Here is a 56,229-nt window from a genome sequence, read left to right on the forward strand (position 1 = left end):
ATATATATATAACATATATATAAACAACATTCGGACATCCATACATTTTTGTAATCCATATTGTTACAACAATTCTATACGAGGCAGCCTATTCTAATAGTTCAGAAATATACATGTATATACATACATCTACACACAATAGACACAGAGATACATCCACATACAAACATACACACAGATATATAGATACAGAGATATATATATATATATAAACATACAAACATATATGCATACATAAAATACACTTATACATACAAACTCACACAAATATAGACATATACATATATACATGCATACATGTACCGTGCCACCAAATGATACATCTAAAGTAGAAACAGACATGAATACATTTACTATATAAATTCACTTTTTCTATCAAATTCCACACGTCTAGTTATGTTTCATGGCCCCATCCGCTTGTTACACTTTCCTAAGTTGTAGGTTTTTACCGTAAAAATTGGCACTACGTAAAAATTTTTATTGAATTCAGCATGAATTTCATAGGGTTATCCTCATATTTAACAAACATTCTTTCGATGGTAAGGCAGATATACATAAGATGTATCACGATACAATAATAATATATAATAACATATGACAGAAATCAGAGTATTTAGGTTATACAAACCGAGTATATAAGCTTATATATTGTAGTACTTACCTTTATCTTTGTTTATTCACTCTAATACCCTTATTCCCTTTTCTTCCATTCACCCTTCATTCCTTACTTTCTTTCATCTATTTATTTCTTCATTTTTTTTTTTTTTTTTTTTTTTATATTAATAAATTATTTTTCCTACCCGGGTATATAAAGATCATATATCCATACATGCACACACCCAAAAATATCCATATGCATACATTATTACGAGCTTCACTCAAAACGATCTATTACTCATTTGGTTCAAATATACCTTCATACAGGTACTTATTTCGGCTAGTAATACCATAACTGCTCGATGAAGTAGAATATTAAGTGACTTACGTAACCCATACGGGTATGATTATAGTTGTGACCTCACTTATCCTCTTTGTGGGGGGGGGTTATTTGATGGGGGGTTAGTTGTACTTATAGCAGTTCCAGTCTCCTAATTTAGAGTTCCTTAAGTGCGTGTATTCTGAAATGTTTGCAGGATATAGCAGTTTCTTGTTTAATATTCAATAATTTTTCTCTGTCTTTAAACCTAGTTATCTCAAGTTTTTCTGATAAGCATAATAGACATGGTGAGTTCAATGAGTGGCAAGTATTGGCCCTCCTAATAATCTTCCATTCTATACTAGGTGTTTTATTTTCTCTAACTAATTTCCAGTAATATAACGATAAGGACGTGTCCTTTTCATATGTTTGATTATTCATCGAGCGTGTATGACCATAGAATCTATTTTTGAAAGTCATTTGGGTACTCCCTATGTAGAATCTTTCGTCCCTTGGGTTCTCCACCGGGAATATCCTTGCTTGGTATACCACCGATGAGGTCAGACATTCATTTTTTATTGGGCATTCCTCAGGCTTTTTACAGTTACATTTATTCACCTCAGTGTTTGCACTAGTATTCTCCCCTTCTTTATTAGTCGTCTTTAAAATTCTTCCATTATGCTTTTTTATAATCCTTTCCAAATTATCACTACAGCTATAACTTAATTTTAATGTATTTTTATTAAATATTTTATGTAATATATTATTTGGTGGGAAATGCTTATTAATAAGTTGTAAAAATTTTGCACCAAGTTTTGTTTTCAACATAATGTTAAAGGGGGGTGTGAACCAAATAATTTTCCTACCACGATTTCTAGATCCATTTGTGCTAGTGTTATTTACTTTATATTTTATCTCTATGTCCTTATACCCACTATTTTTAAGTGCTGTATTATAAATAGCTTTGCAATCATTGAAAGTTACTTCATTAGATGAATTGTTACTTATTCTACTTTCAATAGATAACGGTATATGTTTAATAATGGATGGTGGATGGTTAGACTGCGGGTGTATATAAATAGGATTAGCATTATCCTTCATATATGGTTTATAAGCATTCAAATCCAGATCTAAGGTAACGTCAAGGAAATCAACCTGTTTTAAGTTAGCATTAACTTCTACTTTTAGGCCAAAATTTTTCATGTCCCTATGGATTGCTCTCCTAATCTGATCACATTTAACACTTGTAGCATTCTTCACTATTATGAGCCCATCATCACGATATAGGCCCATGTCCCTTCTATCAATAATATTATCTTTCGTTAAATTATGAATGATATAAAGTCCAACGAGATCTGTTGCCTCTGCAGAGTCCAGCGATCCCATTGATACCCCGAAAAAGTTGTTTTGCCCATTTTTTGCCCATTGTTCCCCATTATAGACAAGGACAGTTGTGCGGCATTTCATAATAATATCCAAATCCTCATCGGAGACATTGGTATAGGTCTTGGCAAATTCAATTGCCTTTCCAAAGAGATCCTTTGTGATTGACGGGTAGTAATCCATAATGTCAAATTGCACAAAGGCACATTTTTTCTTGTTGGCAATGTTAAGAAACCATTTTACCGGATCCGCCTCTGCAGAGTCCAGCGATCCCATTGATACCCCGATATCGATATATATATATACATACATATATATATATATATATATATGTATGTATATATATATATATATATATATATATATATATGTATATGTATATATATATGTATGTATATGTATATATATATATGTATGTATATGTATATATATATATGTATGTATATGTATATATATATGTATGTATATGTATATATATATGTATGTATATGTATATATATATGTATGTATATGTATATATATATGTATGTATATGTATATATATGTATGTATATGTATATATATATGTATGTATATGTATATATATGTATATGTATATATATATGTATATATGTATGTATATGTATATATATATGTATGTATATATATGTATATATATATATATGTATGTATATATATATATGTATGTATATATATGTATATATATATATGTGGATTTTTTTAACAATCAATTTTAATACCTTTTAAATGGTATTGTATTGATTATTGTACCAATATTAACCTCTGTTTGGCTCGATGAGAATTCAGAGCAATATAATTTATACAATCAGAAAAAACAACACCTTTTTTTTAGTAGTACACAATTTTTGTTTTTATTATTTTTTTATGACATGTTATTATATATTTTTTCTTAGTCTGACAGCTGTTTCGAAGGGTAAAAGGACAAACGGTTGTTTTAATTATAACATACCGAATTTTCATTATTTACCGTTCTCTTCGGAGACAATTAAAATCAATTAATTACAGTCAAAAAATTGTTTTTAAAACTCACATGGGGATGGAATTTTTTTATCGAGGTTGCCATCTTTAAAAATTTTCCATGGGTTTTTTATAGATCTATATTTTCTTTTTGTTAGCCCTATTTTCGTATTTTTTGGTTTTTTAATTTCTTTCCAATTTACGTATCTAATATCAATTATGTTAATTCTGCATTCTTATTTTGTTTCTTCTTTTATTACGTTTGATTTATTATTTACGAAATTATTTAATTAATTTTTTAACTTCTTCTTAAGCTAGTAATTTTTTCCTTTTTTTTTTCTTATCTCTTGGGTGTTTACGTTACATTTTATTTTTTAGCCGTCTATACGTATTTTTTTCTGTTATTGTTTTTTTTTTTTTAATTGTCTCCGAAGAGAACGGTAAATAATGAAAATTCGGTATGTTATAATTAAAACAACCGTTTGACCTTTTACCCTTCGAAACAGCTGTCAGACTAAGAAAAAATATATAATAACATGTCATAAAAAAATAATAAAAACAAAAATTGTGTACTACTAAAAAAAAGGTGTTGTTTTTTCTGATTGTATATATATATATATATATATATATATATATATATATATATATATATATATATATATACATATATAGCCAGTAGAGTTTAGCTTCCTAGAAGTACATCCAATGAAACAACATGTGTCTACCAAAGAGTGCTCAATGAGTAAACAGAGCAGGTATATGAAATTTATTTATACAAACATTGATGGCTACATATCTGCATATATGTTTCTGTAATCACCCGCGTCAGGGGATTACGTCTTCAGGCCAAGAATTATCGTTGATAACTGATATTTCAAACAAAAACATTTTCTTATTTCGTTTACAAAGTTAGAATGTAACATGGATAGGGGTTATAAGCGGGGGGAGGACAAGTGAGGTCTTTGAAGATAATAAACATCTTTTTTATTTCTCTTTTTTTTATATTCCCTTTTTTTAAAAAGTTTATCTATCCCATCTTTTGGTTTTTATGGCATAAGGTGTTTGAGAATGTAGTATTTTTGATTTGCGGTCTGTAAATTAAAAACATTCACATGGGCATTGAGTATTGATCGGTGCCGTTCAATCCACACACACACACACAGACACACACTAGAAGCAAACATACGCTTATATCTATACTCAGGAGCGTTGTATTTTACTCACACACACTTACACTCACACACACACAAACGAAATAAGAAATGCTTTTGTTTGAAATATCAGTTATCGACGATAATTCTTGGCCTGAAGACGTAATCCCCCAATGCGGGTTATTACAGAAACATGTATGCACATATGTAGCCATCAATGTTTGTATAAATAAATTTCATATATATATATATATATATATATATATATATATATATATATATATATATATATATATATATATGTGTGTGTGTGTGAGAGAGAGTCATATTTTAAAGAAATTTATAAGTTAGAATAATAAAGAGGGGAAAAAATAACTACAGTCTGTCTTGTTACAATTCCAATAATGGAGATCCTCGTGAAATTGCAACATAAAAATTAAGTAGACAACATTGGTTTTTAATGGAAATTCAATTTTGCAGCTTTCTATTTTCGGTCTTATAGCGAAGAAGCATAAAAAAAAACTTGATCAATTTACGCGATTTTTAGAATATGACATCTTCGTTCAGTGACAGGTATGTACATAATTAAAAAAAAAAAAAGAAGAATTTTCTGTCTGTTTTTAAAAAATGTTTAATTTTAAATACCCAGCTATTTTTGTTAATGGTAACTACCTTAAAGTTGAAAAGTTCAAGATAAACGATTACTTATGACGTTATTACTTTAAAAGAAGAGAAGAACGGAAAGAGACTCGTTAATCTTGGAAACGAAAAGACTTTTTACCAATTATTGGTTTTGATTTTTTTTATATATTGAAAAAAAAGGGGGGAGGTATTTCAAATAAAATAAATATTTAGAAGGTAACGAAATAATAATCTACACAATAATAAAAAAAGAAAGTTAGTAATTTGTTTTAAAACCAACGGAAGAGGATCGAAGCGAAAATAAAAATGGATATCTGCTATTTACAAATCTAATGAGTTGGAATAAAAAATGAAAGCTAAAAAAAAAAAAAAAGACAACATGTCGGACCTTTTTGTATTCTTAATTGGGCTGCCGACGCTTTCTTCTGGGTTCCGCCTTGATCTGCCGGATCAGCGCCATCTTTTTTCTGTTTTAAGGAGAATAACCTAATCATGTTGGGATATTGTCACTTAAAAGTATCTACCTCTATGTGCCATGTTTAAAAAGGATGTGTCCTCTATAGTATCAGACCCGACGGAAAGTGTTAACTGTAGGTATAGACAGTTTCATACCCTCAAAAAAGTTCCAGCAAAAACCTAACAGTCAGGATTGGCGAATCCCTCAATGGAGGCTTCCTGTCTAGGGCAGTTGCTCTTGACATATCAAAGACCTTTGATAATGTATGGCATAAAGGTCTACTTCACAAGATCTGCAGTCATGGTATAGCTGGAAATGTCTTCTCAATTATTAAATCATTTCTCTCTGATAGGTTCTTAAGAGTAGTGGTTGATGGGTAAAAATCAGAAGCTCTCAGTTAGCACTTTGAAGACCATAAACGACCAAGTTCTCTCTGTCTGTCTCTCCTCTGATCTTGAGCTGGAAAAATTGTGGGATCCTTCTACCGCTCCAGTAGATATCTCACTCCGGATGCAATTCTCTAATTATATAAAAGCCAGGTTCGGCCAACGATGGAGCACTGTTGCCACATCTGGGCAGGAGCTGCTAGAAACAGCTTATCCTGTCTTGACAGAGTTCAAAATAGACTTTGTAGCTTAGTGGGGGATGCCCTTTTCTCTTCCCTGCAACGTCTTTACAACAGAAGAGACATAGTGAGCCTGTCCCTGCTTCATCGTTATTTCCATGGCAGACGCTCATCTGAACTTCAATCTATGGTCCCCTCTCGCCAGACTTTCACGAAAAACACTCGTCTAGCCAGAATCACTATCAACAATTTCCCACACTCTTTATCTGTGCCTACACCTAAACGTAGATTCCATGAACAGGGCTTCTTTCTTAGAACTGCTCGCCTGTTGAACTCTATTCCATTTGCCTGCTTTCCAGCTGACTACAATCTGATTGTTTTCGAGTCAAATGTGAACAAGTTTTTATTGAACCGTCCCCCTAAGTAATCCAAGTTACAAAATTCCCACTAATGTTTACTGCGCTAAAATCACAATGACTAATGTATACCCATTAATCCTTATCCTCGAGCTGCCTCTGAGCCTTGATAAGTAGTGACCCCATGCAAAAAAAAAAAAAGAAAAAGAAAGTGACTCACAGACAAACATAAGTAACACGAAGCTTATCTAAAAACCGGAAGTTTAGATTAGTATTATTTTTCTTTTTTCCTTTTCTTTTTCTTTTTTTTTTTAATTTAAATTTATTTTTTTAAAAAAATTCACTTTATAAAATCAACAGCCAGATTTAAAAGCAATTTTTTAAATATGTCAAACAAATATATTTTGTAAATTTTTACCCTAGGCTGTCAACAGAAAAAGAAAATAAAAATAAGATTCTCCGATTGCAAGTCATCCTAGAAATATACAGGTAAAAATTAAAAATAGAATGTTAAAATTAAAATAAATAATTTAGACTTTAAAGTGGGGATTCACTTCTTTTTTTTTTTATGAGGTGGTCACCACTTATCAAGGCCCGGAAGCCACTCAGGGATAAAGGTTATTGCATGCACAGTACGTTAGTGTGGAGATTTAATAAAATGTCTACTTAAGGGGGCGGTTCATCAGGAATTTGTTTACGTTGGACTTGAAGACATCCAGGTTGTAGTCAGGTGGGAAGCAGGCAGACGGAACAGAGTTCCACAGGCGTGCAGTTCTAAGAAAGAAGCTTTGTTCATGGAATCTACGTTTTGATTTAGGCACAGATAAAGAGTGGGGAAAACTTTTGATAGTAGTTTCAGCTAGACGGGTGTTTTTCGTAAAAGATTGGTGAGGGGGACCAAAGATAACGTAAAATATCTACCCGGTTCTTAGCCACCATAGAACGAGTAAACATTTTTTAATATTTCCAAAATGGCTGTCTTTTTTTTTTTTTTTTCAAAACACTATATATTTTTAATTATTTTTCGTTTAATCCTTGTAATATCCCGTCATTCTTTATTTTTAATTGTTAAAAAAAATACAGAAAAATAGCAAGAAAAAAAGTAAACAAGACAATAAAAATATGTCCATCATTTACCCCAACACTAACCCTATACAAAAAACACTAAAATATACTAGTAGTTTAAACAAAAATAAAAATTCTTACAAACATAAAAAAATAATGGTTACTCGTTCTGTGATATGTTTGTTATGATTTTTTATAATAACTTTCTTATTAAAGTGACTTTCTCTTGATTTGCATATTTCCTCTCACGATATCTTGCTGATTGCTTTTTTCTTTATTTTCTTATTTGAATGCTTTTTTTTTAATTATTATTATTTTATTAACATTCGTTCCTGGCCACTTGCCACATTGGTCATAAAATTCCGTTGAATAAAGCCTTGGAAAAAGGTCTTTCTGTTAGCATCTTTATTACATTACAATTTATTCAACTTAATTTTATCCATGAAATGGACAGATTCGGCATATCTTCTGCTGACTCTCAGGCTAGCAAACTTTGGAAACTATGGTACCAAACTTTACTTACTATTTGTCTACCATTGAGCATTTAAATCCAGACAGACTTGAAGTCCTTTATCTAAACATTTCTGCTATGGTTGCTGACGTTATCGAGTGTTGTTCTGAGTTTGAACATGCCATCAAACTACTAAAATCTGCTTATGACAAGCCTTTTTAAAAATGTACTGGAGTATTACTATTTCTTTTGGCGGGTCACAGGATAGTCTACAAATCTGCACTGTTACTATAATCAATTGTGCTCCCATTAAATTATTAAAAATTTGACACCCAATTGCAAACCCATTGCTACTAAGTCCCATTATTACCGTGCTGAGGATGCTTGGTTCATTGAAAAAGAAACTCTTAAATTACTTGAGAATGACATGATTGAACCATTTTTTCTTTCTTTTTTTTTTACGTAGGGGTCACCATTTATCAAAGCCCGGAAGCCACTCGAGGATAAGGGTTACTCAATTTACTGGACAAGTGTTATTCAATAGGAAAATATTGCAGTAATTGTTAGTAGTGGAAATTTGGTAAATTGGATTACTTAAGGGGATGGTCCATCAAGAATTTGTTTACGTTGGACTTGAAGACAACCAAATTGTAGTCAGATGGAAAACAGGCAAACAGAAGAGAGTTCCAAAGGCGTACAGTTCTAAGTTGACCCCCCCTCAAACGACCCCCCCTTCAAAAGCCTTTGCCAGACATACAAAAAATGTGCACACACTAACACACATTTTCGCTTTTATATAATAGATGATGACAAGAGAAAGTCTCATATTAACATTTAATAAACAACTTTATTTGTCATCATCGTTAGTAGCATGTACAAGAGTGAGAGAAACGGGTTAGTAAGCAGAAGTGTTCTTCTTTAAAGATAGATTTAATATATTGCCGGCTTGTTGAGGAGAGTACAGTTCCGTTTACACGTGTTTATAGCTAGTAGCCATCGGGACAAAGGAGGCCGGTTAAAGGAGAAAGAAAGGGAAACGCTTCAGTGTCATAGTAGGTGTGTGTGTGTCGATGAGAGTAGTTCTTTAGAAAGAAAGGGAAACGCTTCAGTGTGTGTGTGTATCGATAAGAATGTTTGTTTGGGTACCACACGTGGAAATAAACATGAGTTTGAAGAGAGCCATTATAAGGTAACAGCCAATGTGAGCGCTATAATTCATGTTCAGCCTTGGGCCAAAGCCCCAAGCAAAGTCTGCTGCCAGCTGGAGCCAGTGAGAAAAAGGAAAACGGTTTGTGATTTCGCCTTTTATGTACTCAGTCATGTGATTGAGAGCTGGCTTGTGATTGGACAAACCAGGGAGAAAATGGATTTCAAATTTTGAGCTGCGAGATTTAGCTCCTGCCTGTGATTATAGCGAGTTTCGGCTGCTATATCCTTCTCAAACCACAATAAAGTGCCTGATGACTATTTTCTCTCTCTTCAGCTGCCCTTATTTATCCATTCCGTTTGGGGAACTTTGTTTCTGTCGGGAGAATTCAATCAATTTCTACTACGACTTGGGATTGGATCCAGAAACACTACTGCTTATAACCCAAAAGGTAACAGCCAATGTGAGTGCTATAATGGAATTATATGGAACAGTATCTTATTAGCTTTGGAATGCCAACAGTTACCCATTAACGCTTGGCAGGACGATGTTTTACATGCTATTCACTCTCTACTATGCCCAACCACTAATGGCACTCTTCAGGAACGCATGTTCAATTTTGAGAGGTGCTCTTCCACTGGCACAGTATTGTTTGGCTTTGTGAACCTGGACAAGTGTTATTAAAACAATTTGGTGGCAGGAGCTAATATGACAATAATACTGAGGTAGTGAAATAAATTGAAAAAGTTTGACGAGTTGCATGACGATGTTCACTCTACACGGGTCTGAACACTTCTGCCCACTCCCTCCAGCAACCTGCATTTATGGTGCCCAAGCACACCTTAAAATCATGTGGAAGACATGATTTTTTGAGAACTGTGCAAAACTGTGGGCATTAAAAGACTATGGTCGCCATTTTGGATCTTTTCGTTTTTGCGGTAGGCCTTCTCTATTTTCCCCACACTCCCCCTGATCTTATGATCACAGCGATCGCCCAGAAGTGGTGGTCGCCTCTGCCGGGAAGTTCTTCAAAGGGGGGTGGGTTGGGACGCACGCCTCATCTTTGCTTGCGATCTCGTTCGCGATCTGTGGATAAAAAAAAAAAACTGCGTCCCCTGAGAGGCAACTCTCTGTACCACTTTTGGATAGAGCGGGTGTGAACCAGAATGATTCCTCACTGGTCTCCGACTCCGATTTGCTTGTGTTGTCCAGGGGTGCTCGCAATTGCATTGCCAGCCACAGGTCCCTAATGTGACAAGGCATGCCATCAACTCGCACTGCCTATGTGCTGATCACCTCAGCGACGTGCCCGATTCCATACCTCGTTGTATACTTACCACGTGGGCTTTTAATCCAGACGACATCCCCTTTCTTCAGCCTATCTCTGGTTGTTTCCAGTTTGGACAACAGGTTGGTCTCTATGCCTTTTACCCTGATGTGGTACCTGTACAATACATTGGCCAGCGCCGTGGAGGATGAGATATCATCCTTCGGGTCACGTTGCACAGGTAGACCGCTTCAGACACTGTGCAGCTTGTCTTGGCTGCGATGGTTTTAACAATCCTGTGGTTCTGCTCAATGACCCCATTTCTGCTTGGTATGTGGCCATCAGCAAACTCTCCTGATGTCTATCTTCTGGATTTCTGAATCAACCAACTTAACAAAATATAAGGTCTGTTTGATCTCAGGGTACCCGCTTTGCTGGTGGACTTCTTTGATTCAATTAAATTGAATGGGGATCACGGAAGCGGCACAGGTAAGTTGTACAGGTTCAATGGCTCTATTAGTGGCATCAAGCTATCTTTGGGGTACAATTTGCTTTGTTCAGTTGTTCAGACTGGATTTGACTATAAACACCTCCATTGACAGTGCATATTCTTGTACCAGCCTCACAATTGTATCAAGCTGCCATCGGATGAGCATCTCACTCATGGCTTTGGTTCGCACCCTGGTCCTTCTGGTAAGGGTATCTGAAATCCATTTGTAGACGCAGAATCGGTGAAAAGTAGTCAATTTCCACAGAATTGTCAAGTTTATCCCCTTGCTGACGGCATCGAGCTCTGCCAGGTTTCATATGCTAGGAGTCCTTTTCTGGTTGTAGCCAGCAAGCATCAACCCATACATTGAGGTCTCGGCTGTCAACGCATCATCTGCTCTGTGCTGAGTCTTCCTCATGCACCCTGGTAAGGACCTCCATGAGCATTCTACTTGTTTTGCTGGATAACCACCATTATCAGGATCAGGCACATTGGGGAAACCAATTCCTTCTTGGGATAAGGAACTAGCTACCCATTACTGATCCAAGTCTGTAGTTTCTTGTCATATTCCACACGGACTCTGGGGGAAATCTTATATTCTGGCACTCTATTATACAATTTCTCTGGCGGCTGCTCGTTCGACCATTTCCAGGATAGCATCCAGAATTTTGTGTGCTGGTCAAATTCCACACAAAAGTCAGGTTACTCCTTCAGTGAACCGTGCCATACCCTCATCGTCAATATGGATACCACCCAATTCTTTAATAACATCTATTCCTAGAAGCAGATTATAACCAAGCATCTCACTGTCTATAAGCAGGGTTCTACTGAGGGCCTATCACCGATACTCTCACGAATGATGCTTACTCCACAAGAGTGTAGCGAGCCATCACCAGCAGCCATCAGCATCGGGACCCTCATCTCGTCCCACCTATCACAGCATGTCTCGCACACGAGAGTCTGCATGTACCAGGTGTCTACAAGGGTGAAGCACTCACGCCTATTGATGCTCACTGCCGGTAGCGCCTTGTTTAGTAGCAATCTGGGGAGAAGACTGGTGATATAGCTTACTCCCCTTGCCCGTTTCCTGGACAACTTCTCGTGATGTGTTCCAACTTGTTGCACCGGTAGCAACACCTACATTTTCATATCCCTTGGTCAGGTGTGTCCTTCACACCACTTCGGCAGTCTCTGGAAAAATAGTTTAGTGGCGATCTGGGAAGAAGACTGGTGATATAGCTTACTCCCCTTGCCCGTTTCCTGGTTTGGCCCGCTATATTTATAACACTTCACGCCTTCTGTTGGCGGTGCGGGTGCTTTCGCGGCTGCTGAAACCAGCTCCACATTGTTTTTTAGAATCTTTTGAGTTCTAGCCAACAACTCATCTAGCCCCAGCTCACTGGGCCTTGATGATGCTCGCAGCAGTCGGCTGGCATTGTCCAGAAGTCCGGCCAGATAGGCGCATCCTGATATTTGGTCACTTACTCCACTGAACGGCGTGGCCAGCTTCCTTAAATCAGTCAAGTACACATCCACCATCTCATTTGGCCCAGGCAATGAAGGGGACTGTAGCAAAGGCTGTGTATAGTGCGTATCTAACCTCCTCCAGGCCAGGTTCATCTCCGAGCTGCTGATAGACGGTGTTCACCCCTTTGGTGAGCCTCAGCGGGATGACTAGTGCTGGATCCTTCATTTGGCATAGACTGCAGACACGCTCAACCTTTTCCCACCACTTCACTACAGAAGGGCAGGCGGGGGAGCCGTCAAACTCTGAAATCAGTTTTAGGTCGAATCTGTCCATAACGTAACAAAAAACACCGAAACAGCTTGAATCTAAAAAGTTCACTCTACACAGGTCTGAATAATTCTGCTCAGCAACCTGCTTTTATGGTGCCCAGGCGAACCTCATCGCCTTATCCGCCATACTCTTCAGACTTTCCACCTTGGTTGTCGTTCAATTTGTGAGGCACTGATTTATCTATTTTTGTCTTTCCAATCTCTTTCAAGTGGTTGAAAATTGTTGTATACATTACGTCTAATTCAGAAGAAAGTTCTTGAACAGTTGTACACGGACTTGTTCTGACTAAGGCGCTTAATTGATCGTTGCCAACATCCGATGGCCAACCACTACGCTCATCATCTTCATGACTCTCATTGCTGCCATGAAATTTCTTAAACCACCATTGCATTGTGTGTTCAGTTCCTGGTCAAATACTTTGTTGATATTGCAAACTGTTTTAGTTTTTCAACCTAACTTGAATTGAAATAAGAAAATTGTGTGAATTTGCTTTTTTTCCATCTTGTATTCAATGTTGCGTAAAGATACACAATTGTTTTAAAACAATTGTAATTTAAACTAGCTATGGTATAGCTGGAAATGTCTTCTCAATTATTAAATCATTTCTTTCTGATAGGTTCATAAGAGTAGTAGTTGAGGGGCAAAAATCAGAAGCTCACAGTATTAATGCCGGTGTCCCTCAGGGGTCCATCCTGGGCCCAACTCTTTTCCTGATCTACATTAATGATCTTCCAAATCACATCCTTATATCATTATGCTGACGACACTACCATTTATGGTACCACATCTAAGACAGTAAACGACCAAGTTCTCTCCAATTCTCTCTCCTCTGATCTTGAGCACGTAGTACAATGGGGAAAGGAGTGGCTGGTTACTTTTAATGCATCTAAAACCAAGCTTCTCTCTTTACATCATCAACATTCTGATCCACATCTGGCATCAATTGAAATGAATGGCTCTCGTCTTCAGGAGGCCTCAAGTTTTGACAAGCTTCTGGGCTTGACCATTACTCCTGATCTTAAATGGAACACGTATATCAAATCTGTTGCCAAGGCCGCTGGAAAAATGGTGGGATCTTTCTATCGATCCGGTAAATATCTCACTGCTGATGCTATTCTCAATCTATATAAGACCCAGGTACGTCCAAGGATGGAATACTGTTGCCACATCTGGGCAGGAGCTGCTAGAAAGGACTTGTCCTGCCTTGATAGAGTTCAAAATAGACTTCGTAGCCTCGTAGGAGATGTCCTTTTCTCCTCCTTGCAACCTCTATCTCACAGAAGAGATGTTGCGAGTTTGTCTCTGATGTATCGTTATTTTCATGGAAAGTGTTCGACTGAGCTTCAATCTATGGTCCCCCCTCGCCAAACTTTCACAAGAAACACTCGTCTAGCTGTAAACACTATCAATAATTCCCCCCACTCTTTATCTGTGCCTAAACCTAAACGTAGATTCCATGAATAAAGTTTCTTTCTTAGAACTGCACGCCTGTGGAATTGTCTTCCGTTTTCCTGCTTTCCGGCTGACTACAATATGGTTGTGTTCAAGTCTAACGTAAATAAGTTCTTGATGAGCCGTTCCATATAAGTTATCAAATTTACCAAATTTTCATTACTAATGATTACTGTACACTCTTTAACCCTTATCCTTGAGTGGCCTCTTGGCCTTGATAATGTGGTGATTCCTATGTAAAAGAAAAAACAACAAAAAAAAAAAACGATTAGAGCAAAAAACCCTCTTTAAAATGATATATAAAGTAAAGGTATTATAACGGAAGCTTATTTGAAAATACATCATTTGAAATCAAAATTATAACTTCCGTAACAACCTTTTTCTTTACCTTATATATATATATATATATATATATATATATATATATATATATATATATATATATATATTAGTGGTGGGACGATTATTTAGAATCAGTAATTGGAAAAATCAGAATTTTGGGGGATATTGGAATCGGGAAAATTTTGTGCTTATTTTCCAATACCAAAACGATTTTTTTGCTTGTCTTTTTATTTCATTTTGTTTGAAACAAAATCTTCCACTATTGGTACTAATACTAAAATAATAAATACTTATTGATTTTAAACAACCAGTAAAACTAAAATCTATCGACTATCTCCTCACAAGAGTATTTTTACGTTTCAGAAAATATCTACACATTTAACATACATTTTTACAGTATTCAGTAAAAAAATAACTATATAGTTAAATATTTAGAGATTTATAAAGAATCAGAATCAATAATTGCATCAGAATCGGAAATTAAGTACGGAATCCGTAATTGTATTGGAATCAGGAAAAATATTGGAATCGTCTAATCACTAATAAATATATACATATATACACATACACACGGACAAAAAGAAACAAAATTTTTGTTTGCATATTTTTTTATTCAAATGAATATTACATTAATATTGAATAAAAAAAATAGTAATTTGTAAGTCATGCACGGGCTAGAAACGTGAATAAGACAGAAACACGCAAACTGATTGGATAATACTATTAATATAAAGAAGGAATGCTTATGTAAGGCAGATAACTAACTTGAAGGTATAACATGAGTTATTTCCCTTGCATTAGTTGAGACATATTCTTAGAAATAGAAACACTCTTTATAAATGAGTTAATGTCACGTGATATTTCCCCTGTAAAAATATTTGATTTGAAAAAAATTAAATTACATTTTCCTTCTTAACAACATGGACCAACAATAAAGAAAAGAAAATGGCTACTTAAAACTTAATAAAAAAAACATTAGTAATCTTTATCATTTGAAGTGGGACTTCCATCATTTTACTGTTGATAGTCTGCTACTATAGCTTGAATCTCCACTCGATCAGCATCATTCAATGTCTCCACCCAGAAACCTTCGAAGCTCTCTTCGGCTTGATCCAACGTTTTGTCTTCATAGATGAGCTGAGCCAAGAACTTCATCCATGGAAACATTAATCCTTCAAAACCACATTCTTTAAGTGCCAGGAGGATCCTGCTTATATATAAAAAAGCTTCGTTACCCCTGGAAAGGAAAAGTAAAGAAATATAATAAACATTTTTTTTTTTCAGAATATAATTTTAAGATTGAACTTCAACACTGGTGTCCAACTAAAACATAAGCTAAATAAACTCCGCATCCTCTTCTGATGATTTAATAAACTTCTATGCAACTTTTATTTCTCACCTTTTTAATTTAATATATATATATATATATATATATATATATATATATATATATATATATATATATATATATACTAGCAGGGGTGCCCGGCGTTGCTTGGATGTTTGGAGGTGTATGCTGTGCAAAAAAAGCAAAAAAACAAAAAAAATGGTTAATTTTTTAAAACTTTGACCCCTATTATGACCCCTTAAAATTTATACTTTCGGGCTCAAATCACTTTATTAAGTTAGATCCAGGTTCAAGGAACCTATATCTAAAATTTCAAGTGTCTAGACCCAAAATTGTCGGAGGAGTTTGGTAGAGTTCTTAAAGGTCAAATCGTTTAAATTTGACCCCTTAACAGCCAAATTTCTGGCTGACACCCGTCACATCGATTTTCCCAAATCTCAGTACCCGGTATTTCAAATTTCGAGTCTATAGACTAAAAATTATTGCATAGGGAAATGTACACAGACAGACAGACAGACAGACACGTTCACTTTTATAGATATATATAGATAGATAATGTGTGTGTGTGTGTGTGTGTGTGTGTACTAGCAGGATGACTTGACGTTGCTCAGGATTGAATGATGATCAATGAATGTTTCGCACTCCCATATTTTTATTGTCAATGAAATCTATCAAATAACTCATTTTTCAATCAAATTGATTGCCTACTCTAATTGGGGACCCATCGCGGTGCACCGGAACCAAGCTTCACATGTGGATTATTTCTATTATCGATACTTATTAAAAACATTTCAACACAAAACCTATCTAAGAACACTGCCTCTCACAATGACTTAGTTCACCGTACATTGTAGTCTACGTTGCACTGTAGAGAACCTATTGTTGACTTTATAAAATTATTTTCCATATATAATGGCTTTAATTAAAGTTTAAAATGCAAAAGTCAAGTATCATGCTTCAATTGTGCTCTAAACAGAAACATTCATTTCGAACGCGCCTCTGTCATATCAAAAAATCTACTGTTCACTTTCATATGTCGAGCCTTTTGCCATGTATGGTAATAAAAGTTCTAAAATATACTTGTGATGTCAAAATTGCCTGCTCCTGCTTTCATCGGATTATTGGGAGGAAGCTTCACATGCCTCTCGTAGTGACTAAGTTCACAATATACTGTAGTGTACATCGCACTGTAAAGGATCTACTATTAATTTAATAAAGTTATTTTTATATATAATGGCTTACATTAAAGTTAAAATGCAAAAGTCAAGTATCATGTTTCCATAGTGCATTCATTTCAAACGCACCCCTGTCATATCAAAGAACCTACTGTTGATTTTACACGCCTGACATTACTGGCTGTGCGGTGACAATGGCTTGAATTTAAGTTTAAAATAAAAAAGTCAAGTATCATTGTGAAATTGTGCTTTAAAGATAAAAAAATCGTTTTGAAGCCCCCCCCCACCCATCATATCAAAGAACCTACTGTTGATTTTATATGTAAGGCCTTTCAGCTTGTGTAGTAATAAAACTCCTGAAATGCCCATGTGATGTTAGGTTGTGTAAGGTGTTAACTTTAGTCAAAATCGGTTGTTCCTTCTTTCATTGGATTATTTTTTCTATTATCGATACTTGTCAAAGACATTTCAACACAAAACCTATCTAAGAACACTGCCAGGCACATGAAGTGTCTTTGTGTGAAATTTCATAAAAATTGACCAGGCCGTTTTTTAATCCATCGGGAACGAACTCACAGACACAGTTTCGTTTATATAATAGTAGAGATAGAGATATAAGAATAACAGTATAGCAACATTCCGAAATACAAATATTTATTTTTCATGCAAAACAGCTCCTTCAGCATGTTAAAATTTCCATACATTTTTTACAGATTCGTTTTTTATGCAGAAACAGTTATTATGTCAATACTGACTCTTCTTGTGCATATACTCCTCAGAAGAATAGAAATTCTTTGCTTAGAAAGATAAAAATGCATGACAACATAATGTCAGAAAAAAGAAAAAAGTAACAATAAAGAAGTTAGAAAACTTACCAGTCCGTGTTTGTTCTAACAGCCATCTTGGTTCATATATATATCTTTAATAAAGACTTTTCATATCTATCTGCATAAGTATACTTATGGAGAGAGAAAGAGAGAGAGAGAGATTAATTAAATAATTATCTCCTTCTTAATTAACTAACTTACTCTTGAGAAATGGTTGACGCAATGGACCATAGAAGTCATTATAACAAACTATTTTCTCTTATGGATCAGCAACATTTAGCTTAGATTATTAGTTTCTACATTGTCTGAATGTGTTCTGTTTGTATCACTCCCCAAGACATATTTATTTTAAAAACCTTTGTTTCTCTTGCTCGAAAATGTAATATGTTATATCCTGTATCGTTCGACCATATGTTTTGTTGTATGCGTTTGACCTATTGCCCTCCGCTTCAAATCACATCGTTTTTGGGATACAATTATGTTCGCAGCTAGGTTATCCTGACATATACTCATGTGACCCTCATCAAAATTAAAACTAGCTAAATTAATCGTTACTTACTAACGTTGGGTCCCTACAGTGTAACATTAAAACAGCAAGATTCAATGGTTGCATGTGAAATCGAGCAAGGTTTGGCCTAGAATGCACAAAGGAACAGTGTAGATCCAATGTTGTCACTCTTGTTCCAGTGATTTGAGGTTCCTTGCAAGAGATATCTTTGCTTGCTGCACACATAGACGATGCAGAAGGCAACAGATCCTTACGCTGACTTCTGGATTTTCACCAGAGCCCCTGTAGCAGTCACCATAACAAACTATTTTCTCTTGTGGATTAATGCCTCCTTGCTGACTGATATGGCCACGCACTAACCAGCCAGCTACTAGGGCGCATTAATCCCATATGTTCCTTAAGGAACTACTTACCTCTGTAAGGAACTAGCCAGCAGAAAGCAGAAAAGCTCAAACCACGAATGACGACAGACCTTTTTCCTCTCACTCTCTGTCCACTGAATCTTCCCAGGCTGCAACTACTTCACTGAAAACCTCCACTGGACAACCTGCAGACACGTCAAGTTTCTGCATCTTGATACGAGAACATTCTAGAACTTTTTGTTCCTTTTCTTGTCTTTCATCTCAGACATAGTTCGTCTTTCAAAATAAGCCTTTTCATTGTTTTGTTATAAAAAGAGGTGTTGGTTAATTATTCTGTGCATTTGTGTTGCAAATTAATCTGTAGCAGCCGAAACTCGCTACAATCACAGGTAGAAGCTAATTCTTGCAACTCGAGATTTGATATCCATTTTCTCCCGGGATTGTCCAATCAGAGGCCAGCTCTCAATCATGTGACAGAATATATAAAAGACGAAATCTGAAACTGTTAACCCTCTTTCATCCTGACCCTGCCGGGCAGCAGACAGTACCCTGGGGCTTGGGCCACAGGCTCAATGTGAGTACTACAAGCTAACAATGGCTCTTCTCAAACTCCCATTTGTTTTGATGTGCGGTACCCAAACGAACATTTTTTATCATGTTGAAGAACATACACCGACACACACACACACCCACAACAACACGTGAACACACTGAAGTCTTTGCCTTTTTTTTCTCCTTTAATTGGTTTCCCTTGTCCCAACGACTACTAGCTATAAACACGTGCAAACAGAACTGTTCTCTCAAAAAGCTGGCAATATCGTGGCTACCGCAATATGATGGCCTAGCGACGACTATAATTTAGTCTGGTGACGTCATGAACATCGGTCTGTTGAAATTTGGTCATGTGTCTCATGACTAAACCGGAAGTGGGTTTAAAGTTTTGGAGGGTTAAATAAATTTAAACATGCCGTCGAGATGTATAGTTCCAAAATGCCGAGGTAACTACGAAAATGGACCAAAAGTTACCGTGGTTTCATTTCCCCAAAAAAAGGAAATAATTTACCAGTGGATTAATGCAATTAAAAGAAAGGATTTTATTCCATCTAAATATAGCAGAGTAAGTGTTAAAATGTTTGAGATATTTTAAAAAAAAAAAAAAAATGCGCCTTTTTTATTTTTATTTATTTATTTTTTAGAACGTATTTTAAAATAAAAATGAAAGTATGTATATAAAAATGAATTTTACATGTAATTTAAGTTATGTGCTGAAATAATAAATTATTATTTAGAAACTTATTTAAAATGGGGTGTATGGTGAAAATATTATGTACTTTCACCTAACAATTTAATAAAAGCGATATCGTAAAAACGGAATTCCTTGTTTAAATAATTCTAAATAAGAAAAATCATTTATCTTTTTAGTTCAACTATTTTGCTGTGCAATATTTATATCAGCGTGAAATAGATTAAACTTTTTTAAAAAGTTTATGACCGTTTTTGTTATCCCAAAAGCTTAATAATTATTTGTGGTAAATGTTGTGGCCCTGTAGGTGTCAGAATTTTGGAGAATATACTTCCAAAATAAACTATTAAAATTGTTTAAAAAATAATAGAAATATTATTTTTTATTCTAAAAAAAAGTTTTTACAAAATGCCGGCAATAAAAAAATAATATTTCTATTATTTTTTAAACAATTTTAATAGTTTATTTTGGAAGCATGTTCTATAAAGAAAATAAACAGCCCACTTTAAACAGAGAAATTACGAGTTTTGTATATGTTATTCGCAGTTTTGTGTTAGGGTTGTCAAAAATTCCCCCAAAATTCTGATACTGCTAGTGGCGCTATAAAGGAAAATAACGTTTAAAATTACGGCAAACGAGTAGTTTCCAAGATATGAAGAAATATTGATTTTAAAATATGGGAGATCACTTTTCTATAAAAATTTAACGTAAAATGAGCACCCACTTTATGGCCATAATTTTTTTATAGGGCGCTTTCTTTATAACAAATAAAAGCGAAGAAAAATGAGTACAGACACCTTTATGTTGGGGGTTGGGAGTCAACGTACAATGAACACAGTTTAACGTAAAATGAGCACCTCCTTTCAAAAAGTGTAAATAGAATTTTTGTCGAGGAGAGGGGGTCAACTGTAGGTGCTCATTTTACATTTAGTTGTGTTCATTCCTACATCAAAGAGGCACTTCGTCGTTTTTGAGGCGAAAATATAATTTTTTTAAAAATTGCTCGTTGCCCATGTAAAAAAAAAAAAAAAAAAAATTCGCCATAAAATGGGTGGTCGTTTTAGGTTAAATTATCCCCCCCACACCTTTCTTTTAACTAATATCTCTTTATATCTTGGAAACTACTAGTTTGCCATAATTTTAAACGTTATTGTCGTTTTCAGCACCCCAGAAAACCTATAAAAGTGGTAATTTAAAAGGATTTTTCGAGGGTGGACTAATTCTGCACATTTACCTTATTTTTTTATCCTATCGTTTTTGGTCATGTAACTTTTGTTTTTTTGTTTTTTTGTATTAAGTCAAACATGGTACGATTTTCTTTTAAATTATTTCTTTAGGTATGTGAACTTCATTTTCGACCTGAAAACATACAGCGAGAGGCATCAGCATTTGATGAAAGGACTGGAAAGACAATTAGTCTTAAATTAAAAAAATCCCTATCTTGAGGATGGTGCTATTCCTCGAATATTACCAAACTGTCCCTCCTACTTATCGTCATCAACCACTTTTAGAGAGTCTCCTAACGCAAAGAAAATGCGTTTAGAAAATTCTGCTCTTAAGCGTGCATTATGTGAAAGTGTTGCTGACGAGTTAGAGTTACGGAAACGTAAAACATTCCATAATATTGATGATTTAGAAAAAAAATTAACGTTTATAGATAAAAATTATTGGACTTCTATTAGGCAAGACAATACCATCATCATATGCCATATAAAGAGATGCCTATGCCCCAAAATAAAAATGTCTATGGTGATTGAACCGGACTTGGCCGTTAGAGTATTCTGTAGTGATGTGGAAATGAGTGCTATAGGGGTATATAGAATTCCTAAACATGTAACAGAGGAAAATACTCTGCAGATTTTTATGTAAAACATGAAAAAAATGGACATCGAAGAACAGGAAATTAAAACTTCTAATATAAGTTCTTTATTAAAATTAATCTTATCATTTTTGCTATTAGTGCAAGATGAATCATTTAAATATTTTAATGCCATTAAGTTCATATATGAACAAATTAACATAATGACAATGAATAAGGTTAATTATTTGAGTGAAATGATGGTATTTTCTTCCTTATTATATAACTGCTCCCCTAGAGGGTACAGACTTTTAAGAGACACTAAAAATGTAATTTTACCATGCTATTCAACCATTCGAAGATTAACCTTATCAACTTCTATGAATCCTGTCATTGAACAACACAGATAACAATTTTCTCATGTATATTAAACGTAAGTTCAAGTTACTAATGCAAAATGACATCACAGTATCTTTACTTGTTGATGAAATACATCTCAAACCTTATCTTGATTATAAAGGTGGTAATATTGTTGGCTTAGCTAACAACAGCAATGAACCTGCCACAAGTGCATTTGCTTTTATGCTTAGCAGTGTATTCTCACAATATAAGGATGTTGTGCATGTTATGCCAACTAAATATCTTCTAGCTGAGAACTTATTTGACATAATTAAACGTGTAATAATTGGCTTAGAAGATATAGGGTTTAAGGTATTATGTGTTATAACAGATAATAATGCAATAAATAAAAAAGCTGTCTTTCTTTTGTAGCCCATCAAAGCTTTCAATTGTATATCCCCATCCAGTTAGAACGTCTAGCCCTCTTTTCTTCTTATTCGACTCAGTGCATATATTAAAATGCATTAGAAACAATTGGCTTGGCCAAAAAGATGAACGTAAATGCATGATGTTTCCAAAGTTTGTTATAATGGAAATCATGAATTAGATAACATCCAAAGTGCTCCATTTTCTAGTTTACATAAACTTTATGCCCTAGAATCTCAATCACTTGTGAAATATTGCTATAAGTTGACTTCAAAAGCTCTTTCTCCAACTACTTTTGAAAGGCAAAATGTTAATTTGTTTTTGCAAATTTTCAACAAATATACTATTCAAGGTTGGCTAACCTTAGGAAAACAGGAATGCTTGCCAAATTATGCAGAAATCGCAGAATACATTCAAATATTTTATAATTGGTGGACAATACTGAATGTGAAAACACTATATAAAGGTTGTCGACTTCGTAATAAATATGATAATCCACTTACATTAAATAGTGATAATTATAGTTTCTTAAATGTGTTCTGTGACTGGTTAGAAACTTGGAATAGCATTCCTGGAAGAACTGGTAAGTTAACAAAGGAAACATGGTCAGTATCGACAACTTAGTGACGATCAGTATAATATATCGATACGTCAGGTGTATGAATGTGAGAAAAAACTCAGAATGTTGTCAGTTATAAAATTGAGCTCACCAATTAATAATGAAACTATTGAATTGAAAAATTTAAAAGAAACTAACTGGGATGAAATAACAAGGGAGCAAGAGTTACATGTTTATAAATTTAACATAGATGTAATAGAAGATGATGTTAATCAATGCAAGGAAGTACTTCCTGTTATATTATACTTAGCAGGTTATTGCTGTTATGCAGTTTTCAAAAAACTGAAATGCAATAGCTGCAAAAATTTAATATCCGGGAGAGATGCTGTTGAAGAAATAGCTGAATTAAACAGCTACTTTCAGGGTATTAACAGAGGTTCTCTGCTATACCCAAATGATATAACTAATAATTTTGTCTTATATAATTATATAGTTATAAACAAACTTACAAAATGCGATTCTTTTTTACATTCGATTCATCAGAGAAAATTAGCCATGTACATAACTTTAAATATTTTGGCTGATCAAAATCGATTATTTCATGTTGACTCTTGTGATGAGGGTCACACTATTCAGCAAATTGAAAAAATGCTGATATGGAGTTCATCAAATTCCCTTATAAACAATTTTTGTCGCAAAGAGAATGACAATATTAATAAAAAAAAATATCAGAAAAAGAAAAATTCAAACTTTTAATTAAATTCTACAACAGATTTTTGAAAAGTTTGGATATTCAATGTTTGAAATATTTCTGCCTTAGTAACTTTGTTTATACTAACATTTGCTTGAATTTAATTTTTAACTTATTGTTTGTTATTCAGTTAAACTAATTGTTTGTTATTCAGTTAAACTAATTGTTCGTTATTCAGTTAAACTAATTTATTGTTCGTTATTCAGTTAAACTAATTGTTCGTTTTTCAGTTAAACTAATTTATTGTTCGTTTTTCAGTTAAACAAATTTATTGTTCGTATTTCAGCTAAACTAATTTATCATTTGTTTTTCAGTTTTGATTTTTAAAATATTGTTTTTTTGATTTTAAAATATTTATTGTTCATTTTTATTTATTTCTATTGAATAAACTCCAGTTTCATACAAATCAAATCGCATTCCTTTTCTTTTTAAACTTTTTAACAACTTTTCTCCCTTTCAATTCGTTTTTTATTATTAATATTTTTATTATTACTATTGGATGAGTTTCAGTACAAAGTATTATGTTTATCTTTTTTAATCCAATTTTGAAGTTTTCTAACGTTTTCTGTAAAAAATATCTGCTCATTATCGACAGTCTGTGTTCCACTTATCTTGCTTGTAAGACCTATGGCGATGACGTCATTTTTCAGCCGACAGGCCATCTATGACGATGGTTACAGAAATATACACATTGAAGACTTTGCTCCTTCTTTTTCCTTTAACTGGCTTCCTTCATCCCGGTGACTACTAGCTATAAAGATGTGTGGACTGAGCTGTGCTCTCTTCAACAAGCCGGCAATATAATAGATCTAGCGTTACACAAAAACACTTCCACCTACTAACCCGTTCTCTTCTACTAACGCTACTAACGAAGATAACAAATAAAGTTGTTTATTAAATGTTAAAATGAGATTCCTTTCATTGTCTTCATTTTTAACTAAAAATCTTTTATTAGGGGTTTTGTGCACTCACGCATAAAACCTATCTAAAGTCCTATTAGCTTGGTAGCTCTAACACTATCATGTAATCATCAGGGCAATGACAACAGCATATTCTTTTAATTGTCATAACTCTCGAGTATATATCTGACACAGTTAGACACAGTTAATCAACCAAGAACCCCATCAATCTATAAACAAGCATATAAGATACCAACGAATACACACATGTTAAATGTGCAGATATTTTCCCGAATGTACATATACACTTGTGGCGATGATTTTAGTTTTACTGATGGTTTAAAATAAATAAATATTATTTTATTGGAAGATTTTGCTTTAAACAAAATCAAATAATGGGAAATAAGCACACATTTTTCCGATTCCAATACCCCTAAAAGTTCCAATTTTTTTTTATTGCTGATTCCGATTTATCGCCCCAACACTAGAAAATTTAGACAGCAACATACAACTTACCAGGTATTGATTCTCTTCAGTCTTTCATCAGAATTGCTTGCAAGTGTGAAACACTTCCTGGTTTCATCGAGTTCCATGCCAAAATAGTCGAGCATCATCTTGAAAGCTCTCTTGAATCTGTCTTTCAATTCAGGAGTTTGTCGAATTATCTGTGGTGAAAATAAAACATTCATTATCAGAAGTGAGAGGAAAAAAAATAATTGATTTTGTGAAGCTTCTTAATGACTCTTAATGACTCTTGATGACTCTTGATGACTCTTGATGACTCTTAATGACTCTTGATGATTTAGCCTTAACTAAAATTGTTAAATAGAAAACGGGGATCACCAGCTGCCTACAATGTAGCTGTTTTGGAGATTTAAAAACAAGACAGCTGTAAAATACATGGCTCTCCCATGTAAACTACCACTTCCCCAATAACAAAATGTAGACACAATACAGTTACTATTTATACTGATATAAAAAAAAAATGAAATATTAATAATATATATAAGTAAACTTAATAATAAGATTATAAGATCTATTCTGCAATATGTTAATTAGCATATAAATTTTATAAGAATGAAAATGTATAAAAGCTTAAGTATCTTCGGTACCAGACAGGAAAGAAACCTAGCCATACATATCTAAAACCCCAATATATAGTCTTAAAAAGTCTGATATATATACATAATGCATAGATAACAATACATAGGTATATAGTCTAATATATGTACATATCTATTTTTGCATAGATACATGATACATAGATATATAGTCTAATATATGTACATATATATTTTTATACATATATATTATACATATATAATATATATATTTTTAATTATACATATAGGTATTTCTGTTATGTTGTCGGGGGACACACACACACACACACACACACACACACACACACATATATATATTTTTTTTTCTGGTGGGAAGATATCCAAAAATTTAAAATAACTGAATTTCAACAAAGGTCGTTGATAGTGCTCAATTATAAGAGAGCAAGTTATGTTTTTAAAATATTTTTTTTATGCAAATACAGTCATATCTTGCTACGATGTGCAGACTGCTTTAGTCATATTAGACATCATCAGGCAAGAAAAATTAAGGTACAAAAACTGATGATGTCTAATATGATTGAAACGGTCTGCACATCGTAGCAAGATATGACTGTATTTACATAAAAAAAAATTATATATATATATATATATATATATATATATGTATGTATATATTTACCTCTGCTTCCATTTCATTAAGTGGATAAGAAGCTGGATTCTTTCCTTGCGATTTATTTGGAAACAGCCTTAAAAAAAGAAAAGAAAAAAGAAATAATAAACAAATTAGGAACAAAAAAATAATTTATAGGAGGCTATTCCAATGGATTGAAAGCAAAATAAAACATTCAAAACAGAGTGAAATTATTTTTTTATTGTTTCCTCTCTTTTATTAATATGATTTTCTTATTTATTTTTTTATATAATTACTTGATACTACTTGCATATATATATCATTCAAACATGGAAGTGTTTGAATACATGGTTAAGTGTTAGTTTTACTCATTTAGAACTGCTTTAAAGCTTCACCGCTCACTCATTTTGAGACCAAATCTCAAACAAATTTTACAGTTCATATGTCACCTTCTCAGCTATATTGTGAAGTAAAATTTTTCAATTTTCGTTTGATAGACTAAAAGTGATAATAAAATTACTGTGTTCAAAAATTTCTCAGAATGTGTAAGGAACATAGCGACGTTTTTTTTTTATTGGCTGTTGGTTACCATAGCAACCAAATTTGTTACACTACCTCAAATTGGCTGGGAACGGCGGAGATGACAACGTAACAAGATATAATAAAAACTGTGACTAATAATTCACCACTGTCCCGATCTGTCACTCAACTGTATTGTCGCTAATAATTCGCAGGTAACAAGTGAAACAGAGAGAAAATATTGTTTCAAAGCAAAGCCTGGAAAAAATGCAACCATAAAAAGTAATATGGTTAAGATTAAACATGGAAAAGTTAACTGAAACAGAAAAAGACAAGATATTCTAGTAAAAAATTAAGAATTTATATATAATGTTAAATTGAATTTAAAAAAAATCCTTAATGCTACAATATTTTAAGTTATAAATTTATATTTTTTATGTTTTTTTTTTTTCAGTTTTAACAACTAGCCCTTTTACTTTTCCGTGTTTAATCTTAACCATATTACCCTTTCATGCTCACATTTTCCTATGTAATATATGTTGTTTGGGCGATTGGGTTTCGATCCTAGCTTGAGGTAGTTGCTTGTCTAGCCACACTGATGAGCTGTGAAACAGCAAAACAGTACTATATGTGGATGACTATAATGCTCCCTATCTTGGGTTGAGCATATTGGAAATTACTCTTAGTGTATGAAGCAATGCTCTTTGTGTAAAGAAATTGAGCTTAGGTATTTGGACAATGTTAAAACATTGTTAATTCACTGCCCGCATAGCAGCAGCTGTATAGCGCAACGGTTAGAAGCTCCGACTATCGTTTGGCGATCAGGTTTCGATTCTAGCTTGAGGTAGTTGCTTGTCAAGCCGCACTGACAAGCTGTGAAACAGCGAAACATTACTTTTAACCCTAACCCTAACCGCATGGAAGCCTGAAGGCCGGGGAGTTATGTTGAGTCCCAAGAGAGAAATTGGAGGAGACAGGTCCGTTCCATGTGGAGTTGTTGTCAGTCCACAATTTGGGAAGAAAGAGAGAGAGAGTGTGTTGTCGGTTTAACCTGTTGCTCAGCTGTATCGTTGCTAATAATTCACAGGTAACAAGTGAAACAGGGGGAAAATATTATTTCAAAGCAAAGCCTGGAAAAATCATGGTTTACATAAAAAGTAATATGGTTAAGATTAAACATGGAAAAGTAAACTGGAAAAGAAAAAGACAAGATATTCTAGTAAAAAATCTAATAAATTTATAACTATTATATAAATATTGCAGTATTAATTAAGACTTTATATATAATATTAAATTGAATTTTTTAAGAAATTCTTAATGTGTCAATATTTTCAGTTATAAATTTATTATATTTTTTACTAAAATATCTTTTTTTTTTCCAGTTTTAACAATTAGTCCTTTTACTTTTCCATGTTTAATCTTAACCATATTACTTTTCATGCTCATATTTTCCTATGTAATATATGTATATATATATTAGTGTTGGGTCGATGAATCGGAATTGGGAATCGAAAAAATCGGATATTTCTGGGGTATCGGAATCAGAAAAATTTGTCCCTATTTTCTGATGCCAAAAACGATTATTTTAATTCGCTTTTTGTTTGATTTTCTTTAATACTTATATAGTAAATATCTGTTGATTTTAACCTATCAGTAAAACTAAAATCGATAGATCATCCCTCACAAGTGTATCTTTACATTTAAGAAAATATCTGCACATTTAACATGTGTTTTCACGGTAATCGTGAAAGTTGACAACTTTATAGTTAAATATGTAGAGATTTGGAAAGAATCGGAATCGGGAATTTAATATGAAATCGGTAATTGTATTGGAATCAGTAAAAATACTAGAATCGTCCCATCCCTAATATATATATATGGTTTTAAAAAAAAAAAAGTGGAAGTATTGAAGTTTGGAACCATAATGGATTATTTGTCTCGTAAAAGTGTGCATCACAAAAGATTAGAGACAGTAGTGTAGGATGAGAAAGAGAGTTCATGCGTGTACCGCACTGAAGCCTGAAGGCCGGGTGAGTTCTTTTAACCCTAACTCTAACTGCATGGAAGCCCGAAGGCCGGGTGAGTTCTGTTGAGTCCCAAGAAAGAAGTTGGGGGAGACAGGTCTGTTCCACGTGGAGTTGCTGTCAGTTCACAATCTGGGAAGAGAGAGAGAGAGAGAGAGAGAGAAAGTGTATGTGTTGCCGGTTTAAACTTTTATAAACTCGGTCATGTGACTGAGAGTTGGCTTCTGATTGGACAAGCTAGGAAGGAAGTGTATTCAAAATTTCCAGCTGCAGGAATTCGCTCCTTGTTTTTGCAATTTCGTCTGCTGCAGTTTTCTCACAGCATTATGGTTGATGATCCATTTCTTATCGTTTGTAAGACCTCGCATTAAAACGGGTGCATTTTCATTCCGTTTATAAAGCAAATAGCAGATGGAAATGCAACCCACCCCCATTTATTTTTTTTTAATCAAATCTTGTGTCATCCAAACGTCATCTCAATCTGTATACCAAAGTTTTACTGACTATTCATGAATGGTGCATTTTGATGTGTTAAGCTAATTCGCATGTTGCATAAGTTATTCCTAATTAATGCCTTAATTTAGTCATCATTTGAAGGTTCTCCATCATTAAGGCTTAAATCTCCAGATCTAAACTTTTTGAACCATTTTCGTACAGTTCTGTCAGTTAAAACACTTTATAAATATTTATATTCTTACACACACACACACACACACACACACACACACACACACACACACACACACACACACACACGTATATATATATATATTTATATTTTTTACATTGGAGTTACCACTTATCAAGGCCCAGAGGCCACTCGAGGATAAGGGTTAATGAGTGTACAGTAGTCAATGGGACAATATCGTAGTAATCGTTAGTAGTGGAAATTTGGTAAATTGGATTATTTAAGGGGAATGGCTCATCAAGAACTTGTTTACATTGAACTTGAAGACAACCATATTGTAGTCAGTTGGAAAGCAGGTAAATGGAAGAGAGTTTCACAGGTGTGCAGTTCTAAGAAAGAAGCTTTTTTAATGGAATCTACGTTTAGGTTTAGGCACAGATAAAGAGTAGGGGAAATTATTGATAGTGTTTTCAGCTGGACGAGTGTTTTTCTTGAAAGTTTGGTGAGGGGGGAACCATAGATTGGAGCTCAGATGAACACTTACCATGAAAATAATGATAAAGCAGAAACAGGCTCGCAGCATCTCTTCTGTGAGAAAGAGGTTGCAGGGAAGACAAAAGGGCATCCCCTACTAAGCTACGAGGCAGGATAAGATCTTTCTAGCAGCTCCTACCCAGATGTGACAGCAGTACTCCATCCTTGGATGTACCTGGCTCTTATATAGGTAGAGAATTGCATCAGCAGTGAGATATCTACTGGATCGATAGAAGGATCTCAACATCTTTCCAGTGACCCTGGCAACAGATTTGATGTACGTATTCCATTTCAGATCAAGAGTAAAGGTCAAGTCCAAAAGCTTGTCAAAACATGGAGCCTCCCCAAGACAACAACCATTCATTTCAATTGATACCAGATGGGGATCAGAGCATTGATGATGACAAGATACAAGCTTGGTTTTAGATGCATCAAAAGTAACCAGCCACCTGTTTCCCCATTCTACCATGTGCTCAAGATCAGAAGAGAGAGAATCAGAGAGAACTTGGTTGTTTACGGCCTTTGATATGCTACCATAGATGGTAGTGTCATCAGCATCAATGTCTACGAATGATCTAAGAATGTGATTTGGGAAATTATTGATGTAGATCAGGAAGAGAGTTGAGCCCAAGATGGACCCCTGAGAGACTCCAGCATTAATACTGTGAGCTTCTGATTTCTGCCCATCAACCACTACTCTTATGAATCTATCAGAGAGAAATGATTTAATAATTGAGAAGACATTTCCAGCTATACCGTAGCTAGAGCTCTTATGAAGTAGACCTTTATGCCATACCCTATCAAAGGCCTTTGATATGTCAATTACCCTAGAAAGAAAGCCTCCATCGAGAGGTTTGCTAATTCTATGGGATATAATCATAAGCACATCAGGGTCAGTTACTTTACTGGAATCAAGGTTTTTGATTAGCTTGGCAACATCATGCACAGATATTTGTATGTCGCATAGCATGTTTTCTGATACAGGAGGAAATACTGAGGGTTGGTGGCCTTGATCACATAGGGTAGAATTAACTGCAAAGTTCTTGGCAAAGAGTTTGGCTTTGTCTGATGCTGACGAGATTACCTCAGGTCCATTGATGATAGTTGGGATAGAGCACATGCTTGTGTTCAGAATTCTGGTGAGAACCTAGCTGCTGCTCATCTACTTTAGACTTGACGCACATTCTTTATTACACTTTTACAGTTGTTGCTTTTTTCAAGGGTATGAAACGGTCTATACCTACAATTAACCATTCCGTCAGGTCTGATACTATAGAGGACACATCCTTTTTAAACATGGAATGCAGAGGTAGATCTGATATAAATATACTGAAGCTATCCCAGTCAGCCATATAGTATTGATATACTGTACAATGGAGAGGTACGTCTGAGGACTTATTATATTTCATTTTTATCTTAACTGATACAATGGAGTTGTTAGAAGATCCGAAAGGAGACAGAATGAAAGATGAACATAGCTCAAGGCAAGTTGTGAGAAAAAGATCTAGGAGACTTGCATACTGGCCATCAGTGTTGGGCATTCGGGTGGTCCGTAAATAATATGAGTGAGGTCATAAGCAATGGAGAAATCGTAACGGAACCTCCCCACATCATCGGTCTTGTTTGAGTGGATTAACCATTCCCTACTATGAACATTGGAGTCTCCACAGACGTGAATGTTAGCCGAAGGATGAGTAACAGGATGTGGTCAATTTTCTCAGATATGCTTTTAAAGATAGTAACTCTGCTATTGTGGGCACAATAGAGAGCAAATATAAATGCAGTAGTGTGAACAAGTGCAATCCAGAAGCACATATAGGGTAAGTTAGGAAATGTCCCTACCACATGGAAACCCATCTTTAATGTAGGCACATATTCCATGGCCATGGCGATCTTGGGGGTCAAATTTGGAAGTTAAGTTAGAGTATCCTTTAATTACAAACTCATCTAGGGAAATAGTCGGTCCAATGCCAGTTTCACTTAGGAATAATAGATCTGGTTTAGTCTCCTGAAATTGGGTTTCAACCTCTGTAAGGTTGGAACGTAGACCCCTGATGTTGGAGAAGGAGATATGATAGTTGGGGTCTACATTGGAAAATATAGATCTGGGTTTAATCGTGTATTTTTTCTGGAAACTTCATGATGGAGTGTTGGGATTTGTGGAATAGGTCGACAGACTTGCTTAGAGCAGGACAGGGAGGGAAAGTAAGAGAGAAAAAGAAACAGATTTATTTTTTGTAGCACATGATAAGCTAAAGCCATAACAATTACCCTCTAATATAGCATCGAGAAGCCTCATCAGAAGCTACTGCATGGTCCAGAATCCATTCACTAAATCGCAATACAGTAGCCCTAGTACTTTGCACCTTCTAATAGGACAGACTCCTTAGTGGTTAATCCAAGGTTCGGGTCCCTGACTAACAGATGGATAACATCAGCCCAGATAAAACGTTTACCTCCAGTACCCTTACTAGTGACATGGCCACAAGGATAGACATAGAAACAGAAAATTTCTTACATCTCTGGCGACTGTCCATGCAAAATATTGCCAACCTAGAATACAGCTTTTTCTTTTCCCTTTTTCAGAAAAATCACTCATTAAAAATGAGTACTGAGGGACAAATAAGGAGAAGTGAGAGTAACAGGAGCTGCCGATAACGCATCCACAATCCATTGTCTACTCTCCATTAAGAAAAAAAAAATAATATTATTAAGTATTGTACTTAATATACGTGTTTAAGAGAAAGTATGGTGATAGATTCCCCTCTCACAAATTTGGCAATTCTAGGCACTGTATGTGGTCTCCTCTTATATCAACATTGTTTCCAGTTTCCCTGAACCTCCACTTGCCATTGGTCTTTAACAATGCTGACTTAGGAGAGGTGAGGTTGGATATTGTGTAACTCTTGCTACAAAAAAAATTCCATGCACAGGCACCCTTACAGTTAGTATCCATAGTCTGTTGAGGCTGAAGGAAGCTATCATTTGTGTTTCAATTTTTGATGAGAGTTCAGTTTTTTTTCTCTCTCATTGGGAAAGGAGGGGGCAATATTTTATTATTTTATTATATTTTTAACATATTATTTTTAACATATTATTTTTAACATATTATTTTTATAATAGATTTTCAATAAATATCTTCTACTAAGTTTTTAAGTGAATTTTTTTCTAACGGCAAGTTTTTGGAGATGACGAGACAATACGAAGGTGGTTTCAGAAATTCTGCAAGTATCCTTATGTTTAACTACAGAGTGAAACAATAAAGTTGTCGCCCTAAAGAAAACAACACTACAGCTTTATTTTAAAACTTTTAATGAAAAAAATCAATTCAGGTAACTTGATTATGTAGTAGAGCTGACACCTATTCAATGTAGCCGCCTTCAGCTTCAGTAGTCGCCTACAGGTTTGGAACTGGGAACATGCCTATTCCACAAGCGTCAGTGGGAGCTCGGTAGATGGCGACCATCAGGCTGACTTTGATGTTGTAGGAGGTCATGTTGGTGATGTCTTGACGTATGACCAAACGAAGTAGTCCAGAGGGTTCAGGCTAAAGGGGGCAGGAGATGCCAGTCAGAAAAGGATACAAAGTCGTAGCACTTCTTCTGAAGCCAAGCCTGGGTATTTTTGGATTTTTAGGCCAACGCTGAGTCCTACTGCCACACCCAGGATCTGCCAGCAGCTACTTGATTGCACCAGGGGGTCACCACACTCTTCAACACATCCAGGTACACTTTGGTGCTGACTTTCAAGCCGACTTTGAAGATGTGAGGTGGCATAATATGGCAGTCACTTGAAACTATACCAAAACCATAATGGTGGCCAAAAACTTTGTTTTCATCACCCTGAGCATGTTTCTGTTATTCGTGGCAATCCAGCGATGCATTGTGAGGGTGCTGGCAATGGTCCTGTTGTCATAATTTGAATCAGTAGAGAGCATGAGTTGTACAGCGATCTCGCTCGCTGAACATTGTGTCATTTTCAGGCATGATAGAAGGCATCTATCGCTCTTGGTAGTTGTACACAACTGGCCAACTAGTAGATGGTCTATAACAAAAAAAGAAAACCAGTTTTCATCAAAGGGAAATGGAATCATGTTGTCTTTTCTAAGGCAACAATTTTATCGTTTCATCCTGTATTTTCTACAGTGAATTTCACCCGACTACAACTTCTTTTGGACTATATCATATGTATATATTCATATGAACATCAAACTTTTTCTTTGCCTTGCATTATACCACCATGTTTTTCATTGCCCTACTTTTCTTCATTGAGCATGGATTTCATTTTGAAATATTCTTTTACTTTTGGCCGAATATAAATTTTCATACAAACTTTAGTTTTCAATTCATTAGCTAACCAGCAAAATTTATAGATTACCTTAGAATATTATTTTGTTAACTATGTTTCCTCTGAGGATACAAGCCATCCATTAAAACTCCATGGAATAAGGAAAGAACTTTAAATCTTTATATTCATTGTCGAAAAATAATATCAATGCACTCACTCCACCAAAAACAGGATTTGAAGAATAGGAATAGAAATGATGTAAGATGACATTAAAAAATGAACAAACTTTTTGAGCAACCCAATATTATAAATGGTTATAACGCAACGGGTCATGGGTAGATCAATTATTTTCTGAGAAAGGTTCGGATTGTTTCTTACCATTGAATGTAAGCACAATTGCTTTCCAATTTCTTGTAGTCTCCTTTCCAATTATTCAAGATATTTTCAATTAAATCACCTAGAATGGCAAATGATAGATAAAAGTTTTACTTTTTTGGTACTACAGCAAAATTCAGTAAATGTAACTCGATCAAAAAAAAAAACAACAAAAAACAATAGTATCTGCTGGCTTTTTGTATCAATTTCAACTAAAAGCACTTATATCTACTAATTGGTACGTCAGAAGTACTTAAATATTACTGTATTATTAAAAAAAAAAAAATGAATTTTTGATCTTTATTGTAAAAAATCCTTACCTGACATAATGACATAAGAAGTAACTAAGTTATTCTAAAACAAGGCAAGTAGCTCATAATTTATCAAAAAAATAGTGTTTTTTTTTAGTCAAACATTTTATTCTTGCTAATTTTTATCAATATAATTTTTTCTTTAATATTATTTTTCTACCTCATGGTTTCTCATTGATTATAAGGAGATGAGTCAATAAGAGCTCATTTACATTGGACTTGAAGGCTACCATATTGTAGTCAACCGGGTAGTTCTAGAAAAGAAGCTCTCTTCATGGAATCTGCATTTAGATTTAAGCACAAATAGAGAGTGGGGGAAAATTTTATATAGTGGTTGTATATAGTGGTTGTAGCTAGTCGAGTGTTTTGTGAAAAATTAGCAAGTAGAGGTGGATAGATTGGAGCTCTATCGAGCACATTCCATGAAAATTATGATAGAGCAGAGACAGATTCGCAACGTCTCTTCTGTGGGAAAGAGGTACCAGGGAAGAGAAAAGGGCGTCACTTACTAAGTTTCTAAGCCAGTTTTAAACTCTATCAAGATAGGATAGGGCGCACTGAGCAGCTCTTGCCCAGATGTAGCAACATTACTCCATTTTAGGATGTACTTGGCTTTTATACAGATGGAGGATTGCATCGGCAGTGAGGCACCTACTAGAGCAGTAAAATGATCCAACCATTGGTCATAGTGGAAGTTCATTTGAACTGAAAAGAAAAAAGTGGACCATGGGTTTATTTTTAGCATTCTCATAACTCTTACTTCTCTTATTTTGTCCTTTAGTCCTCATGTTCCACAAATGATATTTCTGATAAAGGAAGAAAAATTGCTGTTTTCTGGGTCAGAATCTATCCATATAACGCTTATATCATTATCTAGTTTTTAAACTTGGAGTTATATTTGTTACTAGTGTATTATACAAACCGGAAGTCAGTAATTGCACACATTACAAATCAGATTTATTATGAATGTCTGTTCAGGCTCGACCGGCACCTGATGTCACTACCGGAATATAGCTGAACACTGTAAAAAACTCTTGGAAATTCATTCAAATTATATATTTTTTAAATAGTATTTTCAGATTAACTTCAATTGTTACAATATTTTTGTTTATTAAATTGTTAGGTGAAAGTACAGAATAGTTACAAAACATCCATCCCCCCCATGTTAAGAATGGCTTTCTAAATATTAATGTTATTTCAGCACAATAACATAGATGCACAAGTACCCGACATTGTTTGTCCAGTCATACTAGATATTTACGAGAAATCCAGTTCATAATATGCAACAGTAATGACATTGCGTTCTTAAAATGCACAAGTACCAATATATTTTAGCAACTTACATCAACTTACTTGTCTGGAGTGATCTTCATTTAAAAATAACACTCAAGATGAGAACAGTAGACCAAATAATCCAAATTCTCCACCTCTTTATTTTGTCAAGTTTTGTGAGGTAGGGAAAATTGTGAACAAACACTCGAATATCTATGTCACATAAAGGAATTAAATGTTAGCCTCAGGAAGAGGCTCTGTGATCTCTGAGAAGTTATTGAAGTAAAATGAAAAACGTGACAAGAACAAAAACAAAAGGTACACAGATACAGATATAAAATAGTTATAGTTTTCCTTACCATCTGGTTCTGATGGGCTTTTATTCATGTAAAAGTCCAGATTGGGTTGAACTGAATCGAAAAGAAAACAAGAGTTAAAAATAAAATAAAAAATTCTTTAAAAATAACAAAATTCGTGATGGATTATCTCCCTTTATTTAAACATTTTTTACAAATTACCTCCCTTTAATTTTCAATTGCTCATAGTAGAATGTCAATATTTGTTCTTACTCATAAAATCATTTCTTCGTGAAAATCAGACTTTTAGAGTAGCAAATATCTCAAATCTATAAAGTTCTTGCATAATATTTTCAAAGTCAGACCCAAATAGCAATTCAGCTGACAAAACAAACTTTGCTTCTTGATAGCCAATTTTCATTTGTTACTATCGTACCATGTTGTTGTCAATATTTTGTTACAATTTATTTAAAAAAATATTTAGTTCAGTCAAAACAACAGATAATAAAGAAACATTTTGAAATAATTACCTAAAAGATATAAATCAGCAAGGGGGATAAGCCATGGTGCTTTTTTCTTGAAGATAATACGAGTTGTCTATCTGTCTAAAATTTTATTTATTTTCTAACATAAAAATTACAAACTAAAATGCGTTCATTGCATCCTAAGTCTACACAAACACTGTAACAGAGCACGGACACACATGTGAAAATGCATGCGCAATGACGTCATGGGTTCAGAAAAAGACTTTAAAATAGAAGAAAGAGGACGATCACATGAGCGACATGGATAACGTTCAAGATCACATTAGAGAGACGAGAAGAATGTTCAAGATCAAGATCATATGAGGGATGCCACAGCGGTAATGAGAGAATGGAGAAATAAATGTTGTTGTACAACAAGACAAGTGAGTTGAGGTTCTTTTCTATTCTTTGTCCTTTTTGTGACTGAGCATACGATGTTTTGGTTCCCGGACAACGTTACAGAAATGAGTAGACATTTCACGTTTTATTCCCCTAGCTCAGGGTTTGGGAGTTCAGTTCATTGACACCATGAGTTAAGTGTGATTAAAGGAATGTTGACATTTTTACTTGCAAGTAAAATGAAAGCTATAAAAACAAAATAAATAAATAAAACTTTTTGGCTTTCGATTTCTTCATTTTTGTTGCAACAGTTTTCAATTTGGAGACCAATTAAACAACAGGAGACCATGTTACTTTTGCTCTCAGACCTGAACCCCATATTAACATTTTTATTTTTTAAACTTTTACAATTTTCAATTTTTATTAGTTGAAGGAATAAGATACACCTGAAGAAGGTTCAAGGTTAAATCAAGCTTACATCAAGATTGCATCAATGTTACATTAGATCGAAGGTTACATCAATGTTACATTAGATCAAAGGTTACATCGATGTTACATTAAATCGAAGGTTACATCAACTGACACATTGGGAGAATAAAGATCAAGAACAATAATCTGAATCATTGAAATGGAGCGCTGAGTTTATTTTTAGGATCTTCGTAATTTTAGCTTCCATTATTTTATCCTTTAGCCCTCACATTCTATGGACGATGTGTCTGATAAAGGGGAAGACTTGTTGCTTTCTGGGTTGAAATCTATCAACCTAACACTATTGTTGGTTAGTTTTTAACTTTAAAGTAATATTATTTTAGTAACTTATATCAAGTGGCTTCTTGTCATGTCTGGAGCGATTTTCATGAAAAAACAAAAGCACTGAAGATGAGAACAGTAGTCCAGATAATAAAAATAATACAAATTCTTTGTGACTTTACTCACTCAAGTTTTGCGATTAGGGATTAGCCGCAAATAAGCACTCACGTATCTATCTTAGAAAAAAATCGAAGGGACCCTTTGATCTCTGAGAACTTACTGAAGTAAAATAGGAAGAAAGAGAAAAAATAATTTTTATTAGTTGAAAGGATAAGATACACCTGAAGAAGATCGGAGGTTACATCTGCCAAAACATTGTGAGAATAACACTCAAGAGAAGAACAGTCGTCCAAATCATCAAAATGAGCCATGAGGTTTGTTTCTAGGATCCTCATAATTCTCACTTCCCTTATTTTGTCCTTTAGTTAACATATTCTATGAACAATGTTTCTGACAAAGGGGGAAGATTGTTGTTTCCTGGATGAAAATCTGTCTATCTAACACTTACCACTGGCAACTTACATCAAATAGCGTCATGCCTTGTCTGGAGAGATTTCCATAAAAAAAAATAACTCAAGATGAGAAGAGTAGTTTGGATAATAAAAATAATACAAGTTCTTCACAGTTTCACTCACTCAAATTTTGTGAGATAGGGAATACGCAAAAATAAAAATTCGCATATCCATCTATCTCATAAAGAAATCAAGTATTAGCCCCAGGAAGGGGTCCCTTGATATCTGAGAAGTTGCTGAAGTAAAATAGGAGAAAAAAGTAAAAAAAAATAAATAAGTATAACGATTAATGATACATATATAAAATATTTTAATTGCCGTCTGATTCTATTCGACTTAAAAACTATTTACAGAGTTATTTCTCTTGATTTCCTGAATGAAAGAAGATTTTAGTTCTCCTGACTCTTAAACTCACTAATTTGATGACACCAAACAAACTAATATTACAGTAAATTATTTTGCCATAAAATGCTCGAACTCATACTAAAACAGAATCAGCAAGGTTTGTACGTGCAACTTTAGTAGTTTTTTTTTTTTTTGTTTTAGCTTGACAGACATAAAGGATTTATATAAAAGATTTGCATAAGTAGAAATAAATAAATGATACATGATTTACTATAGTTACGGACAAATCGTCATATTCATTACGGAAGATAAGTTTTGTGGATGTAAGAGAACAAAAAACAAAAAAAAAAATGTATACTTTCTTAGAACTTTACCATTTGATTGAAGCAGTGGTTTTCCATGGTGTAGACATGTGTTAATTAACATCTTCAAGGCTGTTATTTTTTTTCAGAAAGTTTTTATCATTCCCTCACATGCAGCACCTAGTATTCTTAAATGGTCGCCCTTTTATCATTAACAATCTCAATGTTGCTTAACTTTGGTGACCTATGGAGAACCAGTGTGTCACCATGATGATGCCATGGATGCACGAGTTTGGAAACCATCAATTTTTGCATTCACATTTTAGAAATCACTTTTTGTTACTTGCTTAAGTAAAATTGGTCGATTAATATACACGGTTGTTGTTTGTTTTCTTCGAAAGCTGTCACTTGAATTCAACTTTCAACAATCATTTCAGAGTAAAATTTCTTTTTTTTTTTTTGTTGTGTGTGTGTAAGACCTGAACTTTCTTTTGGGAATAGAAAATCCCCACAAGCCTTAATAAAAATGAAATATGAACAAGACCTCTAAAACGTTTATATTAGGTTGTCCAGAAAGTACTAAGCATGTTTTTAGACACACAAAGAGGATAGAAAGGAAAAGATTTCTCCTTTCCTAGGGATATTAATTTAATGAAAATGGTCATGTATTTTCTTAAACTTCCAACTGTAGCTTTCATGAACTGTATTTTCTTAAACTTCCAACTCTTGCGCAAGTGCTTTAGTTGTGATATTTGGATTTTTCTCAGTTTTTGTCTTCAAAACATCAATATCAAATTTGAGTCTTCCACTGCGAGTTTCATTCATTAGTACTTATTAATTTATCTCTTTCGGATCGGTTCTATATTTAAAATACAATGGACACTTATTCTGGATTTGGTCTTTATCTAAGGGAGATAACCAGGATTTACTAATGAAATAATGTTATTTAGTTGTAGATAATTTAGGACTATTTAGGACCCACTTCTAAAAATACACCTGGTTTATGATGAACGTTTGTTTTCTTTATTTAATAAATGCAAACCACTCCCGAACAGTTGATTCTCTTATGGCAGCATCACCATGCACTTCACAAATTTATCTTGAAAGTTTTAGCAGCATTTTATCCTTTTTAAAGAAAAAAAATCATAACTAACCGGACATGAAATTTGTTACAGTCCATTTTCTTGCAATGAGGAGTATCTTAAAGTAAACAAATTCGAAAAAAACTTTGTCTGCAATTGATAAAAAGGATATGTGTAACTCCTGTTAAGATTCATTTCAGTAAACAGTTTATAGGCTTGTTAAGAGCCTTCAGAAACTTGTAGTTTTAAAATACTAAGGACTTTATGGGCAACCTAATATTTTTTACTCACTACTACTACTACTACTACTACCACCACATCATCATCATCATCATCATCATCATTATCGGTTTAACATCTGCTTTACATGCTGGCACGTGTTAGGCAGCTTTTCCAAACTGGCATTCAAACTAACCTATCTCTGGCCAGGTCTTTATATTTGTTCCCATTTCTCTCAAATCACTATCACTTCCCTCAATATTTCCTTGGCTTTCACGACCACCACCACCACCACCATCATCATCATCATCATCATCATCATCATCATCATCATCATCATAATAATAATCTAGCTATTATATATATAAAAGTGAACGTGTGTGTGTGTGTGTGTGTGTGTGTGTGCATTTTCCTATGTAATAACTCTGTCTCTCGAAATTTGATATACAGGGTACTGGGATTTAGGAAAATCTTTGTAATCCGTTTTCGGCCAGAAATTTGGCTGTTAAGAGGTCAAAGTTCAACGATTTGACCTTTGAGAACTCTACCAAACTCCTCCGACAATCTTTGGTCTAAACACTTGAAATTTTTGATATAGGTTCTTTGGACATGGATCTAACTTAATAACCTGATTTGAGCCCAAAACAATAAACTTTAAGGGGTCATAATAGGGGTCAAAGTTAAAAAAATTGACCGCTTTTTTTTTTTTTTTTTGCTCAACATACACCTTCAAATACTTGGGCAACGCCAGGCTGAAATGCTAGTATATCTATAAAAGTGAAATTGTGTGTGTGTGTGTGTGTGTGTGTGTGTGTAGATTTCTCTCCCAAACTAATCTGTCAAGTTTCAGTCTACAGACTCGAGATTTGACAGAAGGGGAATTGAGATTTGGGAAAATCTTTTTAATCAGTTTTCAAACAGAAATTTTACTGTCAACGGGTCAAAGTCCAACAATTTGACCTTTGAAAACTCTACCAAACTCCTCCGCCAATTTTGGGTCTAAACACTTGAAATTTTAGATGTAGGTTACTTGAAACTTTTTAATTTGATTTGTGCCCAAAATAATAAATGTTAAGGGGTCAAAATTGGTGTATTAAAAAAAAAAAAATTGACCTCTTTCTCTATCGAATTACTCAGCCAATTTTGGTCTAAACATTTGAAATTTTACATAAAGTGTATTCAGACATAGAGCAAGCTTTTTAATCAGTTTTTGGCTGAAAATTTGGTTGCCAAGAGGTCAAAGTTGAAAGAGTTGACCTTTGCAGACTCTACCACACTCCTCCGCCAATTTTGGGTCTAAACACTTAAAATTTTAGATGTAGATTACCTGGATATGAGTAAAACTTTTTAATATATATATAAAAAAGTTATGCACATAAAGTTATCAACAATACATAGGGCCCGAGCAAAGACAGGCTGAACTGCTTGTATAATAATAATTGGATTAATGTGCATTTTATGTATCAGCGTATGTTAAACAGCTTTTAGAAACTGACTTTCAAACTAACCTATCTCTGGTGAGGACTTTTATCCATTTTTTTCTCAAATCAACCTTTATCACTTCTTCCCATATTTCCTTGGCATTTTCCTGTCAACTAATCCTGTTACCTTAACTATTCTACAAGGTGCCTTCAATAAGTTCCCAGACTTTTATTTTAACTCTAGTCCCCTTTGAAGTTGTCTCCTCTGGCTGCAATGCACTTATTATACGGTTCCAACAACTTATGGAGGGCGCCATGGAAGTTCTCTTGTGAATGTGTCAATCACCCTCATCACGGCCTCTTTCATCTCCTCAATTGTCTCATAACGGCGGCCTCTAAGGTTTTTATTGAGCTTAGAGTATAAGAAAAAGTCACCGGGACTATCTTGATGCCCATCTTGGTCAAATAGTCTGCGACAAAGATGAAGTGGACAGGTGCATTTTAGCAAATCTACTGCATCTTCAGTTCCTTGTGAATCATCGTGTGTACAGTTCCCACACTGACATCAAACTGTGCACTTATTGTCTTTATAGACACACGGCGATCCTTATTCATGAAATTCTTTATATGACCAATCAACTCTGGGGTTCTGACTTCTTTACAATTTCCACACCTCTAATCATCCCTCACAGACTCCCTGCCTTCCTTAAATCTCTTATGCCACTAAAAAAACGGATACTTGACTCATGCAAGATGGTCCAAAAGCAGTCTGAAGCATTCCATACTTGACTGAGATTTTTTTCCAAGTTTAAAACAGAATTTTATTGCATATCGTTCTTCTAAAGTGTCCATACGTCCAGATTGCATTTGTGAAATTCACCAGCTGTGACAATCAGGCTTTAGTAGGGTGTATTCCAATTCCTGCTATAACTGTTCATTCGAACCTGAAATCATAAAAATTGGTCAGTAATCTCTTAAGATGTATATCAATAGCATAACGAATTTTCAAGAGTCTGCAACGATTTCAAGTGCCTGTACAAAAAAAAGTCTGTACATTTAAGGCATCTCATACATCTACTTCACTCTAATCCATTCTTTTAACGTGATCAAACCAACATATTCTCCTGTTCTGCATATATCTTCCTCTGAGGTCACCAGATCTAATTTGGTCTTTAAAGCCCACTTTACAGATCCATCATATCATTCTTATTTAATTTCTCTCCATGCAACACATATCTTCAACTATCACTAGCCAGGTTTCACGTCCATACATTGTCACACTGCATGCTGATATTTATGACGAATGTTCAAATAATACTTTACTCACATGCTGACAAGTCTTCACACATTTCTGTTTTCTTTGAAAATATTCTGAAAAATAAAAAGAAACAATTAAAAACTTTGTATTATGTCTTTGTTATTATATGAAAAACGATATCACAATGTAGACCAATATGCTGTCCATCGCGACTGTTAAATCCCATTGTTTTTTTTTTTTTTTTTTTTTTTACCTTGGAAGATTGTAACGCTGCCAACATTGCCCTGCTTTTTATTGAAACCAACCAAGAGCTCTTTTTAGTATCCTCACTGTTCCCTTAAGTGCAATTGTCTGGATCTCTTTTGCATTTGGTTCACCAGGAATATTAGTTAGGTAGGACTTCAGGTTCTTCTTCATAAACCCTGTGGCACCTATAATAACTCGTATGATTGATATCTCCCTAAGATTCCAGTTTCTTTTCATATCGTACATGAAACCTTGATATTTGGTCTGTTTTTCCCTTTCAGCTCTGTTCAGACCTCCATCATTAGGAACACTCACTTCAACCAAGGTTGCAACTCTCTCTGACTTATTCCATATAACTATGTCAGATTTCACAGCAGCATTTTCAAGGTAGGTGGCTGTAGGTATTACATGGTCGTAATGTATAGTATATAAGTCATTTTTCTGCTGTTGTAGTTTTCTTTGTGTCTTAATCTATTCCCTTTCTTCTGCTTCTTGTTCTGGCTGTGTCATTGGCTCTCATGTTGGTGATTGCTGAGGACATGAGCACTGGTTTATAGGTATAAAAAAAACAAAACAGAAAACATGCTAACTCAGAAGAGAAAACATATCACGAAAACGCATCCAATCAATTGTGTCCTAAGAGTGCATGTGATAAAAGCCCCCCCCCCCAAGCACTGTCTGTTGATGACTGTTGAGTCATCTTTGTCGATCAATTGAACAGTTTATCTCTTCAACTATAAACACTCTCCTCGACCTGCTCCAAGCCACAAACTGTTGTCAACATCCGCAAACTGAAAAAAAAAAAACTCTTGTAAAACTAACTCTAAATATATTGAATTCAAGATCAGTAATCCTATGGCTGAATCTTGTTTCTTATTTGGTGACTCCCGTCCTATGGTAGCAGTACTTGAAAACAGAAAGGATACCGAAAAGGAACAAGAGGAACACATGATCTACTATACATAAACTAAAAAATCCTACAAGCCAAAAGAAGTAGAAAAAGAATTGCTCGATATTTTCAATTTTCGAAGTTTGATGCAAATCGTTTAATATTTCCATTTCTCGATGCTATCAATTTTCAAAAATCTCACTTTTGCCTCTGTTGCATCGATTTTATATTTCATGAATAGATCATAATGAGTACCAGGTCAGGACAGAATACACGCATACTGGTTCAAATACTTCACGATACTACGTAAAAAACTTATTCTAAACATGAAAGATGTATCCACGAAGCAGAAGTGCCAGAATGGATTACCAAAGGGAAGGCCACATTAATACCAAAGGAAACAGAAAAGGAAACCACCCCCAGCGACTACAGACTTACAGCATGCTTACCTACCTTGTGAAAAATACTAACAGCACAACTGAGAGAACACATTTACCATTCTCTTAATAATTGGGGACTACACCCCGAAACACAGAAATGATGCTAAAAAGAAAAAAGAGGAACACATGATTTACAAGGACCAAAAGATCCAAAATGACATAAAAAATAGAAAAAATAGAATATAGCCATGGCATGGATCGACTATAATAAAGCATACAACAGGGTCCTTAAAGCATGGATAAAAGAGTATTTAAGGATGTACAAAATACCAGACAAGATTATCAATTTGATTGTAAATGCGATGAGATCATACAAACTTGAACTGACAGCTGAAAAGCAATACATAATTAGGATAAAAATATAAAGAGGTATTTTCCAAGGAGATTCCCTATTACCACTACTGTTCATTATAGCCTCTTAACAAGGAAATATCAAGCCAGATACAAGTTTACTAATACAGACAAAACAATAGACCATCTAATGTATATGGACGACCAGAAACATTTTGCAAGAAACAAAAAGGAACTAGAGACACTAATAAATACATCCAAAATCTTCAGTTAGGACATCTTTAATTTAGAATATTCTTTGATATAGAATAAATATAATTTAAGATGCTGAATTGATTAATTTTCTTTAATAAATACAGAAAAAAATGCTCATTATAAAGAAATAGATTCAGTTTTTTTTTGTTTTTGTTTGTAATTTCTAATTACAAAATATCTCATTTTAAAATGAATGGCTGCAACACTTTTTTTGCAAGAAGTAAATAAACTGTAATTTTAAGTATTTTTCATATTACAAAACTGAAACTTAATAATTTTCTTCATTTTTAATTTTCTTTATTAAATATAGAAAAATCATTCATCATAAACCAGGTGTATTTTTAGAAGTGGGTCCTAAATAGTCCTAAATTATCTGCAACTAAATAACATTATTTCATTAGTAAATCCTAGTTATCTCCCTTAGATAAAGACCAATTCCCAAATAAGCACCCATTGTATTTTAAATATAGTACTGATCCAAATGAGATAAATTCATAAGTACTAATAAACTTTTTTTTAATTGCATTTTTACCCCAAACAAGGCACTGCCATTTTAATGTAGGGGGCTACTATCTAGGACATAAGTTGCAGGGATACTATGTAGGGAGTTAAGCAGCAAGATGTCTGTTTACATTACAATTAAACTTCTGCATGTCAGTACAGTCGGGAAGCAGGAACCCAGAAGGGAATTCCAAAGTCTAGCAGTTCTGGAGAAGAAACTATTAGAGTAGAAGGCTTTCTGGCATTTGGGATCTCTACTGTGTAGGGGTGGGATTTTGCTGCTTGTCGGGTTTGTCGGGAGTATTTACGTTGAGGGGGCTTGTAGTTCATTGGAACATATACCATTCTTGTAAAACAGGCAGAAGAATGCAACATTTTGCTGATGGGACAGAGGTTGATACCTAGCTGACAGTTGAGGACCTATTAGTTTGGCGACTCTCTTTTGAACCTTGTCCAGGAGTGAGATACTAGTAGCAGATGCACCATCCCAAATATGACAACAATACTACATGCATGAGCGAATGATAGCCTTGGAGACATACAGGATACTTTCAGGTGTAAGTAACTTTCTAGCACAGTAGAGAGAGCCCACCTTTTTTGCAGCAGCCGTGGCAATGCCCTCAATGTATCTGTCCCACCTCCTGTTCCCTGTGAACATTAAGGCGAGGAGTTTGAAAGAAATACTTTCAGGTAATGTAACATTAGTCATAGTTATTTGTGGTTGAGAAAGTTTCTTGTAATTATTAAAGGAAACAAGCTTAGTCTTGCCAGCATATTATCATCCATTTTTGTCCCCATTTCACTACAGACTGGAGGTCTTCCTCTAGAGTTTCCGCCATTACCTTGGATATGTGTTCATTCGTTTTCCCCTCACACCTGTTATAGAGTGTGGTGTTGTCAGCTAATATACCCATCTCAGAGACAATTTTATCATGGAGGTCATTTATGAATATCAGGAATAATAAAGGTCCAACAACAGAACCCTAGAATAGACCCATATTTATATCATATTGTTTTGACGTATGACCATTGAGGACAACCTGAATTCTTCTCTTATTTAAGAAGAATTCAATTATGTATTTGTGTATTCGTGATTTTCATGAGAAGACCATCGTGACATACCCTGTCAAAAGCCTTAGATATATCTAGGGCTACTGCCTTACCATTCCTTGCCTTATCCAGTGCATGGTATATATGTTCAGAGATTACAGTTAGGATATCTGCAGTAAAACGGGCTTGCCTAAATCCATATTGTTGGTCAGACAGAAGTTTAGCAACTCTAAGGTGGTACACTAGAGCTTGATTAATTATGGACTTAAATATTTTGACGAAAAGAGGGAAGAGGCTAATGGGGCGATAATTTAATGGGTCAGTTCTTTCGCCAGAATTCTTATAAAATGGTACCGAAGAGGCAGTTTTCCAGCAGTCAGGAAAGCAAGATTTTTTAAGGCATTTGAGTAGGAGTTTAGAGAGAACTGGAGCAACCTCAGTGGAGCATTTTTTAATAGTACAGCGGGGATGAAATCAGGTTCACATGTTTTTGAGGTGTCAAGGTTTTTTATGATATCATGTACTTGAGAAGTGGTGATGTTCAGATCATCTAGTGGGGGTTCTGTTCACAAAGAAAAATCAGGGAATGGTTTTCTGGGTCCAAAGTAGAGTTTGAGGCAAACCGACAGGCAGGCATGTTAACCTTTTCAGTTACCGTGTAAACAATCTCATGATTGTTGAATAATGGGGAAATTGTTGATTGCCCATTATTTACTACACTGTTGTAGATTTTCCAGAAATCATGAGTTCCTAATTTCTGCACTTCAAAACGTTTTCTGGTGGTTTTGGTATATTCTAATTACTATTTCTTTCTTACAATTACTCCTAGATTCTATAAACTTTTGTCTGTTTGTACTGGACTTATGTCAGATTAATCTGTGGTATGCATGCTGCCTTTGAGCAATGGCAGTTGTGCAAGTAGAAGTAAACCATTGAGGAGAGTGGAAGTCAGAAAGTAATATTGTGCTACATAGTTCAATACAAACAATAAAATCACAATCTTTAATGTACTCCTTCAGTCTACAACCTCTTGACAGACAATATTCTTTGTTTGCTGTGTTTTTTTTAATGTTCCCTTTTTTTACATAACGTTTAACTGACTCCTTTTTTTTTTTTTTTTGTGAAGCACAACTGCACGTCAAAATTACTATGAGTTTTCTCACACCATTATAACAATGATCATATATTATTATTATAATGATATTCGAAAACGGGGCTACATCAAAGGGAGATCACTCTCATATTCTTGTCCAGGTTTGCCAAATTGGCCATTTTAAGCAAAATTTCACGAATTTCATTTTTTTAAAAGCTGTTTGGCCTCCAAAATTTGTATTTGGCCTTTTTCATAGTGTAACTTACTAACTAAATATTATATAAAAGGAACTTTGTGTGTGTGTGTTTGTGTATGTGTGAGTTTGTTTCCTATGGACTTCAAAACGGCTGGGCCGATTCTTATGAAATTTCACATGAAAGTACTTTATGTGCCTGGTAGTGTTCTTAAGTTTTGTATTGAAACGTCTTTGATAAGTATCGCTAATCTATAATCAATAATTGAAATAATCTGATGAAAAAAGGAACAGGCGATTTTAACCAAGTGCATTTGAGAAATATTATTACCACACAAGCTGAAAGGCCCGACATATAAAATCAACAGTAAGTTCTTTCATATGACAGGAATGCATTTGAAATAAATGTTTCTGCTTTAAGCACAATTGAATCATGATACTTGACTTTTGCATTCTAGGTTTTCTACAGTGCAATGTAGACTACAATATATTGTGAACTAAGTCAATCTGAGAGGTATGTGAGCTTCCTCCTGGTGCACCATAATGGGCCCCAAACTAGAGCCCTTTAGGGGAAAAGAAATTTAAGAGAAATTAAATTCCTCTACCCCAAAGAAATAAAACACAATGACACCTACTTCTCGTTTAAAATGCGCCGCATTTATTTTTCAACAAAATAACCAGATAAACAAGCAAAGTCCGATCGGTAAGAGTTCTTGTGAAATCATTGAGGTTAGAATATTCAAATTAGGTGAAGATCCTTTGTGGAATTACTAAGATTAAAAGATCATGTTAGATGAAAGTCCTTTGTTAAAATAATAAGATTGGAAGGTGAAAGTCTTCTATGAAAATAATATCCTTATTTCAAAGTTTTTGTTTTAACTGGCAAAGTTTGCCTTATTCGAAAGTCCCATGAGAAAAGTAGTCCGTTGTTAGTAATTCTTATAGAAAATGTACGGAATGGGTGCGTGTGTGCATAAGTGTGGTTTTTTGGATGCCTGTGTGGCATGTGTAATTATGTTTTGGACAGATTTGAAAACGACGATGAGATGAAAACAAGAGACATGTTCTCATGTCAAGTTGGAGCAAAAAGAGAGAGAGAGAAAGAATGTTTGTTGCGTTTAAGTACTTTTTGAATCAAATTCCAGCACAAGATTGCTGCTGCTGATATTTGGTTTGGGAAAACGTTAAAAAATAATCTTCTAAAATTTCTCATTGGTCGATATTGTCACGTGGTATTGTCTTCGCCTACGTCTACCAGAAATATGTCCATTTTGCTTTTGTTGTTGTGAGAAAAGCGTGTGGGCGTATTTGAAATTATGTTGTTGCTTGAAGAACTTATTTTTGTGCAAATGCGTGCGGAAATTAAAATCAATGAACGTTCGTTCATTTACACGCGAGCGTGTGTGTGTGTGTAAAATTTTTTTGACTTGTAATGGGGGTAAATATTTAATTGCTGCCCACATCAACAATATTTGGCACAAGGCCTGGAAAGCGGGAACCCTGCAGGCTCCCCTAAAGGAGGGGCACTCCTGCAATTTTAAAAATTGCCTGAGTAACCCCGTCAGCATTCCCCAGTCGGGGCGCCTCAGGCAGCAAGCAATAAACTTGCCCCACCGGAAAGCCCGGTGGCAAGGCCTGGGAGGGTAGACCTCCTAGGTATTACCCAGGTGGTGTACCTCAGTCCAACAAGTGCTGGGCCGGTTCCCGGCCCCTCACCTGTTGGGCTGAGTGTCAAGTGACGAATCCTTGACTTGTACTACCCTGTCTTCCTGCAGCTGAAGCCGCGAGGAGACACATCCCATCACGATGGACGTGTAATGGGGTATGAGACGAATGGATTCGCCAATCATTTTTATAACCAACGGCTGTGCTAAACAACCAATCAAAACGTCCCAAGATTATTATAAAAATTGTTGAATTTTGGATTCAATCAGTTCGCCGTTTACTACGTCACGGACCGCATTTAATTCTTGGCCGCCATCTTGGTTACTGATCTGAACTACGCCGCCATCTTAGTTACTGATCTGAACTACGCCGCCATCTTTGTTCAACACAATATCTCAGAACTTAAGAGATTAACTACGCCACGGACCGCATTTGATTCTTGGCCGCCATCTTGGTTACTGATCTGAACTATGTCGCCATCTTTGTTCAACACAATGTCTGAAAACTTAACAGTGTGTGTGTGTGTGTGTGCGTGTGTGTGTGTGTGTGTGTGTGCGTGCGTGTGAGTGAGTGACAGCACAGTCCTCAATTAATCGATTTGATTGAAAAGTGGTCGATTTCACAAATTTCGAGAACAATATAAAGTGTGTAAAGATTGTAAAATATTTGTCAATCATCATTCAATCCCGAGCAACGTCAGGTCATCCTCCTAGTTGATAAATAAATAAATAAATAAAGAGACATAGATAAAGTGCAAGTGGTATTCTTTTTTCCCAGAAAAAAATGTAAGAAAATCTGTCAGTCCATATAAGGTGCGTCCATTATTTTAGTTTTATTTTTGTAAGCTTTTTCAGGGAAATCAACTTATTAAAAAAGTCAAGATTACTTCATGTGACGCAGGTTTATTCTTATCTCATCAAGGTCTGCTGTAGTTGTGTACACAGTTCAATTATACTATAGGGTCTGTTAGCATATCTCGCCTATTTTACTTATTTTAACTGACCCATTTATTTTTATCAATACATTTTATCCTTCGCAGCCATTTTGTCTTTGATAATTGACAATCACGCCGTCTAGCTAACAGCTGAGAACAAAAATAGCACAAATAACTTCCATTAAACGCAATAAAAATTGATTTTCTATCGACCTGTATAGTTTTAGAGTTCTGAAATTTTAAAAAGATCTTTTTTTTTGTTTTTTAATTTCCATTAAGATCTTGTCAAATACGATATTTTTGTAATTTGCTCGCACTATTATTCACATTTATTGGATGTGTGTTCTACCAGTTATTTTGTTTAAGCGATTATTGAGGGTCGGCATGGCTGTAATAAAACTGCACTATCATTTTTTTTTCGTTTTAACTCAACAGATTTGACACAATTTTTCTTTTGAAGTAAATAAACGCTTTAAAATAGATTAAAACACGCAAAAAAAAACAAAAAAAAAACAAAAAAAAACAACTTATCCTCGCATGTAGAAGCTTTACTTTATCTTGCCTTTGGTAACATTTATTTATTCTATATAAATTTTTTCACATTTTATTTTGGTTGGCTCTTGTTAAAAATGACCACGTATAAAAATACAATCATAAAAATATTAAAATAATATAAAATAAAATAGTTATTTTTGTACTTTTCGTAACATCTTGTTGCTACCCCCCCCCTGTTTTTTTTACATCTATCATTCTGGCAAAGTTAAAAACCGATGTACTAATTTTAAAAATTAATAAAAATTATTGCTTTTTTTCCCTCCTAATTATATGTAATACGAAACTGATTTTAACGCTAATATAGTCAACATGTCATAATCTTTAAAAAAACAATATGCACAATTTTTTATAGCATAAAGGTCTACTTCACAAGATCTCCAGCTATGGTATAGCTGGAAATGTCTTAATTATTAAATCATTTCTCTCTGATAGGTTCATAAGAGTAATGGTTGATGGGCAAAAATCAAAAGCTCTCAGTATTAATGCTAGAGTCCCTCAGGGGTCCATCTTGGGTCCAACTCTCTTCCTGATCTACATTAATGATCTTCCCAAATCACATCCTTACTTCATTCATAGACATTTATGCTGACTGTAAACGACCAAGTTCTCTCTGATTCTCTCACCTCTGATCTTGAGCACAGTACAATGGGGAAAGAGGTAGCTGGTTACTTTCAATGCATCTAAAACCAAGCTTCTATCTTTACATCATCAACGCTCTGATGCCCATCTGGCATCAATTGAAATGAATGGCTCTCGTCTGGAGGAGGCTTCATGTTTTGACAAGCTTCTGGGCTTGAACTTAACTCCCGATCTGAAATGGAACACATATCAAATCCATTGCCAAGGTTGCTGGAAAAATGGTGGGATCCTTCCTTCGACGACGGTGATATGACGCAAAATAGTGCGATGGTTCAGGGGTTAATATCATGCAAACGGTAAATTTGCGACGGGTTTGAATATCAGTTTCGTTGTCAGCGACCCTGAAAACCTATAAAGAACCAAATTTTATTGGTCGGTGTTCTGTTGCAGTTAAAGTAAACATTTACCGAAAAAAAAAAAATGATTAAAACAGAACGAAATTTAAATTTCCGTTCCATTTTTACAACAATTCGTAAAAGAACGCATACTCCGCAAGTTTTACGCTTTTAAATTTCAAAAGGTTACGAAGTACTTCAATTTCTTTCAACTATTAACACAAAATTAAAATGGCTGACCTGTTTACGAAAAACTGAAATGCATTCTGGTAATTAAATTATTTGGGGGTTACAATCCTACAGAGGCACGAAAAAGTGATAAAAATTCAAATACAGTACGTAGAATCCGGGATACGACGGCCCTTTTACTCATTTTAAAGCGTTTATTCGATTCGAAACACGTATAGTATTGAGCGTTAGGTGAAAACAAGAAAAATGATTGCGAATTGACATTGAAGTTCTGAAAATGACTTAAAAGTAAAAAAAAAAAAAAAAAAAAAAATACTGTTAGAAACCTACCCAACGGTAATATACATTGGGTGGGTTTTGCCATGGCTATATCTCGATGACCGTGCTTTCGTACACCTCTGTGGATCGTAAAACAAATCCAATTATTTTTTAAATAGGATTTTAAAAAATGTTATGTACTTCTGCAGTTTACAGACCGGGCTGAAATAATAATGTTACTAAACCCATTCTTAATATAGAGAGGAGGATATTTTGTGAACTAATTTGTACGTTCGCCTAACAATTTAACAAACAAAAGCTATCGTAAAAACTGGATTTAACTTGAAAATCCTATTTAAAAATTTGCATGGTCTGCAAACTGCAGAAGTACTAAATATTATTTCTTTGTACTTCACGTTATTGATTTTATTTTCAACCGATAAAAAGAAATAATTTGCAAGTCATCTAAGAGGCAATGAAGACACACGCACGCGCGCACACACACACACACACACACACACACACACACACACACACGAGAACGATTTACATAATTATGTGAATACAGAAATTAAAAAATATATGTATGATGATGATGATGATGATGATGACGATAATGATGATGATACTGATAATATTATTACCTGTGACGTTTTGTTCAACTGCGAGACGGCACTTGCTTTGAAAATATAAGAAATGGTCACGTTAAAACACAACTTCTTTTTCGTTGGTAAAAAGTGAAAGAAAACAAAATACTCGGAATTTTTTTTTAGTGAAAACGAATTTGTTCGTAAAGAAAGAAAAAGAATGTGACTTCGAAGAACACGTTGGCGCTCCTCCTCTTCCTTATGTAATTCACACAATTTTAAGTTTCACTATCTTAAATTTAGTACTTTCACTATAAGTTTGTTTCACTTTTTACGTTGATTAACCTTGGTACATTTTTTTTTCTTGTATTAATATTCCTATTTACAATGCCTCCCCACGGGACAGAGTTAGACACCAGGGTCGTTTTTTTAACGTGGAGAAAAGGAACAAAAATAAAAATTGTCTCAGTCGTGAAGGATTTCTACTCCACTACACAGAGAACAAGAAATTGAAGTGCAGCAGTGCAGCACTGCAGCAGCAGCATCTGCAGAACAGATACTACACTTTGAGATATTAAATCTTTTATTCATGTTAAAAAATACAGTAAAAATCAACGATGAACAAAAAACTTAGATCTTGTCCCGAAGGCCAATTATGTTCTTGTATTATTATTATTACAATTTAACATCCTCATTTACCCCCCCCCCCATCACCACCACAAAGCGAGTTTACTTTTTTTTTTAGGCAATTACGTGGGCACTCTGTAAAACTTGGCAAAAAACAAAACAGTTATTTGATTAGTTAGACTAGGGGATAATTTTTACATATAAATTTAAAGGTGATCCGGCATTTCTAGTCTAATCTAGCGTTTTATGGCAGTTAACCATTGGTGCCTTCTACTTTTTTTTTTTTTAGGCGGACGTTGTCGAGAGTGCCCCTCCCCTTAAATTCCACAATTTTCACTTTTTTTTTTTTTTTTTTTTTTTTTTTTTTTTTTAACTTTTTTGCTGTTAATATCATCTATTACAGACTTAAGTTTCAGATCATAAAAAAAAAAAATTGAAAAAAAAAAAAATCTTTAATAACTTTTCACGTGGGGTTCAGTTTTCAATTATAACGTTGTACTAAATTGAACACGAACTTTGTGACCGCGGTGAATAGATAGATACATAATACAGAGATGAGATGGATACATACGTGTGTGTGTGTGTGTGTGTGTGTGTGTGTGTGTGTGTGTGTGTGTGCGTGCGTGCGTGTGTGTGAGAGAGAGAGGGGGGTAGATACAGAGATGAGAGTGGGAGGAGGGAAGAGGGGGCGGGGTAAAGAAATCTTCCATTTTTTTTTAACCCCTCCGTTCTAACCCCTACCTTCAGGTCACATCAGAGAGAATGAATTGCCATTTTTTTTCATACTTAAACTTAAGTCTGTAATCGATGATATTAACAGAAAAAAAGTTTTTAAAAAGTGAAAATTGTGGAATTTAGAGGGGGGGGGCACTCTCGACAACGTCCGCCTTTATATATATATTTATATACGGCATTTTGAGAGGGTAAAAAAATATAAAAATAAATGAAGCTAATAAAAAATCCTAAATTTCATGCTGAAAAGGTTGTAAAACATCGGGACTTTTAAATATATCGGAATCAGAAAAATGTGTCCCTATTTTATGAGCGGCACATGTCAGGGGCGGCATTTTGAAAGGGTAAAAATAGAAAATAGAAAAAATAAATAAAAAATAAAAAATCGCAATTTTTTGCCAAAACTGTTGTAAAAAATCTTAACTTTTGGAGGTATCGGATTCAGAAAATGTATCCCTATTTTACGAGAGGCCCATCTCAGGGGGCGGCATTTTGAGAGGGTAAAAATAGAGAAAAAAAAAAATAAATAAATAAAAGCTAACAAAAAATTTGAAAGTTTTTACCGAAAAGGTTGAAAAAATTGGGACTTTTGGAGGTACCGGAATCAGAAAAATGTGTCCCTATTTTACAAGCGGCTCATGCCAGGGGGCGTCATTTTGAGAGGGTAAAAATAGTAGGTATAAAAAAATAAATAAAAATAAATAAAAGCTAACAAAATATATTAAATTTTATACCGAAAAGGTTGTAAAATTAGAACTTTTGGAGGTATCGGAATCAGAAAAATGTGTTCGTATGTTATGATCGGCTCATGTCAGGGGGGCGGCATTTTTAGAGGAAAAAGCTAACAAAATATCTTAAATTTTATACCGAAAAGTTTGCCAAAATTGGAACTTTTGGAGGTATCGAAATCAAAAAAATGTGTCCCTATTTTACGAGCAACACATATCAGGTACAGCATTTTGAGAGGGTAAAAATAGAAAATAGAAATAATAAATAAAAGTTAACAAAATACTGAAAATGTTGTAAAAAACTGGATCTTTTGGAGGAGGTCATCAGAATCGAAAAAATGTGTCCATTATTTACGATTCCAAAACCGATTGTTTTAAATTTTTAATATAATTTTTCATTATTAGCACTAATAATAAATATTTATTGTTTTTGAATTATAAGTAAAACTAGAATGATAATAACATTAAAATTAATTTATTTTATTTGTAAAACAAAGTTTTAAAAAAGTTGCATAAATTCTCTAAGTAACTTTTCAAAGAAAGTAGTTGATTTACATGTTCCAAAAAATGTTGA

General features: G+C 34.5%; 1 protein-coding gene across 1 annotated transcript; it reads right to left on the reverse strand.

Moving 5' to 3' along the window:
• Positions 1 to 15,050: 15,050 nt before the first annotated feature.
• LOC145252594 (opioid growth factor receptor-like protein 1) lies at positions 15,051 to 54,129 on the reverse strand. The gene is made up of 7 exons (XM_080112275.1): positions 53,626 to 54,129; positions 43,518 to 43,561; positions 36,700 to 36,750; positions 34,761 to 34,839; positions 26,439 to 26,505; positions 25,212 to 25,360; positions 15,051 to 15,697 (listed from the first exon to the last, which is right to left on the reverse strand). Exons 2-7 carry the CDS (start codon positions 43,537 to 43,539, stop codon positions 15,475 to 15,477), a joined length of 591 nt encoding a protein of 196 aa, XP_079968401.1. The 5' UTR covers positions 43,540 to 43,561; positions 53,626 to 54,129; the 3' UTR covers positions 15,051 to 15,474.
• Between the last annotated feature and the right edge of the window lie 2,100 nt (positions 54,130 to 56,229).

Source organism: Euprymna scolopes, chromosome 29, assembly GCF_053919585.1.
Source record: "Euprymna scolopes isolate OS-2025 chromosome 29, ASM5391958v1, whole genome shotgun sequence".
NCBI lineage: Eukaryota > Metazoa > Mollusca > Cephalopoda > Sepiida > Sepiolidae > Euprymna > Euprymna scolopes.

Excerpts from the sequence above, each read along its gene's own strand:
- LOC145252594 (XM_080112275.1), bottom strand. The coding sequence starts at position 43,539 with ATGTGTGAAGACTTGTCAGCAT. Across the intron at positions 26,506-34,760 it reads AATTGTGCTTACATTCAATG|GCTGTTTCCAAATAAATCGC; the intron begins GTAAGAAACAAT and ends TCTTTTTTTAAG. Across the intron at positions 15,698-25,211 it reads CTGAAGAGAATCAATACCTG|GGGTAACGAAGCTTTTTTAT; the intron begins GTAAGTTGTATG and ends TTTCCTTTCCAG.